Source organism: Haemorhous mexicanus, chromosome 4 (assembly GCF_027477595.1).
Source record: "Haemorhous mexicanus isolate bHaeMex1 chromosome 4, bHaeMex1.pri, whole genome shotgun sequence".
NCBI lineage: Eukaryota > Metazoa > Chordata > Aves > Passeriformes > Fringillidae > Haemorhous > Haemorhous mexicanus.
In genome coordinates, this window is record NC_082344.1 from 63,254,292 (window position 1) to 63,326,380 (window position 72,089).

Below are 72,089 nucleotides of genomic sequence, written 5' to 3' on the forward strand. Positions count from 1 at the left end.
GAGAAATCTTTGGAAAAGTTGTACCTGCTGCTCTCTGTGAAGAGAGCTGCAGCCACACTGCTGGACATGCTGTTTCAGGAAGGTGGTGAGTATGATTCTGAAAGGAGCACATTTTCAGTGTTGTCACCATTAGAAACTGCCTGTGAGGATTATTTAGCTCCTTGTTTTCTGCTTCTTAAATACCCTTTGACACCAGATTAATTCAGGAGCAACTTTTGTTCATCTTCAGAACTCAAAAATGAGCAAATTGTAGTGAGTCTAATAACAAACATTGAGGCAAAACCTTACATTTCATAAAGTTTCAGCCACCTTTCTAGGCTGAAGTGCAGTACTTTTTCTTATTGCTGTTTTTATTGAGGAACAAGCATTCTTTGGCAATTTTATCAATTTGATAGATTATTTTTTTCAGTTGTTCCATAATGTATTCATGAGTAATGATTTTCATTACCCTGGTCACGACTCCACTGAGACATTAACAGACATTTTTCCTTGAAGAGCACAGATTGGCAAGCAACCAACTGTTAATACATGAACTAGAGGAAATGTAGTTGAGAGAACAGAAGCTGCTGTATGGCTGGCAGCTATAGATGTACCTTTGAAAGTGAATTTGCAGCTGGACTAGATAATCTCTGCAGTTTTCTGTTGCCCCAGGCCCAGTATTTCATTCAAATCATGGTTGCTTACTCAGCACTTGCAGTAGAGCATGTGTGCGTGTGGGATTTCAGCAGAAATGTGCCAAGGAGCTCACCCAGCCAGGAGTGTCAGACTGCATTCAGGCTAAAGCAAATGAAAGTTTGTCATTTTGGCCTTTATTAGATCAGGGAAGTGAAAAAACAAGTCAGGATACATGTCATGTAAATATTTGTGTGAAGCTGACTAATTCAGATTAACTGAGAATGGGAGCTGAATTGAGCTATGACTTAGTCAAAACCAAAGTTAGTTACCATTACCATGACCATTTAGTCACCATTACCAGCCATAGGGAAAAATGACCTTGTGAGTGAGGAGGGAGTGAGGGATTGAGTCTGGGTTCAGTTCCCTGTTCTGCCACAGGAGCTGCATCTGACAGGATTAGATGGTAATATCCTGGCTCAGTAGGGCAGGTGATTTTTCTGAGAGAAACAGGAAATAAACAGATACTGAATAGCAACTCAGTGCAAGCAGGGCTGATTGTGTGTTAATGAGATGCTGAAATAGTTATTCAGTAGATGCAAAACCAGACCTGGCCCCAGATGAACCTGCATAAATGAAAAGCATTAATAGTGGTGTTAAAAACAAGCCCTTCACCTCTCTACATGCTTCAGGTCTTCATTTGCAAAATAAGATTTATATACTGCATTGAATATTATGTCTTCTGTTCTGCTGATTAGAGAACTTTGGATAGAGGGTCTTTTCTAGTTGTATGAACACCAGTAGCCCAGAAGTCCTGATTTTAGCTGGGAGAAAGGGAAGGGATTCTCTGACCTTCAGCCAGTTCTTCACCCAGCACAATGTGAACCTGCTCATCCCACAGTCATCAAATCAGTTAAATAGGACTTTCCCTTTTTAAGCCCATACTGACTGTGCCTGATGACTGCATTGTTCTTTAAATGTCTTTGGATAACTCCCAGTATGATCTTCTAGACAATTTGTCCAGGAACTGAGGATAAACTAACAATTCAGTAGTTTCCTGGGTCTTTCCTCATGCCCTCCCTGTAAATTGGAATACTGGTGGCTAGCTTCCAGTCAGTGGGGATGTCCCCAAACTCCCAAAATCTTTTATAGATGATTGAGAGGCAAGCTGCCACCACATGCACTTACTCCTTCAGTGCTCTGGAATGAATCCCATCAGGCCCCATATGCTTGAGAATTTTCAACTGATACAGCTGGTCCCTGGAACCATCATATCACATATTGATCATATCACATATTGATCATATCATACACTAACATTCCAGTATGATATATGCTTCCTTCTTCTCATCTCTCATTCTTTTCAATCTCTGCACACCTTCATCTGCTGGTGGATTATAATAACACTTTTTACAAAATTCTCAAAGTGAGGGGTAAAGGGTTTTGACTTTCCTGCACTTACCAACTGGGACAACCAAAAGATCTGTGAAAACAGAATTTTCAGTGATAAACCTGCAATCCACAGTGAAAGCACCTGAAACCTCAGGAGAAAGCTTTCACTCAGAATTTCCAACCTTCCTTGCTAGAACTGGGAGCTTCAGATAATTCAGTTAATATTGGTAGAAACAGCACCATGGGGGCATAACTCTTCTGTTCCCCCTCTCCCTCAATCCTTGACTACAAAGTGTGACGTTTCCAACTGAATTCACAGAGTCTTCTTTGCCCACAGAAAAGTCTATATTGCTTAAAACTTTTATTTAACTTGAGTCTCAATTCTAGACTTCAGGCATTTTTTTTTCTTTTTGGTCTTTTTTGGTGTTTTCAAAGGACAAAAATAGACTCTCCTTTCCTAACTGGTAATATTCTATAGTTTTTGAATATTTATGATCATTCCTATAGCTATATCTGGAAGCTATCAGAATTGTTAGCAAGCTTACAGAACTCTTGACTTCATATTTAATGACAAATAAATGTATTTTGTCCATAGACTAATGAAACTTGCTCTCTACACATTAAAGTTTAAACAAACACCCCTTGGCATGTTGCAAGTACTTTTACCTGCAGAATAATAACATTTCCTTTGATTAAATCTTGGACGTCTTACAGTTCATTGATTTATAGGAAAAAAAAATGTGACAAGACGTTCAAGGAGGGAGTGGATATTGAATGAAACTCAGATTTTGCAAAACACTCACATTTTTCTTTTTTAATAAGGACAAGTTTCCTGGTGAAAGATGGAAAATAAATCAATCGATTATTTTAAAGAAATATTCGTTCACTCTCTGTGGTGTATGTCTTTATAGAAATACAAGTTTGTTTAACTCTCTCTAATTCTCACACTCAGTTCAATATCTTTTCAAGCTGAACACAAGGTTTTTGTATTAACCAGTCACTTCATAGCTCTGGAGACATTCCCCTTTTCACCTGACCATCATTCTCCCCACTTTTTTCCTACTAGATCTCCATGTATATTTGGGTTGGCTGTCTCAGAAGTGCTCCATGGTTTTCTGAGGCACAGCCTTTGTTTGCCAGAAGCCTTTTAAACTGACTCACAGGTGAGCACTCTGTAGGCCACGAGTGTTACACTGACCTACTGACAGCAACAGAAGGTGCTAATTTTTCATCTTTTTGAATAGCTGGTCTTTATTCAACTCCTGGAAGAGAGGTTGATGTTTCTTGCTGTTTCTACAAAAGAGTCCTCTTGAGAGTTCAGGGCACTTTATTTCTTGGTTGAATTGCGTACAGCCCTTTTATACTTTTTTTTGCAGCAAGCTAACTCACATGTATTTCAGTACTAAATGCACAAGAATTCCCTAAAAACCATCAAGAGATTAAATCATTAAAGCCCAGAAAGGACCATTAGTTTGTCTCGTTTTTGTATCACAGGCCATTTATACATCATTTTCACATGGAGCCTTAAGACTGGTTTCTGACAAAAGCATAGCTTCTCCAAAGGTATCAAATCTTGATGAGCATACTAAGCAATGGAAAATAATCCATCTCTCCCAATAATTATCTTCTGTAATGGAAATCACTGCTAAAAAACTGCACTGGGTTTTTCAGATTAATTTCCCTGAATTCTGTTTCCAGGCATTGATTCCAGAAAAGCCCTTTAGAAAATCTTTTCTTTTTTCATTAAGTTATTTAAACACTGCCACCAAGCCTTGTGTCTGATAGACCAGCTGAATTTGCTGAGATTTTCTTTGTAGAAAATTTCCTCTTCTTTTCTCATTGTCTTTCTACCAGTCTCAATTTTCTTAAAAAATTTTTTAAAGGAAGGTGGAAGAACAAAAGGTGATATTCTAGTATTAATCCTATTCTAGCTCATGGAAGTTAAAATAATTTCCTCATTTCTCATTAGTGATCTCCGCTGTATACATCCCCAGGTTGCAAATCCTGGCATGTTTTGGAATCAGGACTTTTGGCCCTTAAACCCATTGAAGAATCCCAGTCAGTGGCATTTCCCTCTGTGCATTATTTCCTCAAGGTCTATTATTTAGCCAGTGTTTAATTTTATTTCACATATTCAATACTGATATTAAAAAGAGCAAGGCTTTTTAATAATGGTCAAATGCAGCACTGTCATAGTCTGTCCATCTATCTTGACAAACCAAGTCTTAATTAAAATAAAAAGAATACATAGGTTTTGATTCACATGATCTCTCTGCCATAAATTCACGTTTTTCATATTTACATATTTTTTATTTCTTTTCAGGTTTAAACTTTCATCATATTTTCTGCCTTTCTACTTTGTTCTGATGGCAGGATGGCAGGTTAGCCAGTCTCTATGTATTCTGTTACCCCAAGTTTATGGTTTCTTTTAGTATTATCATAAATTTAGTAAATTTGGTCTTTTGCATAGGCTTCTGTGATACATTTCTAGCCAGCTGTCTTGGACAACTGTGAAAAGTTCTCTTATTTTCATTACATGTATCTTTAATACAACTACTGTCTTCCTTAGCCACAAATGGATTGGGTAGTTCTTGCCAGCACTACTGCAAGGAAGTACCTCTTGTTCCTTCTTTCCAAATTCTCTGGAGCCTTTTTGTCTTTAGTAGCCAGGAGTAATGTCAAGTACTTTTTAGACCACTTGACCATTTTGTCAAAATACTTTTCCTATGGTTCTTTTTCTTGCTGAACTTATTGGATAAATAAACAGAGTTAGGCAGTTCAGCCTGCTGCCAGTACAGAATGCAAGGGTCTTATGTTTATTGACTAAGTCTATTAACTAAAAACATTTTTAATCAAACATTGACTTTCTTGATTTAGAAAAGAAAAATCACACACCCTATGACTGGGAGTACAAACTCCAGTCATTTCCCGCATCCCTTGAGTATTCTGTCCCTCAGTCAGCTGTCCTTGGACTCACACAAGGGGTCAGAGTTATTGGGAGGGTATAAACAAGTGGTTGCACTGCAGGTGCAACTTGGCCAGATTTACCACAGGTGGAACCATCTAGAATGCTGCTAGAGAGCTGAGACAATCCATACAGACAGAGACAGGGAATTTTGGCTTGCTTTGCCTTGGCAAAAGAGAGTCTGAAATTAAATTTAATAATGTGGTGTTTAATAAATGTATCACGGGAGATAGGCCAGTATGTCTGAAGGAGAAAAGCTGGTTAAAGTAGCAATGTTGACACCAGAATAAATGTATCTATATTGGCTAGAACTGGATGTAGGCTCAAGTCCCTGATGTGGCATAGCACACTGCAGCATCCTGGCCCCAGGCCTCATCCTCAGCAGCTCCTCTCACTGCTGTGTCCCATGTTTCCATGGTTCTGCCTAAAACCCACTTTTTTTTGACACTTATGCCAGTTTACACCAATCTGTGCTTTCCTTGAAGAAATAGCCCCATTTGCAAAGCAAGGACCATTTTTGTCACTCTTCTTGTCAAATGACATGCATTTGAGCAGCAGATAATTTCTGAGCAAAAATATCAAGAGAATGCAGTAACCTTTCTGAGCATTTATGCAATGCAAATAAAGATTTCAATGGAGAGGGAATCAGGATTGCTTTGCATATTATTTCCTTTTCTGTTTGTATCTTTTTCTTACACTCAAAATATTTTTTCCTGTCATTTGAGTAATCCTGATTACTGCAGTACCACCTGTGACAGCTGTAACCATTACTTAATAACAAAATAAAAAGAAGGTAATAGCAATGTCAAACAGCTGCTGCAAGTATAAAGAAAAATAGAGTTCTTTGACACTAGATGAATATGAACAAATGAGTATTTCTTGTTTCAATATGTATTTTAGAAGAGACCTTTTCTCTTCCAAAGTTGTATCTTTGTTTTTTGTTGTCCCAGAAGGCAGTATCAAAAAATAGTAGCAAAAAAATCAAACTATCTTACAAGCCAGCAGGAGAAAGCACTCAGGTTTAAGTCCTTTCTTGCTAAACTTCTGCTAAAGCAGGGTTAAAAACTTTCCATAGCAAAAGGAAGAGAATATGTAATGGCTCTCTGTAAGCTGTAGAACAAAACTGATTTTCAAAAGCTGTTAATCATTAGCATGGATAGGGAAAGGAAAGAAAATACTTTGAAAAATCTCTGCAAGCAGATTTTAACTTTTTTATAATATATATGTCATTCTTAATCATTCATTGGCTAGTTTTATACTGCAGCTTTTGGCCTATACCTAACTTAGAAATTTTTAGCTGCAAGTATTGGAGATGTGAGGACTTGATGGGAGCAAATGCCATGTTGTGAATTAGAGAAGCAGAGCCCTTAACTCTGTGACCAGTCAAAAAAATGACAGTTATTTCTATTTTCATGAAATATCATATTTCCAACACGTGACTATCCCAACATGTCAAACATTTGTTTTTATGACTCCCAAAAGCAGTCACATTATCATGACTTTAATTTAGTGACAATGGCCTTAATTAGGTCAGAACATCAGCTAGAAAATGAAGTAACCACAAAGTAAACATATCAACACAAAGGGAACAACCCTGCTTGCAGAGTGCATCCAGCACTGCTTTGTTCTTGGATTAGGTCTCCAATCTGCCTTCACAGGCCCCTGTTTAAAGTTGAAAAGGCTGTGGAGCCCCCCAAAAGCGAGGTGAATGTTCACTATCTGTCCCAGGCACCACAGACTTCTGAATGATGTTCTGTGAGGGGAACACAAAATGAGGACTAGAAGGCCTACCAAGCTACAGTGCAGCTCAGTAGTGGAGTGCTCACAGAATTGTCCTACACAGACATTAAGACTTTTTCAGTCAGGTAAGTGATGCAGCTATTCACAGAACTGAAGGCCAGAAGGTATTTGCCTGTCTATTTAGCTGACAGGTGCAATATTGGTGAGGTATCAGGGTGTAGCACAAAGGCTGTACCTTTCAGGTGACTTGCAGCTGCAGCACATAATTCAGGACATCTGGTCTTTGGAAAGACCTCGAATGGGGGAAGTCCATCTACCAAAGACCAGTCTAAGGTTCCAGTACACAAACAAAATACCACCCAGCACACACAATTTTTTCCCTACAGAGGGGCAGACCAAAAGAATGAGCCATAGGTGATGAATATCATTCACACTTCCTGTTATGAAGGTAAGTCTGCTGGGCACTGAGCATCTTCTGAACAGAGTCACTGAAAGCTTACGAAGAAAAACAAAGGAAAATACATTATTGCCCACATAGCAACAGAGTCTCGGGACTAGGCTTTCCACTATGTGTGTGCATCTGCCAGATTTACATTGAGTACCTGTGAACAGTGGGGCCCTGTGCTGTGTAGAGGCAGTCTGAGAATGGCATGAGATCTAACAGCAATGTGGAGTTAAAATATACCATTACTCCCAAAGGATTCTAGCTCCCTTATAACTTTTTACTTGTCCAATACTCACAATTTTTTCTTCTTTCTTCTCCTGAGACAATGCATGCTGGCACCCAGGGCTCAATTATTCCTCTCTCAATAGGCAGTATCATTATCAGACTTTTCCTCTCCAACATAGAGGGTTATCTTCCTGTATTAGAAAGTTGTTCTCCCGTTCAAACATTAATGGGTGGCATATTGAACACTGTAGCACAAGACACAAATGTTGCTAATATATTTTCCACTTTCACCCATTCTCCCTGTCTTCCTAAATCTTACATTCAGCAACCTGCAAGTAGCAGAATTAATTACTGAAACACATCAATCACCAGTTTTAGGTCCATTGTGAAAAGCAAATTAGATTTCCTTGTGTAATACAAAGGCCTTTCCTTTGTTTTGCAATAGAAATGACATAGCACTGGCATGAAAAGCACAGGGAGGAAAAAGACAAAAGGGAGAAATTGGACTGTGAACATAAAGGACATATTTATACTGATGGAGGACACAAGAACACCTCTGGAATAAGAACTGTACTGCTCTGATACGTAGGGATATATTAGTACATAGGTCAACAGGAGTTAAATGCAGTCTAGCAACTGCATTACCATTAAAAAAAAAAAAAAGAAAAAAAGAGGTGAAGAATCATAGAATCATTTAGGGTAGAAAAAAGACCTTTAATGTCATCAAGTCCAACCATGAGCCTAGCACATCGAAGCCCACCAGACTTGAAGAATCCTCCTTTCGCTAGGTTATTGCTTCTCAATGAACATATCAATAACCAAACTGATGAGAGCCAAAGCTAGCAGAAGACAGGATTTGAGGCTACAGCTGCCCTAAGGGGCTTGACCAGAAAGAACTAAGCAAATGGCAAGACTAGGCAACAGCCCTTGATTACACTTCCCCAGTCACCACTGATTTTCAGCCCTGGGCTAAGTCTGGCTTCTGTGTATTGTTTATTCCCCAAAGTATTTCTCTTCCATTAACCTGTCCAGTCTCCCCTGGTTCTCCTCTAAACCTTTAGTATTCACTACATCCTTTGGCAGGCAATGTCACTGACATATCACCTACAGCAAGAAGAATAACCTACTTCTGCTTGTTTTGAAGCTTGTTCCTACCATCTGCCTTTGATGATCCCTAGTACTTGTAGTGGAAGAGACAGTGAACCATCAGCTCCCATCCATCCTCTCCACCTCACTCCTGATTTTATAGCCTTCTAGCATGTCGCCTGTAATTTGTCTCTTTTCCAGAAAGAAGAATCTTAGCTTACTTAGCTATTCCTTGCACAGCACACTTCCCATATATTGATAGCCCTTGACAATCAAGGACAATTGAACCTTTTTCCAGTTCTTCCTATATTCTTTCTGAGATGAAAAGACCAGAACAGTATAAAGACACAGACCTGCCATGCATTTATATAAAGGCATAATGAACTCTGGTTTGTTCTCTATTGCTTTACCAATAGTTCCTAATATTTGCCGTTTTGTTGTTGTTGTTGTTGCTCAGTGCTGAGTGCTGGTCTGTCATTTTCCTGGAATTATCAATTTTTTTCACCAAAGTCTCTCTCAAAACTGGCAAAGGCTAGGTCAGAACCCCTCATTTAACAAATGAAATTTGGGTGATGGCTTTCCTACATGCATCACTTTACTTTGACAAGCATTTAATTTCACTGTCTATCCTGGCTTTGCAAAGCCACATTTTCATTCTGAGCTGTCTTTTCAGCCATGTCCCATTCTTAGCAATGCTTCTATAGGAGCACAATGTACACAGAAGCTGGTCTCTCCCACCTTCCATCCGACAGGACACCTCCACATTGAGGTGTCTTACTGAAATATCAGTGTGAGGAAAGATGAGACATGGAATCACAGAAAAAAAAATAATTAGGGAAATACAGGAATGAAGCTGAAAGATCTTTCTATCTGTCAGTAATTATTAATGCACCTGGTTTGGGGAATCTAAGGTGTAAATTGTTCAGTTATTTTATAAAGTAGGTGAAATTCATCATTTGTGTATGCATGTGGAAGTCTTGCCTAAGGTCTGGAAATCAAAGAGAGGGAGAAAAAAATTAAAGGCTTACAGCAAAGTTTCCTCTGGACATATCTAGCCCATGTCGCTGCTTTCCTTGTAAAACTTGATAGTGTCTTTTATTGAGATTAGAGGAAGTGTTTACTACACAATTCTAAACTGAGGGGTTTTTCAGCCATAATAAAAAAAGCCTAGAAGATTGCTAAGGAGTACACAGAACAGAGAACTTGAACTTGTGAAGTCAGATTTTAGTGAACAATGTCATATACAATTTTATAAGTTTCTGCAAACTCAAAGAAATTTAGATCACACAGACCAATCCAATCATGAAAATTCTGTCTGAAACCATGATCTGGTTTCTGCTCCTAATTTCATGTGTCGCATGCAAGGATATTACCACTTACCTATTGTTTTGTTGGGTTTTAGGTTGGTTTTTTTTTTTTTTTTGGAGTGGGGGGAGGTTTGGGTTGGTTTTTTTTTCATTCATAAATGTTCAATGTCTCACCCAAAATACCTGGGAAGGGTATATTGGAGGTTTTCTCCCCACTATGGTATAAATACTTATTTTCCTTATATATTTTGGCTGCAGATCAAGTACTTACTATAAAAGTCCACCAGCTTTGTGACAGAGTTTAAATGTGACAGCTCAGACAAAGAGAAATACTTTGTAATAACTGTTACAGAACAATTTTTTTTTACCCAGTATGGTTATTTCAGCCAAATTCTACTGGGCCTTTCTAAACACCTTCTTGCCTCTCTCCCATCCCCCACATGCTACACAGGGTCACTTGACATTTAATTTATCTTGAGTCCTTGCAGTGGCACTGCCTGCTATTGCAGTTACTGCATTTCTTCTTTTTTTGCAGCTTTGCTGAACTCTCTCTTATTAACAAAAGTAGCAACATTTGCCTGGAGACCCACCTGCTTAGCACAGCAGACGTGCAGGATCATTACCACCACTGATAAATAACAACATTCTGATTCCTCCCAGAAATAACTGTATTTATTTTGTCTAGAGTCCACCTTCAGAAAACAAGCTGGCACAATTTGTGATCACACAAGCGTGCATTGTGTTCTCAGGTCAGGGAAAAATGATGGAGTCTGGGAAGTCATCCCAGGAGTTTCCTGCATACAAAGGGTGGCAGGGCAGGGCTTTGCCAGCTGTAGTCCATCCCAGAGCCTCAGCAGGGACTGGGCAGTGGCCATGGGAAAGCCCAGCCCAGGAACAGGCACATCCCTGGGGCAGGGTGAGGGCTGGATGGGCTGTTTGGTTGAGGGCCAGTTGAACTGGAATGTGGTCCTGGGCCATGAGCAGGGTTGGAAACCCCCCAGGAGGTGCTGGCAGGAGCAGTCCATCACATTAGTGCCCTCAGACCATGGCAGTGTGCCCTTGGGTGAACTCCAGCTATATTCATCCTCTGCTGTCTTCATCCTCCAGCCCTCACCCCCTCACCCCCTTGTAAAACTCTTGGGAACTGGTACCAACAGGTTGCAGCATATTATTAAACCTCCTGGGGTGTTGGTAGGCCAGACTTTAACTGGTGCATGACTGTTTCAGAGTCCTGGCTGCATGTTCTGATATTAACTCTGTTTGTCAGGCTACGTAAGGGCCATGATCAGCAACTGGCCTCAGGCAAAGGGAAAGTAATCAGTCTTTTGGAGAACTTTTCCAGTGGCTGCCAAGAATTTTCTGCATGAGGAAGCCTATTAATGAGCATCATGTGAGAGAGTGTTTACAGAAAGTCAGAAAATGCTGACCCAGGATGAGGAAAATGTCTCTTCTGCGTAGTTTCACAGCTGAATAACTCTCTGATATTTCATTGAAGGGATTTATAGATAAGAGTTACAAAATAACTGTACAAAAATGCTTTTAAAACACACTTATACCAACTACAACCTGGCTCTGTGTGGTAATATTTGAGCAGAGATTACGTTGCAAGGGACAAAAGAATGCTCCTGGGGTGCAATATCTGTGCAAAGTAGGATCTCAAAGGTCAGGTGGAACATCTGACCCCCAAAGCTACTTACTCACCACCTCACCTTGTGACTGAGCCAGTGTGATGACAAAAGCCTTGTGCACAAGTTAGCTTGATGTCCTCCTGAAGGAAACTCAAAACCTCCAGTCACAATGAAAATAAACTACACCATTTTGAATGGAAGATATTATTGATTACGCAGAAGGAAAAGGTCCTTTTAAAGTTCCTTTCCAGCAGCTTTGTCAGAAAAGCAAATATTGTCATAAACTACGTCTTTAATTATGTTGCAATTTTGCTTTTTTTGGCTATAAATCAATGTTCAGAGCTGAAACGTGGGATATAAGCATGTAGGCTGACAAAATAATTTCCCTGGCAAAAATATTTATCAGAGAATTTTTCTCAAACCAAATAGTCACTAATGACTTCAACTATTTTCTTGTGCTTGACTCTAGACTTTCAAAGCAGCTTCTCGGGTGATTGTGAGTTGGCTGCCCTAAGCCTGTCACCAGGGACTTACAAAACCCATGGTGAGCAGTGAGGATGACCTGTCACATCATATTGAAGCATTTCTGTCACCTGTGTGATTCCTGTCTTGTCACTGAGCTGGGGTAGGCACCGGCTTCCCGCCCCATTGGCTGCTATCTGTGCACAACTCCTGAAACTTTTTTATTAGTTTTATTTAAACACAAAATAAAAAAATGGAGGAACCAAAGCTGTTGTGACAGAAGAGATTAGTCCAGCTTGTTGCCACATGACATGCCTGAAGTTAATACTCAGCATTGTTGCTTTGAAATAGTGACATTTCCATTAAAAAAGCTAGTAACCAAATCATCCTGAACGAAACCGTCTGCGTTTGTAACTGAGATTCTATCTACAATGGCATTTAACATAAACTGTAAACACAGAAAATGATTTTTTTCTTTTATGTATTACCTTGTCCTCTAAGCAGATAAATTTCAAAAGGTTGTATGTTTTATCTCTCTTTCAAACTTCTCCACCTTGTGCCCATCTGTGCCTATGGAGACTTACACACATCTCCTTGGGTAGGTGCTCCACGTACCCACAGAGTGATGATATTATAAAAGAAGTTTCAGAGCAATTTAATCTCCATTCTTTACCACAGCAGGTGAGCTCTGCCAGCTAGTTGTGCCTGCATGATCTCCTAATATACCCAGTTTTCATTATGAAAAATCAGAAAAAAAAAAAAAATACACCTGATAAATGTTCCTGCTTTTCTTAAAAATGATTAATATGAAATTTTATCCAAAAATTATACCAGACTGAATTTTGCTTGGGTTTTTTTCTTTGATTTAGGTAAAAAAAAGATACCAAATTCAATTCTTTATGGAAAGAGGGATAAACTAAATAATAAAACTGCACAGAACCATGTTTTCATGACCTTTCTTATGGACCTGCTGATTGAAAACAGTATAAATTACTTATACCCCACAGTGGCCATGCAGACAGTGAGTAGTGTTTTGGTAGGCAAGTGGCCACACGCTGCCCCAACTCGTCCCAGAGCTGTGAGAGCTGGCAGAGTCAATGGCTCATGGGAGCACGTCCCCAGTGGAAGAGGAATCCTTTACCTTCTCCTGAAGAAAGGTGTCCACCAAGCAGCAGGCTGTGCCCCTGCTCTGCCAAGGGCTGCGCACCCAGGGTTGTTCTGCTTAGAGAGTCAGGCAAGGCTGAGCTCAGAACGACAGTGTTGGCTGGGGATTGGCCCATCTGGATCTCAAATATCTACAATGGAGACTGCACAGCTTCTCCAGGCAAACTCTCTGTCCCACTGCTTGCTTGTGTTCATGGAGAAAAAGGGTCTAGAGCACAGAGGCTTGTGGCAATGGCTTCCCCTCTGAAGCACTTATGTAAATGTCAGAGGCTGAGCTCCCTTTTCCATCCAGTATCCTCAAAAGTCACATTTTAATCAACCCATTTGGCATGTTTCAGACTGATCTCTCTGCCCCATGACCCCTCTGGGGCAGCTTTTGGAGATCTGTGGCCAACAGCTGAGCTGTGGCAAAAGCTCTACACACCCTGCACAGTGATTCTGCTACCTGAAAGCCAAAGATGTCCATTTAGAAGACAAAACTTTCTGTATCTGCTTCTGCTGCCACCATTTCTCTTTGTTGCTGAAGAGGACAGGGTCAGTGGTCATCATAGCTGAAAAAGGCTCTGAGATTTTGGTGCTGAAGCAGTTAAAAGAGCAAGGCCCAAGATCCAGGTGAAGCTGGGTTGGTCAGAGCACGGTGCCAGCAATGCCAAGGTCGTGGCTTTGATCCCACTATGGGTCATTCACTCAAGAGATGGATTCAATGGTCCTTGTGGGTCCCTTCCAACTCAGAATATTCTGATTCTGTGAGCCTTGGCCAAATTCTGAGCAGCTAATGAGATTTTAAAGATGTTAAAGTTCTGCTGAAGAAGCACAGCGAACACAGAGGTGATATTTAAGGACATAGGCTATTAAAGTGGTAGAAACTTGCAGGCTACAAGGCTCAGTGCAGTAGGTGTATTTTCTCTGCTTTGAAACAATAGCTGAGCACTGTGAGAGACTCCCTACAACTGTTTGTCACAATCTTGGCAAGACACAACTGAAGGAGATGCACAATAATCTGACTGACCTTTTGCAGCTAAGAGAACACAAATGCATGCAACGCAATTACCTCGTGTTCTAGTGACAAAAAAAGAATTAATTTCAACTCCGGACCCAGACTACAAGTGTTCCAATATTTTATTTTTTTCCCAGTAGTGATGTCTGAGGAAAACTCTGAGTCATCCAGACAGGAAAGAGATTAATAATATCCACCTTGAACTCTAAACAAAGATGAGAGCTTTCCAACCTGATGTTGGGAAGAGAAGGTCTGTTTGCTTCCTGTAAATACAGGGTGATGTTTTGCAAGAAAAAATGGAATGGCGGATACAGAAGCCATCCCCAGCCTACCTCACTTCTCAGTTATTGCCCAGCTATATCTTACAGAGCAACTGGTTTCAGTCATTGTCAGAATATAGGAATAGTAAATCCTCAGCTTGATTCAGTGTGGCATCTCTTACATTTGAGACACAGTGCAGGGCAGACAGATCCATATGAATGTTGGTAACAGCAATCTTTTGCTCTGTACACACTCTGTCACAGGGGCTTGAAAGAGAACCATGGAGCAGAATACTGATGGGCCTTTTGGCCAATATGAGAGCAATTCTGCAGGAGGCTTTGCTCTGTACCTCTCCTTGTGATCAAGAGCACTGCTATCAGGCACACACTGTGCAGCATGTATGGGTTTGACATGAGCACTTGCACAGGCCTTTTTGCTATTTAGTTTCCTTCTGATTCTTAGAATTAAGAAAAAAATCAGAAAAGGCAGATTGATATGATTGCTAGAGCACAGAGCACACCGAGTTTGCCCAAGGTCAGTTCCCCTAATCTGTGCCTTCCTGTGAATGTCAGTTACCAGTGAAACAGTTGAATGTGTTCCACTTTTTAAAGGATTGAAGACAGGATTTCCAGCATAGAGAGACTGATTTGCCAGTGGGAACAACCCTTGCAGCATTCCAGATTAACTGGAGCTCTTGTATGTGTGCAGAAGATATGAATATTTCCAGCAAGCATTTTCTGAAAGGCTTGGATTTTCAAATGCAAGTCTGAGAATAACACAGGTCCAACAAACTATTGACCTAAAAGTCTGAGATGTTTGGGATATTCAAAAGGAAAACAAAAGCAAAGAAGCCTTTCACCATTAGAATTTCTAGATTACTTCTGTTTGCCATGCCCAACTGAATGATGAAACAGAAATGCCAAATGGTCTCATGGTTCTCATGATTCTCTCCGTTTTAGAATCAGAAAATCAAACTCAGTCTGTGGAAGAGAGTCTAGTGATGCTCCCAGGGTGAAGGGGATACCTAGTATTGGGGCTGAGCCTGAGCTTTGTGTCTATGGTATTCCTTTCACATCCAAAGAAAAGGAAGGATCGTAGCAAAAAGAGAGGTTACCAGAAAACCTGCACCTGGAAGCTCTCACTCTCTTAATCAGCCTAATCCCTGCAGGATCAGTGAGAACAGTTAAATAGTGCTCAGGACATGCTCAGTGCCTGATCTGGGGCTGTCTGTGTAATTCCTGCCCATTAGCACTCACAAACCCCGCTGAGGTATGACCTGTCTCATTTGGGTAAGTGCTAACTGCTGCCCCTTGGTCACATCATCTGTTACTCCAATGCACACTGCAATCTCCAGCTTTATTGGAGATATTTAGGGGTGGCTGCAATCCATATATGACTCACTGATTGTATGAAAGCATCAGTCTACCCTGTATGGTCTCTGGGTTAAACTGATCCAATCCAAATTACATTTAAACAGATTCAAATGCACAGCTCTTGGCTCCAGTACAAATGAATAAAATTGAAATAGTGCCTGCCATAAAGGAACTGCTCTTGCCAGATCCTTTAAAAAGGCCATGCTTGATGCTGATTTTACTTCAAATGTCACACTAAGAAGCATCTAAAGGGAATTTTAAAAATGCCCTGAGTTTTGAATATATTGAAATACAGTGCACTTACATCTCTGCAGTCCAGAAACAAGAAATGGCCTGAACTTTCTGTGCCATCTTGAAGAATTTGAAATCTTCATTAATTCAGCAGGTCAGACAAGAAGCATTTTAGACTATCCAGTTAGAAATGCCCCCAAGACCCCTGTTGGGGTCTGCATGGCCAGGACAGCAACAAACTTGTGACGCAGTATGACCAGGAATGGCAGTGCTAGAACAGAAAGGAAAAATTACTCCCCCACTCTACCTCAGCTGTTCCTTGCTGGTAGAGACCAAGTCATGATATTTGCCATACTAAGAGTTATTACTCTGTCTGTGGACAGGCAAGCTATACACAGTCAAAAATGGATAACCGTGTACATTTTGTCTTTGCCTTTGTAAACCTTTTCCTTATGCTGAAAAACAATTCAATAGGATTTACCCCTTGGCAGACATAGAACAAAGCTATTTCCAAATCATAGGAAAACTTTTCTACAGGCTTTGTAAAGCAAAAGTAGAAAACCAAGGGGGTGGAAAAGGTTTACATATTGCTGTACTCAGGGCAGAATTAAACTGAATGAAGAAAATTCCTGGAAGAGTCAATACATTCTCTCAGAACCGTCAAATATTTTAGTTCACTTAAATTGTGTGTTTATGTTACTATTATTTCCTAAGTTCACCTTGGTAAAAACTAGCTGACTCTGTCTTGATACAATGAGAAACAATTGAGCAGGATAAAATGAAAGAGAATGAACAATGACCTTTCCTTCTGCAGAGCCCATTGCTGAGAGAGGCAGGTAGAGATCTATCTGGTAATGTTTATCTGACTAAGGCAATTTACTGGATGATAGCTTTCCCCATAAGATCTAAGGACAAAAATGGCATAATATCAACTCGCAAGGGACACACTAAAATGAGCCCTAAAATGAAGCCCTCTGTGCTGAACCAACTGTATATTTCACGTATAAGCCATGCCATTGAGATGTTTAATGTTCCTCTGGAGAGCAATAGACCAGTGACAAGAAAAATAAACAAGAGCTAAAGATGAAGATGTCCTTGAACTGAAAGTGCTTCACTTTAGGAAACCCAGTAAAGTGAGCAAGAAACTGTGAAGCAGAGTTGCATTAAAATTGGCAATATTTTTTGTGTCTTCAGTGGGATGACTTGGGTATTTTATACCATAGTTCTCCATGCAATTATGAAAACATTAGTTTTAGCTCACTCTGACCTACTGAAAGGTAGAACTCCTTCTCCTGATGAGAAAAAATCCTTTTGGTGGGAGTGGAGGTTTAACCTGTGACCTTGTTTATCTGTTCAGGTATCCTCACCACTGGGCTGCAGTGTCCCACTCTCCTATCCCCCTCATGCAAGTGTTCCCTGACATTTCAGCATGTCAATAAAAGAATTGCTGAATCTTTTTCCTTGAGAACATTTGATTTTTAACCAACAACTGCTTTGTGAATAAAGTCCCTGCAAGCATGACATGAAATGTACTAACAATTAGGTTAATCTAATAAATACCTTTATTCTCATGCAGCTCATGGCCACAATATTCCAAGCTAAACAATCTAAAAATACACCCAAAGGTTTGTTGACTTTGTCTTCATATCACTGCCTAAATGCATCAAGCCACTGGATCTGGAGTAAATATAATTAAGTGAGCAGAAGTGCAAGGGTATGGCTGGTTTCATTAAAAATGTGCACAAATAAACACATACAATGGCATCTAACCTCTGACTGGGGTGAAACAGGAAACACAAAATGTCCAGAGGCATAAAATGATACAGTTTATATAACAGCAGGATCTTCAGTGAAACTAGTTTCTTTGAAGTTGCAGAGTAAAAATGCATTTCTAAATATTAAAAATTATCTGGAAAGTAATTAATTTTTCTCCAATTTTTGAGATTTCCGTAAGTATTTCAGCGTAGCTGATCCAAATTTATTAGAGCTTCCCATTCTGTGAGGCAAAATATATCTCAATTTCTCCTCTATGCTTAGAATTTAAACAGAAATCAAGGTTTCAAGAGTGGCTTGGGTAGTAGAAATTATTTTTTTTCCTGTTCCGATTCCTGTTCCTGATTTTAAACTTGGAACTTGTAGCTATTCTTAGAATTAAGATATTGATCATTATTTCCAATCAGTCATGCTACAGTCCTTATTTTCATGCCAAGGTCTTTTTTTAAGTGTGTCGAAAAGTAATCTGCACTATTACTTTCAATTACAGTTTAATAATTTATGAAATTACTTAGTATCATACCTGCAATATGTCAGACAGGCTTCATTACATTGCAATGAGGTCTGATTTAACACAGTCATTATTGTTGCTTTAAGGGTCTGTAGGGGAAAGATTCCTGCAACTGTATTAATTTTAGCCACTTTAGAGTAAAATAAGCAGCTATGGATAAATGACAATATACAGTGAGGTACTTAAGTATACCTAAGACTGTGCTGTCTCCTAACTGCAAATACTTGCCTCTTGGAATAGCTCCATGTTTTGCACTCAGTTAGGGAACTATTCTCCTAATTTTTTACAGCAAATTGTTTTACAAGCAAGGATGAGCTGGGAAAACTCATGAGGAAGGTAAGGACTTGCATAACATTCCCTGGCAGCCAGGATGTGGGCAGCTTAACTAGCACAGAAACTCCTTGGAAGTGTTGATAAGGACATCATCTCTATACAAAGCCTGCTGAGGTCTAGCTCTGCCCTCCCTGTTGTGGATACTCTGACATGTGAGTTTATACCCCTGATCTATGAGACTATCAAGGCAAAGCAATGTGCCAAGTAACAAGAAACAAAACTATTCAGCTCAATTAAACTTTGAACAAGACAGCATTTGGGAGGAAAGCACATACGACTTTTTCTTTGGCATTAGTTCTCAAACTTACCTTTAGGTGGCCATTACTGAGTGTTTGCCAACTTTGAGATCAGGGGTTATTCCAGATTTGAAATGAACTCAATAAAACAGGTGTCTGTGTTTCTCAGGGCATGTCCTGTTTTGTAATGAAGCATGACAACCTGCAAACACATAGTTCAACCTAAAGTTTACATATGTTTATAAATTTGCATTTGGTTTTCACTGCTGGTATGAAAAGCTACTTTTTCAGGTCTCAGTCTTCCCACAAAAATCAATCTAATTTTTTTAATCATGTGTATAATGCCAGGCCAAGGAAGGGACCACCTTCTTTCTGCAGTATTTTGGGCAGAGATAAAATAACAGAAACAAAGCAAAACAAAACTGTACTTCATTTACCTGGGATTTCACAGGAACAGAATTAAACCAAAATTTAACCCTTCCAAACAATTGAAAACAGCCTTTACTCCAAGGTTCATACTTCTGACTTCAAGACCATGGGGTAATAGTCCCTTTAGTTTGTATTTATATAGCTCCAAGTCCAACACGTTGAAGAAATAATCAGTATAATCCTTTGCTGTTGCTTTCAGCTCATTAGGAGTTTTTTCCAGACTCAAATGCCAGTGGCTGAGGATGATTTGAGGCTTCAGTCCAAAGGGACATTCGGGGGCTGTGCTCTCCAGGAGCCACAACAGCCTGGCAAGAAGGGAAAGTTAACTGAGGCTTCTGCTGGGGAGGGAGATGAGACACTGGCATGTAGAATTAGAGTAGGAGCAAATGTAAGGGGGAAAATGAATCACAGTATTGATGTCTGGAAAGAACAATATTATGACTATATGGATTTAATGACTGCTGATATCTAGTTCAGTGACAGGTAGTCTCATCTACAGGGACAAAAGTACACAGCGTGCTTCGAGGAGACCTGGAGGCAATCCTTCAACTCAAATCCCATGATAGGATAATATGCTATGGCTTCTTTTATGCTGGAGGTGGCATCCTTTCTAGGTCCCTTCTGAGTATGTCAGTCGATGATAACAGCATAATTTGCCTTAGAAATTTTAATTCCCTCCACACACACCCTTTTCCTTACAAAGAAGAAAAGCATGAACAATTCCTTTGAGCCGTCCTGAATAAATACTTTAAGAATATTAAAAATGAGAAGTAGATTAAAGCTTTCTGAGTGAATTCCAAACCATGTAGGGTGCTTTGCTAATTTTAAAAGGGGGGATGTTATAACCTTCAGTGTTCACACTGTGTGACAGACAGGCATCACCACTGCTAAAAACAGGCAGAGCATTCTGTGGCTGAAGCCAGCTGCACAATCTCTTCTGGAACAACATCTGCCAGTCCTTCCTTTTTCACAGAGAAAATTTAGTGAGGAGCAGGTAAGGCAGTTCTGTGACATCACAGTTGTTCTACAGGAACTCCTGGATGTCATTAGCTGTTGCACTTTGTTTCCCTGTATTTTATATTCCGCATGCATTAGCAGTTGCTTGTTTTGAAGTTCTCCAGGGTATTCTACATCGAAGTTGCCTGGTAGCAGAACAATCTGTGTTCCTCAGATATGCAAGTGACTAATTTTCCATCAATCAGAGATGAGACTTAAATAAATAAAGGTACTTCATGGGGCTGCTGTGCCTAATGATAAGCAATTATATAAAGTCAAATTAAGGCAGTTCTTTGTGAAGGTCCTGTGAAATTGGTTAAGCAAAAAGAATAACTGCACCATTTCAGTGATTCATCCTATTGCTCATTTCAGTGGGAGCATTATCTCAGTTAACTGATGCAATTAATATGAAAATGAGGAAATCATTGTTTAAGGAGATGAGGAGAAAGAGGGGGTCTTAATGCAGCAGCAGTGGAAAAAAAGAGTCGCAGAGATGGAAATTTGCATAGGTCAATGGTAATGTAATGCATTTAGCACATATTCAAAGCTTAACTTGCATAGTAATACAGATCCATTAAATTCTCATTATGATGACCTGTGTCCAACACAATTCAATTTTTCTGAATCCTAATGATAAAAAGTTAATTATGTAAGGTGAAAACCTTTTGTACTTGGTCTTAAAAAAAAGCATTGAAAGGGCATTGAGACTATCTTTTAGACATGGCAGGTAGTTTCACTTCTGCTTAATTCAATATTTTATTAACCATGACAAAATCTGAAGTTTGTCTTCTGTGTGCACCACAAATTTTTTATGTAGTCAGTGGCAATAAATAAGCCTTTGTCTGTAAAACCACAACTTAATGCTAGTCAACTTCTACATACAAGCTCCAGTTACAGATTGCACTTCCAGTTTATCCTGGTTTCCCTATTTTTAGTAACCAAAAAGCCTATCCAAATTTGGGAAAAGAAAGGAGAAAAGACATCCTTTCCCTCTCAGCACTGTATACACATTCCACCTCTTGTTTGCTGGAGCAGTCTTTGAGCCAATGACGTGGTAGAGTCTGAGGTCTCAGCAGCTGTTTCTTCTCATCACCTGATTATGTCCCCACCACAGCTACAGGTGGAAGAGTCTGAGTGCTGCTCAGCCTCACACCTTTCCTTCCACTTATGCCACATTTGCAGATTGTGGCCATCCTTGGACTCACTCACCCAAGACAGGGATCAAATGTGCCATTTTCTTGGTGCACTGAATCAAGCTTTGTATTAAGCAGAGGAGTGGAGATCTGCTAAAATCAGGTCCAGCAAGGCAGGCTGCCATGTGAACAGGCTGTTCTTCTGAAAAGACAAGCATGCTGGAGTGGCACCTTCCTTACTCCTTTATATTAAAGCCACCACGTATCACTCAGGCCATGTCAGGTTGTTTTAAATTGTGATTAATTTGCATTTAATAGATGTGTAAGGCACCTTTATTAACAGCTATGCAATGTAAGTCAGGCTAAGTGCAAATGAAAGCCAAGTCCTGTGCATATTATTCTCCCTGACAGGTTTTTTGTCCTGAAATTTGCATTATACTTACAGTACATGACTGGTGTTTGTGGAGGTGATCCAAGTCATGACTTTAGCTGCCTAACACCAAGCCAGAGCTCAGGATTCATTTGGCAAAATGCAGACACCTGCAGAGCAGATGCCTGTAGCTGAGCTGGTCACACAGGGCTCTCCGTGCAGGCAGTGAAGACACCCAGCCTCAACACTTCACTGAGCAGATGGCTGCACGTGGTCCTGGGCATGGACCTGGCCCCAGAGATGCAAAGCTACATGAAAAAAAGGCAATAACCCTAATTCTCTAAACCCAAGCCAGGATCCAACCTTCATAGTTTAAATTCACAGTAGTTTGAATTGTCACAGTCCCCTGAGCATGCCTAAGCTCTATTTTTTATCTCCTTTAGTGCTTTTCTGAGTCCCTGTGGAGGCAGTGGACCTTCCAGGGAACCAGTTAAGCTCTCCCAGATGGCACAAGACCAATTCAGGCCCTGCTCCTTCATATACACATATATGGAAAGGGATTTTCCTTACACACAGTATGGGCACCTGTCAGAGTAGGACCAGTGCTGGAGCAAGGCAGGGCCCAGGCTCATCTCTTCCAAGATTTGGCCATCACATACCATGACTCAGTTTCTTAGCACCACATAGGAACTGCACTTCTAAAGCTATTTCAATGCCTTTAAATGCAGATAACAAAGGAAAGTGCCAGATTCTGCACCTGGAACAGGGCAACCCTGGACATACAGACAGACTGGGCAATGAGAGGCTGGAGAGCAGCACTGCAGAGAGGGACCTGGGGGTCCTGGTTGATGGAAAGTTGAACATGAGTCAGCAGTGCCCTGGCAGCCAGGAGGGCCAGCCCTGTCCTGGGGGGCATCAGGCACAGCATGGCCAGCTGGGCAAGGGAGGGGATTGTCCTGCTCTGCTCTGGGCTGGAGCAGTTTGGGCTGCCACAATGCAAGAAGATGGTGAAGGACCTTGAGGGGAAGCCACAGCAGGAACAGCTGAGGTCACTTGGTCTGTTCAGCCTGGAGCAAAGACTGAGGACAGACCTCAACCCAGTCTATAACTTTCTTGTGAGGGGAAGAGGAGGGGCAGGCACTGCTCTCTTCTCTCTGACCAGTGACAGGATTCATGGGAATGGCCTGAAATTGTGTCAGGGGAGGTTTAGGTTGGATATCAGGAAAAGGTTCTTCACCAGAGGGTGGCTGGGCACTGGCACAGCTCCCCAGGGCAGTGGTCACAGCACCAAGCCTGGCAGAGTTCAAGGAGAGTTTGGACAATATTCTCAGGCACATGTGTCACTCTTGGGGATGGTGCTGTGCAGTTCTGGGAGATGCACTTGGTGATCCTTGTGGGTCTGTTCCAACTCAGGATATTCTGTGATCTAAAAGTAAGCAAGAATTACGTGGCTACATGTTTTGTTGGGCCAGAATCCTATTACACAATAATTGATCTCAGTAAAATTATATATCTATTGCAGTCCAGTGTTAGGAATTGAAATACTTTTACAGATTTAAGCATATGTGTTTCAAAGATTTAAGTCTTTGTGGACATTTTTTAGACTACAGTTTTATGTTTTACAAAAGGTAGAAGGTAGGTATGATACAAAAGCTCAGAGGTTATACAGTCATTCTTCTGACTGCTCTGGCTGTTTTCATCAGCCTCCTTTCTGGCAAGGCAGTCTCTTGCTGACCCCCCCATGCTGTTAAGCAAACAAAATCTAGTTGAAAAATAACTCAGAAAATAAAAAAATCACTCATTATTACCTTGGTTTTAATCTTTTCTGGCTTGTCATTTCCCAACATGAGAAAATTAAGAAGTGCTGGGTGAAACCATGTGATCAGCCTAGGAATGTGTAAGGAATTATAAGAAATGGTTATATATAATTAATTGTGATTAAACCTAGTAGAAAAGTAACTTGTAGATCACACTAATCTTGCCTAAGGGCAGCTACTTCACAAGTACCACTGTAATTAATAAGCTTCACTTAAAGAAGAATCAATAAATACTACTATTCATAGAAAATGGATATTATGTGAGAAGAAAGATTGGGTTTTAGAATAACTTGGTTTCCTCCAAGCACAAATTAATATTCTTTTAGGGAAAAGAGAAATACCAGGTAGTGACAAATTGAGGAATAATCCAATTAAAATGTTATTGGTTTCATTGTTTATGAAGATCTGACAAAAGCATTTTATCTCAAGCATTGATATTTACCAAAAGAGGAATTCTACTTCTAAAAATAGAGGAAATCTACTTTTCAAGCCAAATACTAATATCTACTGCTAAAAGAACCTCTAATGAGCCACATGAACAAAGCAACAAGCAAAAACCATTACAGGAAACCCTGGAGACTACATCTGGATAGCAAGAAATTCACAGAGTAGGAACGTATAAGACAAAAATTCTGTGATTAAATTAATTTTCTTCATTTTCACTACCTAACATTAAAAATCCAAGATATTTCCAAATCAGAACAGGCTATAGTAGAGATTACCTTTTTTTTTTGCAACAAACACAGCAATATTTTGCCAACAAAAGAAGATAGTTGAAACCTGTTCAGGGATTCCCTGCAAAAAAGCTGTACAAAGGAGATATTTTTTATAAACTATCAAAATATTTTTCTTTGCGTCATACTTCTGTGAGCTGCTAGTGTTGTGTGACAGTGTTGGGACACACTGATGTCCCATTTCACTTGCAACCTTGTTGGAGAGGGAGGGTCTGATTTAGGTTATCCACTAGCCATAAGAAACTATAAGAACTTGGGAAGACTCTTACAGCCAGAAAGGGAAAGCTCAGCTGTTTCATTATCCTGATTGCTGTGGTCAGGGCAGGTAGTTTGAAAAGAAAAATAATTCAATTATCTTTTTAGAGATTAGAGGTTTCGGGGCCTTTGTGAGCTAGATCTGGGCACTGGCTTTCCAGTACAATTAGTTCTGTGCACAGATTGCTTGAATCTCCAGGAATTTCTCTACTCTTTCTCTGAAACATGTTTAGCCCTTGCAACACCTGGCAGCAAGGAGTTCCCCAGCATCTGTGTTTTAGGGTTTACGGGGGTGTCTCTTTCCACCTCTGTTTTGGAGTTCTTTCCACTTTCTTCTGCATCAAATGGCAGCCAGGTATCTTTTCTCTCATCACCTTATGGTATACAGGTCAGTCGAGGACAATAGACTATTCCAACATGCCAAAGCACGGAGGAGGCTTTTCAAGTGTACCCACAGCACATTGGTTCTTTAGTGCCCACCACCTTGCATTGTAATCTCCAGTTGTTCTTTCACAGAAAAACATCCAAGTCCATCTTTATTTTCCACATCTGTTAAATATCTGTGATCATCAATGACCCCAAATGGATTTGCCTCCCCTAACTTCATGGGTCTGAAATTAATTTGTCTGTACTCTTTATCTGTGCTCTGTCTTTTGTCAGATTGATTCCTCTAGAGTGGTACTGAGATCACTTATCTAAGGCCCCAGTTTAAGATTAGATTAATTGCTGCCTGTGAATGTCTCTCCCTCTTCATTGATGAGGTGTGTGGCTTAGACTAGATACACAGGTTTGATGGTTAAACTCAGGTGACATGACTCACATGCTGAGTGCCTTACAAAAGGCTATAACAACTGCAAAATCCAAACCAACCTTACCTTGCATTTCCACATTATAACAAATATTAGAAAATTGTGTAAAACCTTGGCATGAGCCCACCTTCCAGTGTTTCCTTAGTTCCTGATTCTGCCATAATGAAATCCATACAGGCTTCATGCAGAATTTTCTAGTGTTAAAGAGGTAACATTATAATTCATATTTCAGGACCAATAGGATAGACAGACTCTTAGTGTCTAAGCAAATCCTGTGGAACTGCCCTTCTGCCATTTCCTTCACCAGCTGCTGTCTGCAGCCCCAACCCCAGACAGTTTGCCCTGCCTGTGGACACAAAGAGTTTGATTAGGCTATTAGAACCACAACTGGATTTCAAATCTCCTCAGAGGTGAGGTGACAGGTCCACAGACTTGGATGAGGCCCGCTTCTGTTTCTAATGCCATCAGAAGAACAGAGCTGAAAGGTGCTGCCTCCTATTGCCTCTCAACAATGCCACTCAGTGTCCCTTGGGCAGCTCGGCCACCTCTCCCCTGCTACCTGCCCATACTCACCCTGAGAAATCAAAGCCCTTGCAATCAACGATCTTCAGGGCAGCATCTTGTATGTCATAAATAGGGTATCAAGGTTGCTAAAAAAAAAAAAAAAAGCATCTTGCCTCACTAGTGAAGTCCTAGAAAATCAGGGAAGACAAAAATGGCATCTTGCCAGGCTGTCAGTTCCCTTCTCTGTTTGTTCCCAAGCTTTTGCTGTTGGCAAGAACACATCCCTCTGCTGCAGTGATCCCTGCATAAAATTTAAGTAATCATCCTGATAGTTTGCTAGACTAAATTTTTGCTGGATATTCATACAAGAATGTGAATAGCTATTTTTGTGCAACAATATTGCTCTGTTCTAACTCAACAGAGATGAGAATGGAAAAATGGGGAAAAAGTTGCTGCTGTGGGCGAGGAAGGGAGTCTTAATATTTCCTTTGCACCAGTACAATGCAGCTGCTTCTTTTGATAGCTTTAATGCAGCCCCTTCTAATTTACATGGGTGTTAGTGAAATCAAATAAAACCCATTATGCCTCTGAACCCAGTAGACGATCAATGTAATGCCGACTTTTACAACCCCAATTTCTTTCTGTAAGAGCAAAGAAACAATATGGGTTTACAGAAGGGCCAGGCTAAAGATAAACCTCCCCTGCCTTCTCTCTCTTGGGCTGCAATCATAAGAATCTAAATAGCCATTTGATTGTGAAGGCTGAGGTCAAGAAGGACAACAAAAGATCAAGTGAAAGCCTGGGAGCTCAACCTGGAGATAATCTTGAAACGGAAAAATGCTCAGAGCACAGAAGATCATCTACCAATTATGCAAAGATATAGAAAATCTGAACATTAATTAAGATTATTTTATTACTCTATTAATAATGAAATCAAATTGAGTTGTAATAAGTTAGAATGTGAAGATGATTTCTTTGTATTGTTAAATGACTTGTTTCAATTTTACTGCTTCAGAATTGAAGTAAAAATGTATTTCAAAAGGAATAGATACATTTGTATTAATTATATGATAGGAGCACACTCAAAGAACTATTGAAATAACACACTCTGGACTTGCTTCAGACTCTTCTCTCTTGTTTCAGGCTCTTCTCCCTGCCCTTTTTTCTCTATTTCTCCTTTCCTAGCGCTGTCATCTTCCTTGTGAGTTGGCAAAATCCCCTCTATTTCTGGTGCCAAACATCATCTGCAGCTCTGCAAGTTAAAACAGCCTGTCTGTAACTCCCTATTTCAGCACTTTTCTGATCTTCTCTGAAAAATATTAAGAAGAATTCTTGTCTGGAGAATCTGCAGCAGAACTCAGGATAGCTCTACTGGATTGAGTGCAGCTGTCAGTTTAACCCAGATGAAAATTGTCATTCCCCATTTTCTTTTCTTCTTCACATTCTCTGGTAATTTTACACTCTGCTGCTCTATTTAATGCAAGAAGCATTGTAGGGACACCATTTGTATAAAATATGTGATGTGAAACAAACTATGTGCTAAACAATCAAGATAGTGATGATCCTTCCTTTGACACATATACCCCTGAGTCAGTGGAAGTGGCTGTGGTGGAGATAGAGGGAAGTCAGCTCTCTGATAAAACAGCTGTTCACTTGTGTTTGCTGAGATCCAGTTTTCTGGGGCTGCCAGTGACTTGTCTTGCAGTATGAATTAGCACGAAAGGAAAGCATCTTAAAAGTTGTGACTTTCACAGATGGCTTGGAGTGTCCTTTTTCACTATGCAGCACAGGAGCATCCTGGATGAAGGGGTTTTCCCCAGAAATACAGCCTGGAAGACAACTGAGGGAAGAAGGTACCTCAGAGAGGGAGGTACCATTGTGCATGGTCCCCTCAGTCCACAATTTTACCTGTGCAAATGGAGAGAGAAAAATCCAGCTCCCCTGGGATGAGACCCAAACACTCTGAGGAAAGAGATTTCCTAATTACCAGACTTGAATTTCTCCTGAAATTAAATGCTGTCTACACTCACAGACTCCTGCTTCTACCTCTGCATTTCACTGTGGATGTTGAAATCACCATTTTCCTTTTCATACTCAAAGATGCTCTAATCAATATCACTGGAAATGTCATTCAACCTTTCACTTGGGGAAAAGGTGATGCTGACATTCTACTTTTCCTGAGTTTCCCAAGAGAACAGTTAATCTCTGTGACCTTGCAGATATTTAAGGAACCCTTCACAAGATAGCACAGTATTGTGACAGACAGCAGGGACCTTCTCACAGAGAGCATTTTGCCAACAGGGACCACAGAAAAATCTGGATTCAGAGAGGAAATAGTCATTTAAAAGGAACACATTGTTGTTCATCAGTATCACTCAGTGATATACTATTATTTCTGCCCACTGGAAACAATATTCTTGTACTTCTCAAGCAAAAAGACCATGATCTATGAATCTGACAGTGGGAAACTGAGGTGGTGAAAACATCTAAAATTTACATATTGCTGAGTGAAGACCAGACCATCATTACTAGGTTCCTCTTCATAGTTCTTGTCCTTCTGGAAGGAATGTGAGTATGCTCTGGATGTGCATCAATAGGGATGGCAGTTACTGAAGCTGTATCTAAAGATCTGTGGCACAAACCTCCAAGGAAATCTGCTTTGCAAAGCAATAGGAAGAGATACAGGGGTTAAATAGTAGAGATCATTGGGACCCTTGTGAAGCTGCTTTGGTCAGTCAGGTGTGGGCACAGCAGAAAGCAAAATAAATTAAACTCCTCCAGCTGGAAAATAAATATGAAACAGCAAGTGAATTTGTGCACTTCATGACTGAGTGAGCAAAGATTAATTCTCTAATTATTACCTCTATTCTACCCACTGAGATAAAGAGCAAGTTAGGAGAGATAATCAGGTTCTAAAACACTGTGCCCTCTTGAATTCAGCCCAAATGTAACAGTTAGCAATCATTCCAATACTGATGCAGTCTCTTGAAAGATCTATAATAATGCAATATTTGCTATTTTGCAATTTTATATGTCAGTATCAGGTGAAGAGATGCTTCATTCTTACTTATTTTTTAACCTACTTTTCATTGCTTATTCAAATGTTTCAGCTTCAGAACCGTGCATCTACTGCACAAAAGTTTGGTTAAGTATTCTACATTACATTATTCTAAATATTCATATTGTTTTAATTCAATATAAACTCTGCTAATACCACCCAGATGTCATCTTGCACTCACAGTCTTAGTTACATCAATGGCAGATCACATTAGGATTGATCATAAAATTCCCTGGTTTCACAAAAGCACTCTGTACTTGTAGCTACTCTACAACACAAAAGAAGGGGGGCAGGGAGGGCCTTTTTGGTTTTTTCAATATGAAAAGAATAAAAAATATCAATACAATAACTCTAAATGCTACTTGCAGTCAGATTATGCGTTAATTATCCCATGACCCCTAAGAGTGCCTGATAACTAAATAACATTCTAATTGTTTGTTTCAGCACTTCAAGATTAAATTTTATTCATTCAATACCTGCACTAGATAAAAGCAAAAAAAAATTGAAGATATTTGATTTGGGTTCATACAATTAAGAAGGATATCAAGGAAGCTGATCTATTCCTCCTTCTTATCTTGTGCCTTTCTTCATGAAAAAGAAAAGAGCAGCTAAGAAATGAAAGTCTGACTGAATAGCATCTAAACTCAACACAAAGAGGAAGATTGTCAGGGGATTGTCAGCCAGCAGAGAGAGGTACCACAGCAGTGGGCAGCAAGTCGGCTGGCACGGCTGAATTTTGGAGAGGTGAAGCAGTTCTGAGCATGAACAAACTTGTTGTCACAGCAGACACATTTCCAGAACTGGCTGCTACTTTCTGTGTGTTGTGGGCAAGGAAAGAGAACAAGGGAGGAAAGCATCTCACCTCAGTTGGCATAGGCGACTGGAAGAACAATGGTCACTATCAGGAAATGGCCATATAAAGGGTCAGGGTCCCCAGCTGCCAATTAATGGTGCTCAGAGCACATTCTTGGTCAGCAGGCTGTAGGAGGAATGAAGTCTGAAATGGCTTTAGGAGCACAGTGGATCTGCAGATCAGTGTAGCACAATGCACATCCCAGTGTTTGATTGCAACTCTACTCAACTCTAGGCTGACCATATAGGTCCAGCCCTAGCATGAGAATGGGCAAGGTGTGTTTTGGGAGAGCACTTTCCAGTTTAGTTTCACTTCAAAAGAACCCATTTTTTTGAGTTCACTCTGTGATATTATTCAAAGTGTATGGAAAAGAACAACTGGGAAAGACAAGGTTTCAGGAGAGACACCTTTTAAATGATTTTAAATATTAATTGATCAAAACAGCCAAATAAATGATCATGAGTTACTTAGTGCAGTGTTTGGTAGGAAATATTTCCCATATGTTGTCCTCATCACAGTAAGAAAGCTTCTTTTATTTCCCCCTTCTTGTTGATAGACACTGGTTTCCAGAGTCAGATAACTCTGAAGTCTTGACTTGTTCTTTTGCTCAGTATTTCCTTTCACAGATTTATCGGGATTTTCCTGAACAGAGACTTAAGCAGAGTTCCCCAAGCTTTCCCCACTTGTTGCCCAGGGCCTCCAGCTGTGGAGATGCAGACATTTTTAGAGCAATCCACAACACAGAGAGTCAGGAGTAAAACAGAGCTAAAACTGACCACAGTGCTGACCATCAGCTCTCCCAGTCATAGCGAGGGTTGTGAAGGTTTCTCCTGTTGCCTGGGATTACAGCCCACAAGCCTGGAGCTAAATGTTTCTACCTCATTTGCAAAGAGAAAAAAGCAAGGGAGGTTCCACCTCACAGGATCTGATAATCCAATTAGAGTATCCCTGCAATGTCAAAGTGCCAAGTTCAAACCACTCTTCTGGATGATTGAATTTTTGCCTCTTCTATGCTGGGGATTCCTCCTGTGGGAGCTATTCTTTGTGCACACAGCATTAAACATTTAGCAGGGACTGAGACCTCAGTTTCCTAGATCTGAGCTGAGTACACTTACCAGGGGGGTATGGACTCAGTCAGACCAATTACTATTTAACTTAGAATTAACCTGAATCGAGGCTAGCTGAGCAGCTCCAGCAGGAGGGATACCCATGGAGAATGGCTGATAGCCATTTTCCTGGCACATGAGACATCAAAGCCTGCTTAGAAAATAGAAATTTGAGTCAGGACTTCCTCTTTCCCAGAAAGCATTACGTTATTTTGGGAGGCAAGGACTGCAAACCACAGGTCACAGGTGATTTTGTTTCCCTAATGCCTCAGGAAACATTGTTAAAAACTGTGTGAGAATGACTATTCTGAGAAAACAGCTGCCAGCCTCCATGGACAGAGGATGTGTTCCAGGCGAGGAGATGAGTCTGTGCCCAAGTGCACTCTCCCCTTCCACATTTTGGGTGAATATAGCCCTGCTGTGCTATCCAGACTAGTCTGCTGCTCAGCAAATCAACAACGCAAACAAATTGGACAGAAATCAAATGATACAATTCCCCGAGGTTTCTGGTGCTGTCAGTCATTTCAAGATTACAGGTGTTCAGGACAAAGCAGGTGGATGAATATGACATCAGTGTAAAACCGTCAGTACCTGCTCCCTGCTGGACTGCTGCAGTGACTGATATGCATTTCTGTCATAAGGAGAGCTGCAGAAACAGACAGGTCATGCTGACAGGACAATATGTATATTTTGTGGGAGAAGATAACAGGGCCAAAAACGTGGCCCTGCTATTTCTTTACATTTGAGTGATTACACAGGTAATCTCATGTCTTTTTGAATCACAGTTTACAGGTCCTCACATCATTTGATGATAGCAAGCACTGTGTAGTTCTAGCATCCTGGTGGGCATTTTCTCCCTGGCATATGTTGAAATTCAAATTCAGTCCCTGCCCTGTGCCAAAAAAAAAAAAAAAAATCTAGATTATGAACCAGAGCTGTTTATTTGCCATTATCAGCTGACATTGGAAGCAAGTTAGGAATTTTCAGCGTATGGAATATAACCAATGCACTCACATGTCAGCTCTGCAGTGCAGATAAAACCATTCTGAAAAAGTGCAAGTTCTCCAATGAATTTCTGTTTAATTTATATTTTGTTACTTTAAATTTTTTATGTATTTCCATTTGTCTTCTAACTTTCAAGAGAAAATTATGAGATCACAGAATGCTGCCGCTTCAGAAATCAGGAAATCTCAGCAGCTGAAAGAAAGAGCTTTGCTGTGTGATGTATTCAGCTTCACTTTCAGACCCAGAAGTCTGAAACAGCATGGGATGTCTTTGGACTTCTTAGTGCTGCTCATTAAAATGCAATATGAACTTTATCCCATTTTGAGATTCTTCTGTATTAGGGCTGAGCTATTAGACAGCTATAAAATCTGCCATATAAAATTCTGAGTAATATAAACTACTAGCATATAAAAACTTGCATTAATGTAACCAAGGTTACAACTGATAATGCTTAAAAATGAGGAAATAGCAAATTTATAGCAAACTCAGACACTAATTCTCTTCAATTTGCTCATTATATGGATTACAGCCCAGGATTTTTCTGCCTGTTATTTTATTTCATCTTTATTCTCAATGATTGCTAAAAATTAAGAGCATTACAGCAAATTATCTGTAATCATAAGGCTACCTATTTTTCCCTCAAATAAAATAGTATAATCCCATAAATACAGCTGGGCATGCAGACATGTGCTTGATTTCTCTTTTATAGAAAATTCTTTAATTAAAAAAAATCCTAATCCAAGATAGAATGAAAACCAAAATGATAAGAGAAATTAAATTCTGAAAGAAGATCAAATGGCATGAGTCTTTTAGCATTAAAATTAAACCATTTTATCTGGAATTTGACTTCTTGCAGGATGCTGCAGTTGCTAGAAGTTAGTGAAAAATGCATTTCAATACACTTAAAGAAGAATCTGTTGAGGTCCATTTGACGCAGAGATACCTGCTCTGTCTGACAAAATTTCTGAGTGAAAAGCTGTGAGAGGCTGCTAAAATGTCGTGGAAGCATACCAATGCGTTTCCTGTAAGTAAAGAGTTAATTTTTCCCCCAGATATGTGATGTCACTATTGCCAGAGACAGGACACAAAGCTCGAGCATCCCTGGGTGGCACTGGTGCACTCTTCTCCCAGGACCAGGAATGCTGGTCTACCATAACTTTCTGATACTTGACATAACTTTCTGATACTTGACATTAAATTAAAGTAATTAGCGGCAAAAGGCAATCAAAACACTGCTGTTGTTCTGTGCTGAGAAGACTGGAACACTCCCTTCTAAATTAACTTTCCACAGCAGAATGGCAAAGCACTTTCCAAAGTTAAAGTGTTACACCAGGAAGCATCTTCTATCCAGCACTCTCGATCAATCAGCTTTGGTTCATAAACCCAGCAATTAGCAATACAAAAACCCTTGGAGTGAGACAAAAATTAACAACATTTTTGTTTATATAGGACTGGATTTCCTTTGATCAATGTTTGTAAATGACTGGAACTGACATAAAAAGGTGAGCAAGCTGTAAAATTTCACAAATGAATTTTACATGCTAAGGCCAAAATTAAAACTAATTATATGTGGTTTAAAACAAGAATGAGCTTTCATATTCTCTCAAAGACAAGGGCTGGTTTTGCTGAGGGGCTGTATCTGCCTTTCATCTGCACATCCATTCTGAAAGATGAAACTACAGACTATGGATAGATGGCAATGCACATGCACAAAATTGTGCAGATTTTGCAGTACTCATTTCAACTACAGTTACTGTGTATTAGGACAAAAAATGTGCTTAACACATTTAAGAAATGGAAAGAAGACTTAAAATAAACTTCTTAGAGTCTCAAAACTAGGATGAACTAAGCATTCTAAATGGAGACGCAGTTTGGACTGTTTTTATTTAATTTTTATTACTTTTAGTCTTGTTGGCTCTGTGGAAGATGTGAATGTTTAGGGATCTCTAGTATTCTGCTTTGGTCATTACTGATGAGTGTTTACAATTCTCCAGGTGGAAATAAAATGGTAGACAACAGCCAGTGCCATTGTCACATCACCTGATAAGTGCTTTCCATCTCCAGAATTCGAGAGCATTACAGATGGATAACAGCCCAATTTTCCATAGGCAAGGATTTAAGAACTTGCAAAATATGTAGGATTCTCTTATTGAAGAGTAATAGCATTACAGCTAGTGGAGAATCAGAATGTTCTGTTAGAGCCATTGGGAAAATGATTTCTGCTACAAATGCTGAAGGAAGAGAACATGAACTAATGAGTATAAAACTCTCTATGCAACTGTAGAGTTGTGCCTCATAGTTCCACTGCCCCAGTAAATGCCATCTTCAAGAGAAATTCATACTCAGTTGCCCAACTATTTTTCTCCAGCAGATGATGATGATGAAAGAATTAAAATGTATCAAGTTGCAGTCAAAACATTACTCAGATGCCCACCTTAAAGGGCTCTTTCTGCACAATAAAAGCAAGAAGCAAAATGATGTGGCTTTTCACTTCAGCCCTAGCTGCCAGACTGATTCTGGGCTTTTTCTACCCACTTCTTCAGGTGAAATGTATTTTTAAAAGCCTTTGAAAGAGGAACATGTGTACATGATTCCTTTAACTTGGAGACCAGTGGCATTCCTCATGGCTGGTATTGGGACTGGCAGTGTTTAACATATTTGATGGTGACATGGGCAGTGGGACTGAGTGAACCCTCAGCAAGTTTGCCAATGATAGTTGTGAAGACAATGCTTTTTCAGGCTTAAAATAAAAAAAGTGATACTCTAAAGAGGGGGAGGAAATCCTTCATTAATGCAGCCAAACCTTACACATCAAGAAGAAAATAAATAAGCAGCTGACATTTTTACACTTTTGTGGGTGAATCTCCATGTCTAAAGCACCCACAAATAATATTTTCATATCCATATTTAACTTCACTTTTTTTAGGTGCTGAAACTTACTGAAGCAAAAATAAATGAGCTAAAGTAGAAGGAAGCAGACTGAAGTTGTTAACAGCTAACAGCATGGGTGTTGCCTAAGGCCAGAAATAACTGATGGATGATCAAACAGTCAGCAGACAAATCCTCATTAGAATTGTAAATTTTGTGTCCCTAACAATTTACTCTCTTCACTATCATCCCTGCACTCACTTTTTTGCAGCAGCTGCACTATCACTTTCCAGTGCTGGCAGGGCTCTCTTAGTCTTATCCCTGGCACAGAGCATAAGCTCTAGATTGCCACTGTCAAAGCAAAATGATGGGTTTGGAGGAGCATTGTGGCACAGGGACCAGAGGTAATGTCCAGGTGTGTACTGGCCAGCCTACAGCATACAGACAAGGAAAGCTGCCCAGTGCAGGTTTTTCTGGGGAAAATAAACAGGGCCAGGGAGCACCCGCCCATGAGCAGATGCAGCACACATTTCATATCGCATGGAGGAGGATGCACAGCCACAGAGTATCTGGCTGAACTCTACTCTCTTGTCCTCAGTTCACAGAAAAAAGTCTCCAAAAGAATACAATAGTACTTGAGCAGAAAACTGATGGAAATACTAGGTGCTCAGAAAAAGTCACAAATAAGGTTGACCCAAAAAACCACCCTCTTGGCTCTCAATGCATATAAATATGTGGTCATGTGCTCTTCTACACCCAGCACATTTTTACACTTAGTCACATAATTATAGACTATATCATAAAGCACACACAAAGGGATAGAAGCAAAGATGCCTGAGCAACCTTTACTTTTCCTTCCCTAAGAATCTGGTGGGTTTTTTTGCAACTTAAAAGATGTTTTTTATATGTAGAATTGGTGTTGCTCATATTACAAATAGGTGAAACAGAATGCAACATGCAGAGCCAACTTCCAGCCTGCTGCAAACTCACTGGAGCCACTAGACTAACACAAGTTGCAAACGTGGTCTGCATATAAACAAAGAATGTTTTTTTCTTGACTCATGTGTATTCTGGCCAGGCACTGAGGCAGGAGCAGCTCTACAGGAGAAACTTAACTCCCCTTCCTTTAAAAGTAAAGTGGTAAGGGTAACTATCTAGCTGCTTGATTAATGAAAGTAGTCTTCAGCGTGAAACCTATAACTAACATGTTCAATAGGTCTCTCTTTATTGATAAATTACCATATATCTCCAAGCATGCTATAATTAGGTAATAGGGCAGAGTTGTAAATCTAATTCAATTTTTATTGATGTACCTCAGCTTTGTATCCCATCCTGTGGGACCAAACCAATGGGCTGGTTTTATTCCTTTCTAATTTTAGAGAAATAAATCCACTGCACTCAGAAATCTGTCTACAACCTATTGCTGAGTGCATTAAACAGGGAACTCATTACTCTGCTACCACTTTTTGTTACTTCTTCACCTCTTTCTGTTTGTTCCTGTCTTCTAAGCTTACATGAAACAGAAAAAAATAGGAAGGTGCTTTCTCACTGCTTAGATGTTGCTGTCTGAACTTCTATTTCCCATTTTGTTTGAGCTTGGATTCAGCTCACCTATTAATTCACTGATGTGTCGAATCAGTCTGACACACTGAGAACTGCCTCTGAAAGAATGGACCTTCTCAGCTTATTAAGGTCCTAAACAAAAAGGTATCAACCTCACTGCTCCAGCTGGGAAGACTGAGTCTCCTTTTTTGTTTTGGGTTATTAGCCTTTGATTTATAAGATGTGCTACCATTTGCTCATGTGCTCAGCAAGGTAATGCAAAAAGAATTAAAATTCACTGGTGAGATCCAATTATCTCATCCTGCATGTTATTTTGCACAGTTCAGGAGGAGCAAAAAATAAAATAAAATTAAATAAAATTAAATTAAGTTAATCAAAATTTGTACATTTGAATGGAAAATTATTGATCCAGTTACCCCTCAATTTATTTCATATGGAAGAAGTAGTGACCTGAATAATTTTAAAGGTGAAAGTGAAAGCTGAAGAAAATTTTTGTCTTATCCTTATTTTACATGTTGCCCCAACCCATAAACCAATGTGTATTTCTCACTCAGGTTCCCCCTCCCTGTGGTTCAACCAACATTTTCTTCATTTCTATCCATGGTTCTTTTGCCTTTTTCTGTGCTTCTCTCTGCCCACAGCCTAATTATCTCCCCAGGTTGGTCTGTGGTTAATTAGGGTCAGACACTTCGGCAGTGTAAAGTGATTTATTCAGTGAACTTGAAAGAAGCCAAGGTAATGTCACACACACCTGCCAGCTGAGAGCCAAGAACTCCAGCTGCCTCTTTTTCTCAAGCACTGGGCTCCCATAGAACACCAGAATTCCTGTGCCTTTCAAGAGAAACATCAAAAAGGTAGTTTGACTGAATTAGCCTCTCAAATGTTACACTTTATTGATGTTTCCTTACAAAGGCAGATTCCAAAATTTAATTTCTGAATGTCTAAATTCCCTCTGAGAATTGGATGGAAATAATTTTCATCTCTTGCATGAGTGCAAAGAGGTCATTTTAGCAAAGTTTACAATACCGAACATTTAACTATTCTATCATATAACAGTGAGCAAGCTGGGGACTACTCAAGAAAACTGGATTTCTTCAGAAATCTATAGATATTCTGATAACTATTCAACTTCAAATATTGATTTATTTATCTCTCTGAGTTGCCTGTTGCTTTTCCATTATTCCTTGCTAGTAGTCTTTGGGAGTCTTGCACATTTTTTTCACAATCAGTTAAGTTTAAGGGTTCATTCACAGATAAGTCAGACTTTTCAAAAGCTGGGCCTACTGGCCATCAAATTGTCTTTGTCAGAGCCACTTAAATTGTGTTCTCTTCTGTTGCTATGTCTAACTGCTTGTGCACAGAAATGCACACTCCTCAAGTTATGAAATGTCGGAGGGCATCAAAGAAAAGGATTATAGGAATTAATAAGAAGCTGCTGACAAGACGGCCATTGGCAGAAAAAAATCACCCTTTCACATATAAAACATAGAGAACTGGATTTTCACTCACCAGATAGAAAGGCATATTAAAGATAAGAAATAATTTTTATATGCCATTTTTATGATCCAGATTCTATTATTTCAAGACTTTAATACTGATAAACAATAGCAATACGAGAGGACTGGGCATTTTGAATATTACTGCAGGGCTTATGTGATGACTTTCTTAGTTTTCAGGAATATATATATATATACTTTATACCTTCATTGTGAGGTAAATCTCAGCCTTTGCCTAATTTATGGAAAGATAAAAACACCACTGGTTAGAACTAGCAAGCTTTTTCAGAGGGCCACACTATAAATCCACAAAACTGCATAGTTTTCAACTGACAATACTAGATCATTTGAAAAAAAATGGCTATTTCCATCTGGTCAGCATCTGTTAAACTCCATGGTTTACAGGCTGCATAAGAATTTTTTTGATCTAGCTTTTGCTAAGTTTGACCCAATTTAATTTCAAAACAAGTAGACGCACAAATTAGAGAGATGAGAGTGAAAGAGAGCAATCTTCTTTATACTTAACCTCAGAGATACCTGAACATCTCTGGTATGAAACACAGATTAATTACTCGGCTCCTCTGCATGCTGATCCCAACTCTCTTTATTTCAGTTCTCAAGAATCCTGTCCTTTGATGAAAACCACTATGGAATAGAAAATATTTTGTAGCCTTTAGTTATTACAAGCTTTACTTATTATTAGCTTAATTCATTGGCCAATGACTATGAAAAACACTTCAAAATTCCTTCAGTCAAGGACAGATTTCTCAACTTGTGAGACAAACAAGAACTGACATGGGAAAACTGGAGTGCCCAGGATCCCATACTAGGTGAGGAGCAGTCCATGTGTCCCAGATCCATCCTCTGTCCCTTCACCCAGGATTTCTGTTCATGGTGGGGTACAACCAAGTGGCCAGTTTAGAAGCCATTGTTACTGATCTTATAGCTGTCTCAACAACCACAAATTTATCACAGCAGTTAGCAATGCCAGTTCTACTTGTTAGCATCATCTGATTTCCTTTGTTTTTAAACATCCAACTTAAGTTTTGTCACTGCAGGTATTAAAAAATTTACTCTTTAATAAAATACAGGTGACAGAAATACATGTGAAATACGTCTGCCGTATTAGCAAAGGTATCAGTGGGTTCTCATCATGGCAAAGTATTAAATCCTTTGTTCACATGAAATGCATTTTTATACAAAATGCCTCATTGTCCTGTTTATTGGGTCACTTTCACCTATTTCATACCATTGTTACTCTGCTTTCCCTGGGGAATTCCTACTGATTTGAAGCAGTATTAGATAAAGATGAGGCCATACCATAATTTAGAATTACTTGAAGTCTCCTTTATTTTGTGAATGGATGATTTAACATTAGATGAAGCATTTCTTGAAATCTTTTAATAAAATTGAAGTTCTACTGAAATATCATGTTTAGAGATAATTGCATGCCTTAGAAGTCACGGATTATGTGTATCATGTAAGATATTAAACCTGTCAAGATGTTGTTTTTAATACGTCTTTTAGTTAAGACCATGTCTTGACATGAATTATTCCTAGCATAGTTTCTCACACACTGGTTCAGCAAGCAATCACCCACTACATCCATCATTTCTGTGGCTGTCTCACCATATGTCTCAGAGGGGTGTAGGGGGAAGTTTCCAGTTAATCCTTTTTTTTTGCACTTGGTATGCAAATCACTTAAAATTGAATGATGTGTCAATTTCAAGTAGCATTGTCTTAAGAAACACTGGAGTTTCAGGACTAAGCTAAGTTTGATAGGTATAGTGGATGGTTCGTTTTCTTTTTTTGCTTGCATCTTTACAAAATTTTACAGCTAGAAAAATTCTCATTATATTCTCCATCCTATTTCCTCCTCAGAGATATGCTTGCAAGAATTGGCTTTATATTATCTTAGCGAAAGGCTTCCGCTTGTAATATTTCAAACCTTCATCTGTCCTTGCCTGCCATGACATTCATCCATCTGACAAAACGGGGTGGAAAACAATGCCAGCCTCTGAGTGAGTGCCCTTTCAGTGAATTTGTTAGCCAGGCATGAAGGATGCCCTGCTCACTGAGGCTGGGAGCCACAGCCACGCGGGTCCGTGACTCCTGCGGGCAGGGAGGCTCGGGCTGCGCTCCACCCACAGGGCTTCTGCTCCAAACAGCAATCTGCTTCCATCAGCTGGGAATTAGAACTCACAACGGTGGCGTTGTGTAGGCTGGTCTTGGCTCTCTGAAGATGCACATAATGAGATAAACAATGGTTTGTTAAGTTTCAGATTCATTTCCTAACCTCACAAAAATCTCTGTGTACTGCTGCTCAATACTGGGAATTGTCTGGCCATAAACGCACGTCAGTAAACTCAGAAGGCTCAAATCTAGGAAATGGAGCAGAGTTTGAGTAAAATCTTTGCACAAAATCAGCAAGGCACTGAGACCTGAATTTGTCAGCTGTATAAGCAGTCAGGCCCAATCTGGACCCAGAACAAGACAGAGATGGGGAGAAGGATTATTAATTTCTATCTGAGATTTTTTCTGGAAGGGTTGTGCTGTGACTTGTGCATAGACCACCAGGGAGTCTCTCAGGCTGCCTGCACTTTCTTTGTGTGTAGGTAATAGCAAGGATGCACAGAAGTTATTGCCACTGGTTTTGATTTCATACTTGCAATTAAGACATATTTTAAAAGCAGCTCTTTGTCTTGTGGGATCAAAGATCAACTTGGAGCTTAGCTTATGAGACACATACAGCAGCTTATTGAGCATGTTTTCATCTTCCCATTCAGCAGGAAAAGCTTCACACTTCTGACAAGGGTTCCTCCTATGCAAAGCACTTATGTACAATCCAATTAAATAAAAAGTTGAAAGAAAGACCATAAGATCAGAATTTTTTTATACACTTTCCAGTGGTTTTTTCACATCAAGTCATGCAGAAAGAGCCTGGTGGAGGGGTGGTATGCAGATTTCCTTCTGCCAGGTGGCTGTACAAACTGCTAGATGATAAAGTCCTATATCTCTCTTGGTGCCTGATTGATCTTTTTCTTGTGAAGGTTTTTCTGCACAGTGGAACAGCTTCAGTCAGAGAAACAACAGATACTTCCTGCACTCTCACACCCAACTCCAGCTCCTGCCCCAGCATTGTAGCTGTTGGGCCTCTCCTATGGAGGATAGGTGAGAAATTTGGGATTGAACCTTTCTGGGCAGGAAGCTGAGATAGAGTCTCTAAGAGTCTTCACAAGTGATCCAACTTTCACTGCAAATAAGTAAATTCATTAATTTATTAATTTTTAAAAACCAACCAAGCAAAAAAATATAATATCAGGCAGCTGTGGAGTTTAGATTCCTCCGTATATAAGTGAGAGCCAAGGAAACTATTTCAAAATAACTGTTCCCAGTATACGCGCTTTAATTTTGCTGATTTTTGGCACCTAAATCTTTTTTTTTACAGGAGATCCTTACACTGTGTGTCCTGGAAAGCAGTGCCATTCATTCCTGAACAGAAGAGCTACAAATGCTACATTCCCCACTATTCACAGAGAAGTGGCTGTTTCTCAAGCTGCCAGGTTACTATCAGTGACCAAATTTCTCAGCTGAGAATATTTCTGTTATTCAGAAAAGGGAAGTCTTGTGATTGAGTGCCTGTGAGAGCCATTTTGTCCAGCACAAAGTAGCTCTTTAGAGCTAAGCTGTGCCGCTGCATCCAGCAATTATTAAGGTATTTCCCTTGCACACTGATATTTGAAGTGAGGCCTGAATGCTCCTGAGGCACAGTATGGAGTTCCAAACCTCTGCATCTTCATTAAAACATTACCTTCTCTTTCACACAAAAAATACTTGGTTCTTGAACAGCTGCTCTTCACAGGCACCAGCCTGGGCCTTCCCTCCCACTGTGGCCACTGAGACACTTACAGTCCTGTTAGGGAATTGTCACCAAAAACTGCTGACCCAAACCCCTGTGAGCCATGCTGCTGTGTAGGTCTCTAAGACTTTGCCTTTGGGCTGCTCTGTACCTACCTACAGGAAGGTACAGAGCAGCCCAAAGCAGTGGTGCTTTCTCCCATGGCACCCCATGCCAGATGCAGGAGAAGGTTGTACCATAGAGCCAGAGAATCACAGATTTGTTTAGGCTGGAAAAGGCCTTTAACATCATCAGGTCCAACCACTAACCTATTACTGCCAAGTTCACCACTAAACCACAGTATCACAGAATCACAGAATTGTTGGGGTGGGAAAAGATCTCTGAGATCAAGTCGAACGAGTAACCCACCACTGCCAAGTCCATCACTCACCCACATCCCCAGACACCACATACACACATTTTTGGAGCACCTTTAGGGCTGGTGATTCCATCACTGCCCCTGGCAGCCCGCTTCAGTGCTTGACCACCCTTTAAGTGAAGAAATGTCAGAACCTGACACAACTCGAGGCCATTTCCTCTTGTCCTATTGCTTGTTACACGGGAGAAAAGACCTACCCCCACCTGTCTGTAATATTCTTTCAGGTATTGGTGGACAGCAATAAGGTCCCTCCCGAGTCCCCATTTCTAAACAACCCCCATCTTTGTCTTAGATAATTTTTTATGGAAAATTACTTTCTTCCATAAAAACATATGGTTCTTTTTATATTACTTTTATGATAGAGCCTGCAGATGTGACCCAAACCTTGACTCACCTCTTTCAAAAGGAATAAAGAGCCAGATGTGCATGGAAAGGTAGAATAGTCTTTGGCCAGGAATCTAGCTGAGGAAGACCTACAGAGGGCTCCATTTCACACTGCTCCCAAGGGGAAAGGACATTTCTTATTTAGCTGAAAAATAATGAGCACTCTCTGAAAACCATATATTTTATTTTCTCTGGGTAACTCACAGACATTTTACAATGGCAATAAAGATTTAATTTAAAGCATCAATGATGCAATCTTTCAAGGGGTAATGGTTGGTTTAGTCTCTGGCAGTTCTTTGGTCCAAATATCTTGGTCTTCACTTTTCATGGGCCATTAATGAAGAGATGAACTGCAGAAGAGAAACTTGATCCAATAAATCCATGCCATTAGTTCTTTTGTCCTCTTTGCCAATTGTATCCAGATCCAGGTAGTGACTGGAATTTTCCACAAACATTGATTGCTTGTTCCATTTTTCTCTGCTCTTTGGATAGTTTTTATTTTGGTCTTAGCATAACTTTTGCCTACAACATCTCTTGCATAGAAAGAAAACTTGCTATGAATACTGATATTTTATTGAATCATTTTATTCCTCAAAAAAAGCTATGTCTTTGCATAACTCTTGATCTGGAATGCATTGTTTTGTTGCTTAAAAAATCATTAATCATAAATTCAAGAAAGACCGGGAAATAGAAATAACATAGATAAAACCAAAAAAAAAAAAATGAATAAAACATTGGGAAGATGTAAATAAATTCACCAAACATGCCTGTTAAATCCTAAGAATATGAATGATTTTATAGAAATAATGGCTTACATGCTAAAGCAAAATGTTTTTGATCATAGCTGTTGTAGTTTGTTTTGATAGCCCAAGATATTCCACTGTCTGACACATCTGAAACAATGAAGTAATTTTCCTTTCAAAGTAAAAAGAAGTATCAGATACCTAAAGAGAATAAAACATAAATTTTTTCTACCACAAAATGCAACCAAAAATTTTGAGTATTTTTTCTTAAATAAAGATAATGAAACCAGATTTTCTTTCATTCTAAAAAATGCTATGAACATATTTAACATAAATAGATATAATTTTTCAATCTCTTTGCTTGACAAGTTTTTTTTCTTCGAAATATGAATGCAGAAAATTCTTAACCATTTAAATATCTGAGATCCTAAAAGGCAACAACTTTTGCTTGATGCCAATTATTCTGTGATAGATACTGTGCCATGTATAATATTGTGTGTGTTTCTTATGCTTAGTTAGAACCATAGATTTTAAAGTTAATTAAAAATATTAAGGAAAGATAAACATTGCCTTCCAAATACAATGGGAGACACTAGAAGAGACAGACATGATGGAACCAAAGATTCAAAAACATCTACTGTAGGGCAGGGAGGAAAGAATGGCACTCATTTTCTCTTCTGGTGCTTCCTTTGTATTTACATATGGTGACAATTTTGGCATCAGGTCCTTAAGTCTTTGGGGTTTGTCACTTAAATCTAAGGGATCTAGCACTGTTACCCAGCATGGAGGAGTTCAGAAAATATCCACCAGAAAAAAATATGCTTCCAAAGTTAAGAAAAAGAATCATTACCCGTGTCACTTGTAGAGGATTTGGATGGATTTTAACTACAGGCAGTCAACTCTTCTGACTGTGCATACAGTAAGGACTGCACAAACAGGCACAATCTCCATCCAGAGAACACATTTATTTTCTCACACTACATGGCAGCACCAGAGGCACAGGAAGTCCCAGTTTGCTGCACAGCCTGCCTGCTTCCATGCTTCATCCAGCACTCTTCCTCTGCAGGGAACTGAGCCCACATTCTTCTTCAGCATATGGATGAGCTTTTTCTTAGGGGCTGTTAACATATCCTCAATGAAATCAGGATGCCAACCAAAAAAAACACATATTTTTTGACACTAAAAGGAAAAATAATCCAGCTTAAATAAACCTTAAATTATGCATTTGTCCTGTCTATTAAGTACTAAATTTCATGTAAAGAGCTAGTGTTCATCGCTTTCTGTCTTTCCTTTCTTCTGTACAAGGATATGAGTAACTCACATCTTTTGTAAGATGGCACTGACCTGTAAAAAACATAAAAATAATGTGTTAAACAGAAAGGAGACAAACACTAAATAAATGTATAATTATTTTGTTTCTCTCTCAAAATATGCACATACACAAATAAACACCCATGCAGCTTTCCATCCTGTTTTACTAAAACAAATCTTCAGACCCCCAGCAACAAAGAACCAGTCACTTATTAGTAAGAATCCAAATAGATATTACAGAGTCTGACTACTTGTGCTTTTGAGATGTAAATATCAAAATTGCTTTTTGAAGAAGTAAAATGCAAAAGCAGTTAAAGTTCAGGATTCAATTTTTTCCTCTTCTTTTGATAAATGCATTTACATTTTAATTTTCAGTGTTTTCAATTTTCATCAGGGAAAAGCTGTATCTCTGGATGAAAAGCACAATAATAAAATGTTCTCCACTCCATAATTTTCTTGTAATTCACAGAAATGATCTGAGGGCATATAGCTCACGACAATATATATTATAGCATTCAGTGCAGAGAACTCAATTGTTAGGGCTGCAATTTCAAACATATGTATATAATGAACTGGCTGTGGCTTCATTTTAAATTCCTAAAGACTTTTTTGCTGACATGGAATCATCATGACTGTAATCTTAGAAACCTGAAAAGATTGTCAGAACTGTGCATGTTATTTCATTTATTCAATCAATACAAGTGTCAATGCCAATTACGCTGCAGAAATCCATACAATAGTCCTATTTTTTTTAAGTCCATATGGCACCATAGAACATGAGAGGAACAGAACAATGTGACATGCCACATCTTACATAATTTGGCAGAGTAGTGTGCCTTTATTTATAAGAACATGTTATAAATCTTGCTCTGCTTTTATTGCAATGAGTTGCCTTTCTACCCTCAAAATGATAAAGCAGATTTCGCTAATCTAAAACAAAACAAATCAGAAGTCCAAACAAACCCTGGAAACATTATTGATCTTCATGAATAACTTGGGACAGTTTTTAGTCACGCATCTTAACCACTCTGGCTACCAGAAACTGCAGAAAAAAACTGTTGTAACTTGCTGAACAGACAACAGCATCCACGGTTAACAACTGCTCACTGCAGTACCCATTATAAAATGCAAGACTGGTGTGCAGAGTTATAAAAAACATTCAGACTCTATTCTCAAAAAAACCCTGGTACATCAATAATAACATCAGTTGAGAAAACAGAGGATAACAAAATACATAGGAGGTCAGCAAAAGCCTGGAAGATAAAGCTCAGCAGCGAGGCTGAAAAGCAGCACAGAATGGAGACTGAATTCTCTGCAGTGCCAGAGGATAGAGACAGGCTGGAAGCAATAACTGGGGAGCCTGCCATTCCATCTCTGCATGGAGAGCAGGCTGCCACAGGGAAGTGTCCCTCTGCCCATGTGAGGGAAGCCCAGGGAGTCATCTGAAGGCTTGTTCTTTGGGGAAACTGCACTCTTCTTTACTGCAGATGCTGAAACAGGTTTTCTTCTGCTTGCAGCAGACACTTTGCCCTGCTTGCATTAAATTCTTTTTCTTTTCTAAAGCTTTTATTTCTCTCTGCCTAGGTTTGTGGAAGCTCCCACCAGGTCTCCTTGCACCTATTATATTTATGTTTTCTGATCAAGTTTAATTTCTCAGGTTTGGTCAGCATTCTCTCCACCTGGCTGTCAAGTTCATAATCTTCTTTCAGTGCAGAAGATGGATGTATAGCCCTCCATTCTTCAGTTCTGGTGCTGCTGAAGGCACTTCCCACAGGCATCCTTCACAGCTCCGTGTCACCCATCTGGGGAGCAGAGTTCCTTTTAGAGCTGGAGGTGAACAAGCCTAGCCTTGGCAAGCCAGTGACTGGGAGCTAGCTGCTTTCTGGAAACCCTTTAAAGATAAGCATCAGGAAGATCTATTTAAGCTAAAAGTTAGAACTGGCATTAATTTCATATTTGTAAGAGAGGCACAAACCACATCATACTAGAAACAAACACACACACAATAAAAAGCTGATTTAGGAGTCTAACTTCTTTTAAGAGACGTGTCAATAAACATGATAATAATATCACATAACTCTTGCTTGCTCAAATCCGGAGTATCTCCTGATACAACTGATAGCATTTCAAACATGAAAAATATGTAAACAGTACCATACTTTAAAAAATGAGGGGGCATATTCATTTCCACCATAATTACTACTCATTATATTGACATAATTATATGCATTATTCTAAATATATGTGAATTTATCTGCACAGTGATGTTGTCAATAAATTTTTCTTGTGAAAGGTCTATGAACCAGTTGTAATCTGAATATTTTACTGCAATTGAATACATTGCACTTGCTAACTCACAAAATCATGTCCTTCACATTTTTAGAAACTTAGCCAAGACTGTTGTGTTCACTCATCCTAAATTTATTTGACCTTAATCCATGCTTGATGATGCAGTGAGAAAGCCAAAAGGGACATAGCAGACATAATAAGAGATGTGCCTCACGGCAGGGAGCAGTTTATTCTAATGATTATTTATAAACCCCTTTAGTTCCCCAAGACGTGCTTTAGCAGTTGATTATAGTTTTCTTCAGGTTTTTAAAAGCTGTTCTTAATAATATGGCAGATTTTTCTAGCTGTCATAACTGTGCTTCTGATTAATTTTGCATCACTTGTGATACTAAGAGCAGATACTTGCCCCTAGCCACAGCCTGTATAGCCAAAGAAAGGGAACTTTGCTACTGAATACCTACCCCTAGAACAAGCAAGCAGTAGAGTGGCTTTCTAAGTTAAAACTCCCTTTGATTTCTCCAGATAATTTTTTCCCAAGTTAAGGCCGCAGGGCTTGGCTTGAGTTTGCAAGTGCCAAGGAGCTGAACTGAGTTTTACTACTCCATTACTCATGTGTCTCTATTTTTCCCCAAACTCTTTATATAGCTGCCACAGCTCCTCTGCACCTTGCAAGAGATGGATGAGCCAAGAAACACCTTTTAAGCAATCTCTGTAGCACTTGCCAAGTGCCAAGTCATCTATTTTACCTAGGATAAAAGCAGTAGCTCTGTGTGCTAGACTGCAGGCCAACTGTCCTGTAAATAAATCCTGGTCTTTCCAAGCTGACCCTCTGTGCACATTTAAACACTTCATCCTTCAGAACTTGAGGCTGCTCTGGGATGCACAGCAGCTACTGAAGGAGTCTGCAGCCACAGAGAGCCCTGCAGTAGCTACTGGGGACAGCAGCAGAGACAGCTTCCTAAAAGAGTTTCTTACCAAAGCCAAGGTTAGAATCAAACCACTTCAGCCTGTGACCTGCTGCTCTCTCCTTCTGCCCAGGTTTGACTCTGGGATTACAGAATTTGAAGCTTCCCTTAGCATCCCTCTCAGCAGCTATCCACAGTGGATAAGGAGTTCACAGTAAAGTAGGGAGAACAAGAGAAATAAACAATGTGATAAGCCAAGGCTTGCTGTTACCTGTATATTGCACTCCCCACTACAAGTGTTTGGCAGAAGCGTTTGTTTCTTAGGAGCCACTAAAGTTATTTGCAAGCTGCTTCTACCACAAAATGGCTGATTGTTCCTATTCATAGGCAGGGCTAATCTATCTTTCTGACAAAGCAGCTTTCATGGGAAACAGAGTTTTAGACAACAACTACAAAAAATACCTTCTTAACAGAAAGACACAGCCAGCTCATTGTAGCCTCCCTAACTCTAGTGCAGAATTGTAGATTTTAGGCAGAAGCCTGAAAAAATCTATGGGTGAGGAGAGGAAAATCACTGCGTCCTTTCAGGATTGCTTTTTGCTCTTGCAGCACCTATTTCTCCAGTGGGCTGGATCCTGCAGGATGACAGCAGTAGCTGTGGATTCTGTCCATCAAATAAGGTGACATAAACTGTGTCATGCTGACAAGTGATCCCCCACAAGTGCTGTAATGACTACATGCAAAAAGACACTTCAACTTGAAAAATCCAAAAAAAACCAATGGGGCATTTTATAGTATTGTTTCATTGGTGGCCATGCAGTGTCAGGGGGATTAAGCCCACTCCCTCTCTTGCAGCTATCCCTGTATCCCCTCTTCCCATTTCAGCACAGGCACAGAAGTTCCTCTCTCAGCTAAGGGCAGTCTCCTCAACCCACAGCCTGCACAGGAACTCAGCACATCCAAGCTGTGAATGCCTGCCCTCCCCATGACTTTCTGCAGCTTGCAGTACCATGCCCTGGCTTATCCCTGGTACAAAGCAAAAAAAAAAAAAAAAAAAAAAAAAAAAAAAAAAAAAAAAAAAAAAAAATTAAAAAAAATACTTCGAGTGCGCTTTAGTTTTCTTAGTCTGTAGTTTCTGGCTTTGGTGGGCTTTTCTGCTTGCAGCTGAGCTGACTTTCACAGCAAATAGCATAGATTAAGTTCTGTGCTCTGAGCAGGGATTTCTCATTTCATACATCATTTATAACTTTCTGCAGTGATTCCACAAAGTCAGTATTTCTCCATAACACAAAGATGAGAAGGATGGAAAAATATAGCTGAAAAAGTGACAAACCTGCAAATTGCATTTATGTAGAACTCTGTTGCCACAAAGTTTCTACATCAATTTTATGGAGACCCAGCAAATTCAGTATAACTAAATTTGCAGTTCAGGAAAGTTATGCATTTAGAGATTTCACCACAGTGCCATATTACAGTTTAGCAGAGATGCTAAATATCTCTCAGACAAAATGAAAATTAAATCTGCTGTTCTATTTTGTCAGATCAGGTCTTTGCCTATGGTACATTGGGCTTAGATTTCACTGCTCCCACCTCAGAGAAGTGAAAAATCACACAAATAAAAACCCACCTTTGCAAAGGCTGCAAACACTAATTACATCAGGTTGCCCTATAACTGGCAAGTGATGTCTTTTTTCATTTCTTGTTTCCGTGGGATATCTCATCCATCATTCATTACCAGAATATTAATGGAGGTGACTAAGAACACCACATTTTGGTGACATCCAGATTCCAGTGAAGTAAACAGCAAAAATCCCACAGGTTTTATTAGAGTCACAAACTGTTCCTTTGTACTGAGTTCTTTTTATAGTCAGAGCCAGTTGCCAAAATGCTGGTCCTGATCCCACTTTCATAGCTGGATAATCAGGATTTACTACGACCTAAATCAGTGAAGCCAGAATGGTGCAAATGAGAGAACTGGGGCCATCTGCTGTGAATTTCCAGATATCAGAAAGGAACTGAACAAGGGAGAGATTTTCTTACCAGCCTTCAATTCCTAATTGGCAAAGGTTTTCAAAGCCCTATTGTGCCTGTCCCCTATATTTAACTGTATCTTAAGTCAATAGGAAATAACGTCAGTAGGATACACACACTCACAAAAATACGTATGAAAACATAAAACTGAATTCAGGTTGAAATGCTTTTCATTTCAGTACAGCATATTGCCATCAGATAAAGAAAAAAATACATATTATTCTCTGTCTAGTTCTTCCAAAGGAAATAATACCAAAGGTTTAAGAACATGCATTGGCTTTTTTCCTGATAGGATTTAAAATGTTCTTTTCCAATGTCAGTGCAAAACCAAACATTAAGGCTGAAAATCAGCACACTAGACACGCACATTCAAAAATGAATGAATGAATGTGCTGGGAAAAGACTGGACCTGCTGCAGCCAGTGGCACAACTCCCACTGACTTCCATAGGGCCAAAATTCCACCCAGTTCCTAGGAGAACATTAAATTGGCCACATTATGCATCTCATTTAATGGACTACGTTGGCAGGCATGATTGATTAAGATTCACATGCAAGAAAGAAATCAACTGCATTGTGGAAAGTATTTAAATTAATGTATCTGTTACAGCATACCTCTAAATTAGATAAAATTTAAAATCCTACTTTTGGTACTGCCTGACTTCAAGAAGTATTGCAGTAAGGGAATTTTGAATTTGATTTCCCACTTTTCCCATTGCAGAACAAGGTGTCACCTATCATATAAGTTCTGTCAAAACCTCTTGAAAAATAAAAGAAAAAAAACCCTTCAAATCAGACTATATTATGGCACAAAATGTACAGAGGCATGAGTAAATTATTTAGCTCTTTCTTTTTTAATTAATTCCCTGCTTATTTTTAACCCAATTACCAGTCTGTTGGCTGCAGTAAAATTTGGATCCAAATATTTCTGCTAATCATTGGAATTGTTTGTATAGTACAGTCAAAAATTCTAACATCTTAATCAGCTTGCTTTCTGACTTTTTTAATAACAAAAGTAATTGGGTACATTAAAACTGCAATTCTTGAAAGTCCAAGACAAACATCATAATAAAGTACCAATTTCTTTAGGGAAAATTCTAGTATAATAAAGAAACCAAGTGGATTTTATTGAAATTACTTCCAAAATCTATAAAAGTTAACAGATTCATCTACTTTCCATAAGTTTTGCTGCATCTTGGGTAGTTTTATAGGAGGACTGGAATTACATGTTCTGTTATGCGACCACTGTGCCTTTTAAAATGCTATGAATATCTCGTCACTTCAATGTGGCCAGCACAGCCAAACCTCAGCAGCCCAGTAAGGGAGGGGCTGAGTGGCCATGCCCTGTGGGTCAGGGCTCCCCCATGACCCTGGGAGAGCAGGGCTTGGACTGGCCCATACCTGCACCCTTTGTGCTACAAACAGTGGGAGAACAGGCGAAGCAGAGCACCAGGGTGACACCTCAGGTGCATTCAGGGGCTCTCGCAGGAGGAGATGCACAGCACAGGGCTTGAGGCATGAGGGCACCCTCTCTGCCCCCAAAAGGGCAGACCCTGAGCATGCAGAAAGCACGCACAGAACAACCATCAAGAATGATATTAACTTTCAAGAGCAAACAATTGCCACCCCCAACCAGTCCCAAACTAAATATTTTCAGGCAAATCTGTACTGAAAGTGAATAAAGTCTGACCACTTCAGGCAACTGTCAGACACTCTAAATAATGATATTTTGTTATAGGCATTTCCTAATGCAGAACAGCACTAGCAATGAATATGCTGGGACAATGCAGGGGTTTTTATTCTCTTTCTGTGAAAGAAAATAAATGGGGAACTTCATATATTCATTGGCTCCAAAACCAAAGAAAAATAATCACAACCACACAGCAAAACCCATTGCACAAACAAGTTGTATAACTTCTTTTGAGTGTTTGATTAAATATTCTCTTAAAAGATGTACTTTACTTTTGCCATAAACACATGAAGGCATGCCAAATTTACCACATTCTCTAATAAATTATTCATTTTCTCCCTTCTAAAAAACCACATCTTTTTTCAGAATTCATTTTATCTAACTTCAGTTAGCAGCCATCTTGCTATGCCTTTCTCAGCTAGACTGGAAAATCCTCAGCATGAGCCTTGCTGAAGAACTGTGTGGCATCTTTGTTATGCCTTAAGCACCCTTCCTTCAAGTCCATCTCTCAACTTCCCTTTGATAAGAACTGAACATATTTGCAGCCCTTCTTTGCTTCCCAGCCCTTGTGGTCCTCCTCTTTACATCATATTCCTCTCTTGTATATGCTCTCTTATTTGTGCTGCAAACTTCATTAACCAGGAGCCTCCCAAACACACCGTCAGTATCCTTTATCCAGTAAAACTCTCATGGAAAATCAGCTGTTAACCACTGAAATACAATCTTCTGCTGTGTCTCCCCTGCCCTCCAAAATGCCATGAGAACAAGAAACTTTCACAGCAATTTCAGTACTGGGTGCAGTACTGTTTATAACCTGTGAGCTCTTGGTGCCCTGGAACTCCCCTTGAAGTATCCTGGGGGACACAAACCATCACTGTAACCAGTTCAATTCCCTCCTCCTTTTTTCCCAACCACGCTTCCCACCAGCATGGTGCTGGTGATATTTGTCCATGAGGCTGGACCTTCCCATACCCACCTCCCTCCAATTCCCAATGCCTTCATCTGGCCACAAATATTGTGCCTCACACTGTAACTTCTTTTAAAATCTGTGTTGTTTCTTTTTTCACAGTGAAAAGAGAATACAGTTTATTAGTTGGATCCTGTGGGGTTTTCTCAATATTACTGGAAGAAGCTAATATTTTGCTGACTAAAGGAAATTTATAAACAGCCAATTTCTAAATGAAACAGATGGCTTATTAAAAATGAGCAGTCACTACTTTGGCACACAAAAACAGATTTAATTATTTTTGTATTATAATATTACTGGTTTTGTTTATGTTAGAAATAAGAAGAGAGACAGTTCTCATAGTCCCACCATGTTAAGCAACAAATAAAAAAGTTGTGTGGTTTTGTTACAAATTGCAAATATCCTATTACCTTCACTTAAATGTATGTATGCATTTGGTTTGTGAGGCAAGTTTCTGGTAATGGAAGTGGGGGCCATCTCTGTGAAGCTGCTATAAGATTTGTCCAGCAGAGCTGATGCCAGCTGGCTCTAAGATGGACCCACCACTGGCCAAGGCCCAGCTAGTCAGAGATGGGGATAGAATCTCTGGGATAACATTTTTAAAAAGAAAATAAAGTTATTCTGCAGAAGTAATGGCAGCCACAGAAGAGAGCAGTGAGAACATGTGAGAGGAAGAGCAGACACCAAGGTCAGTGCAACAGGAGAGGCTGGAGGTGCTCCAGGTGCACCAGAGTGCTCCTGCAGCCCTGGTGCAGCCCATGGTGAGGCAGCTGTGCCTCATGGACATGATGGCAACTGGTGAATGATCTCTCCTTGCCCTTATCTCAACTGCTGAACCTTTCACTATATTTTCTCTCCCCTGTCCACTTGAGGAGGGCAGTGATAGAGTGGCTTTGGTGGCCACCAGCATCCAGCCAGGGTCAAATCACCAGGATGTAACAGAACTAAGTGAAAAATATCAAGCTGGTCCTGAATTTAAAATCAACTGGTTTTATTTATTGTCAAACATCCCCAAACTTGATTCAGACCTGCTAGACAAAAATTTCCCTGTAATGAATTTTCAAGTGTCCATGCAATGGCACCACTTCTTCCTCTAGTTCAGGGTTAAATCTCTCACACACATTGTGGATAATCTAAGTTAGCTTTTTTCCTTCTTGGAAAGCGAAAAAAAAATCCAATCAAATATGAGACAGTCCTAACTTTGCAAGTGCAAAAGTGAATAAAGACACATTTTCTTCAAGTGCTGGACAAAAATCTGGAGGAATTTCTTGCACTCTTGCATCAAAACTCTCCAAGAAAAGCTTCACGCAAACTTCAGACATATCTGCATGTACATATATTATCTTATTAGAAGACAGGAAACAACCCACTAGTCTGAGTCACATGCCCAGTATTTCCTAAGAGATTAAAACAAACTAAAAGAAGGCAAGCTGGCCTATTCTTCGTGCAAAGACTGTGGCTGTTCATGTGAACCAAACTTCTCAGTTAAATCCTGAAACCAGTGATATTTCCTTTTCCAATCAGTGTGATGTACGAAACAAGCAGCTTTGAATGTGTTTGTTTGAACCTGAAGAATATTACTCTCTGAAAATACCAATATACCTAAAGAATATTATCACCTTTATATCTAGATGAAAGCTATAGTAATTCATTGTTTGAAATCACTATTTGGATTTTCTTCACAGATACAAAGTAATTGAGCTCTAGAATTATGTTCATCAGAAAAAGGGAGTCACTGCAAAACCTGTGTACACACCAACAAGCTAGCATTTTTTATGGCCAAGGATTTGCATATTTGTTGATTATCTAGTCTGTTCAGCTTCCAGAAACTTTATTCAAGAACTAGCCATGGCAAAGGAAAGTTATTAGCTTAGTCACAAACACACACCCATAATAGCTTCTTAGTCTTCCTAAGTTAGCCCACACTGCACTCTGCTAGAACAAAGTTACTGACATGTCATGAAATATTGTTATATATAAGCTAAGTCTGAGAATTTCAAAAGATTTTCAAAGAAAGTAACCTCCTGACTTTCTACAACTGGGTCTTTGTGCCTTGATTCTATGAATAATGAATTTGCAGTAATTTCATTTAGAAAGAAGCAGAGGAAAAGGTCATGTCAAACATGGGAAATTGGGCAGCATGATTCTATCAGAAGTCGTATTGAAAGGATTCATTTCTTAAAAAAAATAAATAAAAAGTGAAGAGCAGCTAAATATATTAATCTTGTTCCAAAGATGTTTGATAGAAAAGGATGCATGAAAGAAGTCTCCAGCCCCACCAGAAACACTGCCACATCCAGGCTGTGACTCAAGTGAACAAAGACAACACACGTACAGATGCTGCACTCTTCTTCAGTTGCTGCCCCCCTTCAGTAGGATATTACATGTTGGAAACACTGCAGCTGCTCAGTGCCACACTGAGGGAAGGAGCTGCAGGATTTGATCCACAATAGCTGCAGGATTTGATCCACAATAGCTGAAGACACAATGGCTTTTTTTTTGCCACCTTTCCCAAGCACTAGCAGAACAGTACAGTGAAACAGAGTACCAGAAGTCCTGACACATCACAAGTACAGTGATCAGATTTTTGAAATGTCTTTACCCAGCAGGACAGCAACTGAGGGCATTTTTAATATCCATGTGTTATCAGATCATCCTCCTTAACCAACAGTAGATTTAGACACTGATGTGTGGCAGCACATCCCTTAGTAGCTGGCCTCTCCTGTGATAAAGCATACTATTTTCTATCTTGTAGCTTCTCTCCACCCTAAAAGGTTGTCATTTGTGAATGGGTCATACTGGGTAACATTTATCTGCAGTAACAGTGATTGATATTTTTAAGTCTTAAATTATTAGCAGTGTGGCAAGTATCTAATTGCTGTACTTGGTCTAAAACCAGAAATAATATCCAGTCTGAGTTGAATTAAAAGCCAGACAGTGACAAAACCAAGAGGATTTGTGTGTGTGACAGTGCACTTGATTTATTGCTTCAGATTGCAAGCAGTGAAAGGCAGTGTCAGTACTCATTTTCAGGTGACAAAAAGATATAAAGAGGTTATTATAAGGACTCCAACAAGTTTCTGCAGGTCTGATCTGGGAGAAGATAATAATGCCAGGTACTACGCAGGGATGGAGCAGAAACACAAGAGACTGAGAACAACTGCACTTGCAGGAGCTTCCCAGAAAGCACCTGAGGGCTTCAGCCCCTGAGAACAGTACACATCCAAAATACAGATTTTCAAAGCTTTTATCTAGTCCTGAGGCATTTCAGCTGCAAACAAATAGTAAAGTCCCCAGGGCATGTTCTATTTTGCTTCTAGGTGAAAAGCTATGCTCAGAAATGAAGAGCTCAGCACTGAGCTCATGCCTAATTCCCAGCAGGGCTGGCACAGTAAGGTCCCTTTGTCTCCATGGTTCAGCCCAACAAGGCCACACATCCTGGCAATGTGTATCCCAAACACAGCAGAGAGCACACCCTTTGGATCAGTCACAGGGGCTGTCAAGGGGAATGCACTCAAATCCCTGGTGCTTACACAGCCCATTTCTCAGAGCAGGACCATCCAGCCCCCGGATACCCAGAGGTGAGTCACTGGCAATAAAAATAAAACCTTAGCAGAGTCACATATTTCACAGTTGTTTCTTTCTGGCTTTCAGTGGGCCACTGAACAAACACAGTCAGGGTGGGCTTCACCTTCTCTAATTTCAACTGCCTGAAAGCTAAATGCCTATTCAAGGAGATGTTGCTAACACAAGGAGAGACACTTGCAAGGAACAATTTATCCCATGCTTCTTGGACACACACCTTAGGTCAGACAGTTCACTGTCTGGAGGAGTCTCTCCTAGGGAGTTGGGATATGTCTGCTCAGCAGCACACTGCAATCCATGGTGTCATGCAGACCAGGTCACTTTGTCATCAGCCCAGAGAAATCCTGGGGCTCTCCCTTCCTGAACTTGGGCTGAGATTTTCCTGCAGGAACAGCCAGGACATGCAGGGGGGCAGGAAGAACTCTGGGTTTACCCTCAAATGTAGATGGACTGCAGCTGGAGTAGACATCTGAGGACGAGCAACACAGTGTATTGCTGTACTACATATTGTAATATGAACACAGCCTGTATTCATAGCTTAGGTGAGGACCCTTTTAGCCAGACAATTAGGAGGCATAAATCCAGAATTTAATGATACATACCTTAATGATATTTTTAATGGCCCTTGTGAAACAAATAACACCAGAATGACACATGAACATGCTCTTTCTCACTATCTTTCAGACTGGATACCAATGTCAAATACATTTTAATGCTAATTATATTTTTTCTTTAATTTAATATATTACAGTAGATTTTGTACACATATGGGGCTGGATTTGAAATAACTGTGTCAAAAATTAATATTCATTGAAATATGAGAGAGAAATAAATTTTAAAAATCTGGTCATATTTGGTCAAACTTTTCTGTTTTCTCTTCAACTAGAAGGTCAGCAATTAAAAGAAGCTCTTTTCCCATTCTTTTTTACTCTCTTCTAAAGACAAGGTCTTAACTGGGGTTACTTTTCAGAACAATTAAATTAAATCATGCTCAAAGTAGAAGTAAGAACAAGCTGCCTTCAGCTACATACCATGGTATACCTTGGTAGCATTTAACATTAAAGTGTTGAGATACCTCTCAGCAGCATTTTTGTTTGCCATGATTAAGTCTTCAACACTGGGATACCCTGATGCTTTGGGGAGTCTGCACAAAAGGAATAGAATTTTGCAAATTATATTTTTACTGAGCATATAGGTGGACTAGAGGAAGACTAGGATACTAACCAAGTGCACTTATTCTCTGGTTGTCACAGGTCTCTTATGAATAGTCTCAAGTTTCTGCAGGATTTATGAGCTTAGGCATGGAGCTACCTGCTTAACGTGGAGTAGATGAGAAAGGAGACATGCACCCTCAAAAAGCATTATTTTCACATAGAAATTCTTGCTAAAGAAAATGCTACTGGAATAGCTACATTGCTGCAAAATAGGTATTTAATAACCTGCTTTGCTTTATAAGCATGTAAGATAGAATTAATGGATGTCTGGCATAAAAGAAACATTAAAATATAGGCTGAAAAAAAAACTTCTGGAACTGTTTTCTGTCATCCAAATTTACCTTAATAAAACAAGTAAGGACTTTCATGGCATCTTAGAGAGCTGAAGTATTTGTGGAACTCTGTAATCCGGCCAATTTCATAGGTACAGTGAGTTCTTGATCTCAGATAACCTCCATGTCAGTGTCAATCAAAGCATTTTCCTAGCATACTTTTACCTAACAGAACCTATAGGATTTCATACCTATAGGATTCCACAGATCATAGAAAATGAGTTTTTCAGTTGCTACCAGTGTTTTCCTTTTGAGGAAAATTGGGCAGCAGTGGGAGACTTTCTCCCTTATTTCTGCCCTTTTCTTGATTATTTGGGGGGGCTGGTGACACCTTGGGAGAGCTGTACAGAGATGCCTAGCCATTAATGAATAGAAGTGCCAGTCACCTTGGGGGGAAAAAAAGAATAAATAAATAAATAAATAAAAGGAAAATAATCATTTTGACAAAGTACCTAAGAAATTCAGTCAGAAGTGTAGTTGTAGCTAAGTGGAAATCCTGGATAAATGCAAATTTCTGCTGCATGGATTGACTCTACAATGTCTGCACGTCTGCACAGAGAGCTCAACAGTTTTTGGCTTTGTTGCTTATACCCAGTGTCTTTGCTGGACATTCTGCACACATACCTGGATCACAGTGTTACTGTGCTCTACACACAGGTGCAAAACCTCTCTTATTAGCAATAACCATCGTGTGCATGTGACATGGCACATACACACACATCCTTGCCCAGGAGAAACAGAGAATCCCAGCTGCTATGGAAGTCAGCCCCTTAGAAAATACTGACTTTGAAACTATCAGATAGGAATACAATTCGTTCTAGGGCTTAAGAAAATAAACAAAATAGGTTTATCTACTGCCATTGCAGTTTTCAGATAACATTTTCTCTTCTGGGGATGCAACCAGGAAACAGTGCTGTAGGTCAGTACCTGGACTGGCCCTGATACCAATTCATCTCTTGGAACTTCAGTCTGGCAGATGCTGCGTGAAAAAATATAGATTTGTACCATCTACCTGCAGCACATGCTGCTGTGGGTTCAGTGGAGTGGTTCTGATTTACTGTGTCTGGCCAGGGAACAGTACACTGAGCCGGGCAAGTCTCTGCAGCCAGGCGAGGAGAAGGACAGACAAGAACCTGGTGAGGCAGATCATTCTCAACAATAGTCTCTAATGCAGAATGAAGTGGCAGAAACAGTACATTATGGACATTATCATCATTATCTCTTGCAACCTCTAATAGGTTCTTATATCATTTTGCTCATTTTTATAGCTTGCTGGCTCAGAACAGACATTCTTTGTAATTCACTGGAAGAAATGCTTGATTTCAGATCCTCTTGTCCTAACCATACACAGAATGGATGAAATAGGGATGTGTCTGCTGGAGTAGATCAACCCTTTCTTGCATAATTCTAACTAAGAAATGTCTAAAGTGTGATATTGTTTACACAAAAACGGATAAAAGAATATTCCTTTTACATTTCTTTTGGGCTAGCCTTTTTTTTAAATTTCTTTCTGTTGATTAAAAAAACCACAGGAGAAAACTAGGCAAAGCATGGTCCTCATGCTGCTGCAAAGAGGGATTCAGCAGAAAAATATCTCAGAAGACTACATAAAATGGTTACACAAATTCCTGAACTACTATCTGTAGGATTTTTCCAGAAGATAACTGATAGTCTGCCTCTTTCAAACTGCCTTAGGACATGAAAGAGAATGATACCTCATTACAGAAATGTCATCAATTGTTCCAGTATTTTTACCATCTGAATATGAAAGCTCTTCTGTGAGATGGCTAACAACAGGTTAGTCATCTGTGTTATGATAGGAACTCCTCTGGAAATACAAAATAATTTAAAATCACCACTATCCCACAGTGGTGCCAAGAGCCAGCATGGGGGCAGCTCTGGAGACCAGGAAATATGTGCTACTTTCTACCTCCTTCTTTAGCAGTTTATTGTTTTTCCCATGTATCTGCTGGCACAAGCAGTGCCCTGGGTTTCTGCACAATCTGCAGGGGTTCACACCCCAAGGAGGAGGCTCAGGGAAAGCAGGGAGATGCTAGCTTGGAGGGAATGGGGAGGAAAGGGGTATTGTAGAGCATGGGTGAGGGGAAGCAGAAGAATTGGGGTTGCAGAGTGGGACCCAGGCTGGAAGAAACGTAAGAGCAGAGAGGCATGGGTGTGCAGTCTTGAGGAAGGAAAGGCAAGTCTGGACACCTGAAGCAAATATGGGAGCTCAGTGGGAAAACAGGATTCTGCATGAAGTATCTCAGAATGTAGGAGATTTGAGAAGAAATAAAAGGAATCTGCTATGCATACAGGAGAAAGAAGGGATACTGCCACCAGCAATATTTCACTATGCAAAATAAAACAAAATTTACCTAGTGAGTGTCATTACTGAAAGAGGCAGTTTCAGGTGTCACATCCACTGATGTCTCACACTGTTCAGTCTTTATTAACCTACCCACACTTATTTCTTTTTATACCCCAGTCATACCAATATTTCTGAGCATTCTGTTGGGCCTGTCCTTATTATACTCAATAAGTATTCTTCAAAAGTATTGCTTGCTCTCTTGTGGGAAAAGAAACAACTCACTGAGAAATGGAGCTGAGTTTTCTTCCTTGTTTGCTCTGTATTCTTTTCTAGCCTGCATCACTCTCTGTTTTTCTTTTAAGTACACCCAATTCTTTACAGTCTCCTACCCTTAGCAATTTTTCTTATGCTGTTTATTACTGACAGTGTTCTTTGCTATGTCCCTCTGGTCTTTACAGCTGGGCTGGGCCAGTGCTGTTCTAGCTGAGGTCCTGGGTGACATGACAGACAGTAGTCACCACATACACATACATCTGCAATATATATATATATACATGTGTTCATTGTTTGGTTTTGGTAGGAGTTTATATCATCTGTACATCTGATCATGCCTCTTAGACAAGTACCAAGGAGGAAGAAGACAGTAGGTTTGGGATTTTCCTCATCTGCTGTGGGTGCTTGGACTAATCTTAGACAGGCTGCCAAGAAACCTCTATTCTCAACACAGAAAACATCACCTTTATCTGTAGGAAGTTTTGTTTTGCTGGCAACATAGAAACCTTGTGCATAGTCCTTATCACAAAGCTTTTGTAAGCTGTGTGTAAACTGAACCCCAGCCATCAGAGGTCAGAAGCATGAGGTCCAAATCTTTGAATTTTATTTGGACTTCTGCAGGTTGGTTTGGGGAAGAGAAAAGATATTATGTTGTGTAGGTTCATGTTGTTTTCTGCAATGTGCTGGAATGGTGAGAGTGCCAACCCTCTCCATGCTTCCAATATATTTATCAGAGATAACATCCTGCTACACAGTGTTTCTTTTATTCTGGGGTTCCTGTTTGCAATGAAACAAACAGCAGCAAGGAAACACAGATATATCTGCCAAATACTGTTTTCTTCTTCAGGTTCTGGAAAATTTTTATATTTGATGAACAAACATAGATGTGATTATTACTTTAAGATCTTTTATTTCTTTTGAGAGCTGGAAGTCTATGTAAGAATGTATTTAAGATCTGTAGTGGACTCCTTTTTTTCTGCATGTTTTGCAGAAAGAGGCAGTCAAAACTCCATTTTTTCCCTTTTAGTTCTCCCTATTAAAGTAGATGTTGAAAATTTGATTTTATGTCTTGTTATTGACAATACATTAAGGCCATACACCATTGGTAGTTTGCTCATGAATACCACATAGTCAGTAGAAGCACATTTTTAAACTGGTGGCTTCTCACACCCCTGGAATTACTGGAATTCTCTTCCAACGCTGGAACAAACTTCTGACGAAAGGGAGGCACTTATGCAGTTGCTAGACAAGAGCTCACACCTGTACAAAGCAATGGATCTGTGTCCATAGATTTCTTCCAGAGGCCAGTAAATGCACCAGTCCATGTGTATTTTTTTTAGAGTTACTGATATACTATTTTTCACAAATGAAAATATCTATGAATCCTGTCTGTAAATCAATAAGCTATAATTTTCAGCCTCAACAGTGGTACAATGTGATAGATAAAATACCTTGCCAATCCAATTTCTTGATCACAGCTGACTGTCTTGGACAATGCTGTGAGGAGTAAGAAAACAAAGCATCCCTATTTCATAGCAATGCCATGGTTCTTTAATGACAGTGAGGATTGTTGCTGAGAATCCTCTTTATAACACTGACTTCATACACATCTACCTTAGGACATGTTTTTCAAGTCATGATTATCTAATCATAAATTCATTCAACAAGAACTTTGTCTTCACACAAAAAGATATAATATTTTACAGTTTTAAATAAAATGTGGAACTGCAACCATGTATTTTACTTTTGCTTGCAATACCAGAATACACAGTTATGCTAGCTTTTCAGAGGAAGCACAAATTAAAAACGCATATTATGAAATGCATTTCATGTGAACAAATGTCAAAATGGCACACAGTTTCACCACTCGAATAAGCTAAAGAATTAATTTAATATATTAAAATGAAACTACATAAATTACAACAGAGATAACATTGGCAGAGTAGCAAATTCAGATTATTACCTGCTGTCCTACAAAGATTGCTTAAAAATGAAGGATTATATATTCTTGTTTTTCTACTTCAACTCACCATTCACCCCACTCACGGTTAGAAATCATGTTTTGTTTACGGAAGATATACTGGGGTGGCAGATGCAGTTCACACCAGTCTGTGGGTGAGCTGTAATGCAGAGTTGTTAAATCTTAGGAGCAACACTGCGCATTACAACCTCTGCATCACACAGCCCAGCGCCGAGACTGCGGGGATGCTGCAGGCTGAGGGTGCACCAAAGGTGTAGCCCTCTTTAAAAGCCCTTCACTGCCCTTCACTAATACAAATACGCTGCCCTTCACTGCAATTCACTAATACAAATTACAGTGAGACAGAAAGGAAAAGATAGCACAGATTACCCTGTGCCACATTAACAAAATTTCCTACAGACGCGTTTTTTTTAAAGGGTAAGCAGAATCTAAAATCTGTCATGCTTTTAAAAGATGAGAAAGGGCTAAAGCATCTGCACACGTACAGCAGGTAGCTAATTTCAGTCCTTTATCCTTCATATATTTGGGAGAAACTAACATAATTATTATTAGCATTAACCCCCATTTTGGAAGCTTTTTCCACCACAACGAAGTGTGTAATAACACTATCTCATGGACACTAAATGCACATAGGACATGTGAAGAACCTAGAGAAAACAGTTCAAGTAGGAAAGCACACTGAGTTTAGCAGCTGTTTTCCTCAGCCTGGATCCCATTCAATCCATTAAATAAGGGCATAAATAGATAAATAATTGCACCTTCTGAAGGTGCTCAGCTTGCTCCAGGGTGACCCAGAACAGGCTATCTAGCCAATGGCCATTTACGCCTCCCTCCTGATCCACTTACTGAAATGTTTCTCCCCACTGATAAAGGCAGTTAACCATGATTTTCCTTGCACAGCTCTGTAACCAGTTCAGCTACATGGGGAAAGGCTATAAGAAACTTGGGTTTCATAGTTAAAATTTTTTAAACATTCATTGGGGTCAGGTGAGATCAGACCTCATCCTAAGAGAGAATGAGAGTGAACATTGGTAAGACTGAGTGAGATATGAGTAATTAGGAAGAATAGACTTCATCCTTATAAAGAGGAAATGATAGAGACAGAAACTGCTTTCTGCTGGAAAAAAATGTACTGCATATGCAAAGCTGGAAGATGCCTAGGGGAAAAGACAAAGTTGATATCAATGTGAGTGGCATCTTGGGGAAAACCCCAGCTGACAGAAGGAGGCTGCATAGAGGGAAGAGTGCTGGGAACTACTAGACGACTGACTGGCACATATGTGCTTTCTGGTGATTAAAATAAGCCATTTAAAAACAGACCTGCCTGAAAAGCAAAAAAGTAAATTACATTATACTGGATGGAACAGCTACCAGATGGTCCAGTTACCAGCAGCTACTAGATTTTGGTTTTGTTTTTTTTTTAATGCACACATGCATTCACACGAGCAAACGCTCATGGGCCAAACTGGACTGTAAAAGCCATCTGGCACTGCCTGTGTAAGTTTACTACACTGTGAAACCTCATTCTCTCTGACATTATTTGTGGTTAGAAGACTAATTCCAGTTTCAGCCAGGCAACTAGACTGCAATCTGGAGCATAAGAATCAGAGGGCAACAGAAACAAAGAGCGAGCCATAGGATGGATTTTCAGCTGAGAAGAAGCAACTACCAAAAGGAAAATGAACTTTATTCTCTCATTACTCCTAAAATGAGTAATGGATAGCAAAAAGAAACTTTCCTCCATTCTTTGCTAAATCAAATACTGTAAAACACCTATACCCCTTCACACATGGCAGAGGTCCACAATCCTTTTCTAAATAGGATTTGTATTTTTTACAGTCACCTACTGCTTTAGTCACCTACTGTCCATTAGGACATCACAGTATTAGATCAGTTTCTGTTCTCTATTTACTTATCTATACTTCCAATTCAATTCCATTTCCCTGCTCTGGCATATTAAGGGGTCTGTAACTAAACCCAGGTATATCCTAAAAATAAAAAAGTATCTGCCATCATGCACAAATGACATTTGATATGCCACACAAAGCATTTATACAATATGCTTATTTCATCATATTAACATCTCCTATACACCTGTTTCCTAACTTTTAAGGAAGATGTTTAACAATGAGTATTCCTAAAGAATTTCATGCTGGTAGTAACTAGGGATTATTTTATAAAACAATCAAGGCAATATGAAAAAGTTAAACATATACCTACTGTTGCACTAGAGACAAAATCCTTGCCCTGAGATCAAATCTGGCAAATAACTCAATACAGTCAGAATTAAGCTTAGTTTCGTTAAATACTCTCCTTGGCTATAATTTTTTTGTCATAAAGTAGGAAAAAGAAACAAAATGCAAACAACAAATTTCAGATCTACAAATGTGCACCAAGAATCAGTATAGAGCTAGTTTTCTACCATATTAAAAGCTACATCTGTATCATATGTGTTATGTGTACCTTCCCAGCTAAGGATGTAATACCAGTGCTTCAATACTGCTGCTAGACCAATGTCCAGAACCCAAACCAAGGTTCAACACACAGCCTAAAGTAAATGCTTGGCCCCTGTTTACCTTCCAGTCCCCAAAATTCACTCACAAAGCTGTGAATTGTGTGAACATGAAATATCTCTGATCTTCAGAGCATCCTGACAAGGCTTAAAGCCCTGCAACCAATGGACAAGGTACTAACACTGCCATGTGGCCCACCTGTGAGGGCAGAGAGGCTCAGGCTTGTTGAATTCATCTATATAGACTTGCCCTTTCTGTACCTCACAAAGAAAATTCTAATAACCTAAATTGTGGCTGAGCACATTTACACAGGCACTGGATGTAGTTCAGTTTGTTTCCAATATTCTGAGATGGCAGTTTAGAATTCTGAATTAGGAGGTTATAAAATTTATGAGTCTTCAATATGAGAAGAAAAATGCTTGTGGAGGAGATAGTGGAAGCTTCAAGCTCGCCCCTGTAAGTCTACTTACTCTTCGCAACCAATTTAACCCAAAATGTTCCTAGGAGAGTAGCAAGTCAGATAAAATGTTATAAAATGCCAATTACCATTATATAACACATTCTTAAATTAATTCAAGTTACAGATAATGCTCTGGTCACAAAAGATGACACCTGCAATGCTTCTTAGACATTTTCTCCTCAGAAACACTTTAGAAAAGTAAAGCAAATAACTAATGTGAAAGCTAGGATAGCTCACTGGGATTTCCATAATCCCCTTTCCTCTCCTTCCCATCTTAAAAGCATTGCTTTCATGCTTGAAAACATCTGCTGAGGAGGCTGATCCACAGAGCCTCAACACAATTCTCTCCAGAAGTCAGGGGGGGCTCAGTCCCACATCTGATTATTGTCTGTATTTTAGAACTGAGATATCAGCCATATATAATAGACTAACTTTAAAAAGCAGAAATATCAATATTTTGAGTACAGCAATTTTATTATAGTCAGGCTGTAGGTATTCCATTTTACAGCAGTGGAAGTACTAAGCTTTCATTATGATAATTCTGTGGAATTTAGAGAGAAAGATCTATTCCCCAAGAACCTGTGAATCTCTTCACCAAATGTTAGAGCAAGCCTCTGAATTCTAAAACTTGAAACTCAATAAGTTTTCACATGTACTTATGATGTCTTTAATGGAATTTCACTGATGAAGGATAGTTTTTCAAAACTTCTTGCTGTAGGACTAGAAGATGACAAAGGTATTCTTTGCTTGAACTCCTGAGAAGCTGTGTACAAAAATGTTCATGAGTCAGACTGGAATTTCTCAGCCCTCTCCCAGTCCCACCACAAACAAAAAGTGGGCTGGAGGTCTCACTTCTTCTTGTAATAACCCCTTGTAATAACTTGTAATAACCCCACTCATTTTAAAAATACAGTTTGCAGCAGATTTGGTGTATTTTAATGATTTCTGGTTCGTTTGTGCTCATTTTCTGATCACATAAACTAAGAGACATTCCTTTGGATTTTTAAGGTTTTGACAAAACTAATCCTTGGGGTGCACTGATAATCTTTTAGGTAAGCCCCAAAAGATCAGACCTGAGCATATTTTCCCAAGGAGGACACAATCAGATGTGCCATAGCCCAGAATGCTCTGTTCCTGTGGTCCTGGAATCCCTGGTTACTCAATACACAAACTCCTATTTAAAAGCAAATGCTCCCACTAAAAGAAAATACATACATCCACAGTTAACCTACCCTTCTGCAGGCACCTGCCTCATCTTTTCTACTTGCAGCTACACACATTTTCTGGAGGGAAAAGAAAGAGTTAAAAGAAAAGCAGCCTAATCTCCACTCACACATTTTTCAGCTTCCCCAAAATAGCTGCAGAATTTAAGCATAGTATGCCATTTTCCTCCCTGACAGGTTAATCCGTTTATTATTCATCCATTTAATGAAAATACCATGTCTCCATGCTAAGAACAAAACAAAACCTCCAACAACACTGGTTCTCTTTAAATCATATTAATAATCTTGCACAATTTGATTTGTCTTTGAATTCAGCTTCATTTTTAACTCCAATTTAGAAGCAGGAAACCTATTTCTTCAGATTTCATATTGCTGCCTCTAGCCACATTTATGGAATGTTTTCTGCAAAATTATCAGCATTTCATTACCTGCTTCTGCAACAGCCATGTATCTACTGTGAAAAGGTCACCCAAAAGTTAATGAACCTCATGCTTATCCAAGCTGTTCTTCTCCGGTGGGACAGAAATTTTCATGAAACTCTGCAAGGCTCATCTTGCAAAGTTTCCTGAATGTGCTCTAAAAAAAGAATAGTTAGTAAGTCATGGAGCAAATCTGTCTCCTTTTCACAGGCTCCATTAAGCTTTCTGCAAAAACATGGGGCGTGAGTTCTCAATGGCATTACTTCTAAAGGGAATCTACAGCAGTGTTTTGAACCAGTCACAGAACTATTATGACCATGTACTACACAGAACAGTCATACTCCTTTTCAGGATTTAATTCTTCTGCAGGATTCCCTGTCCTACCTGGAAGCACCTTTAATACAAAAATGTGGGGTTTTTTTCAGATTAATCATATTAGAAAACTGGATTCATGATCCATCCAAGTAGTGTGCCTAGATCTTTCTATCCCAGCTCCAGCCAACAAGCATGGTTCCCTATGTTTCATTAATGAAGGGAAGAAACAGGAATGGCCGCATGAACAATATTTGAGTATCTCTCTGGTACTTCTTTCTCCAGTACTGATGACTGTTGCCATGGTCTCTGCCTTCCAGCTCCTTCAGGTAGCCTCTACTCCAGTAGCTCTCACTTCAAGACCATACCAAAAGTTTGCTTTTATCAAGGGTTGACACAAGAGAAGTGCAGCACAATCTATTTTTTGTGAGCCTCTTTTATTATACCTCACTTGCCTTTATTAGATCCCAAAACCAGAGAAAAACCTGTGGCCATTTCCTGCATGTTTAGTTGGAGCTCACAACGCTCTGAAACGTCTTTGTGGAGCCTGACACTGTCTCAAAAGTGAAACACTGCTGTGACTTAGATTTTTAATCGAATCTACTGCTTAGACAGAATATGTGTCTGAACAAATTGCTGGGAAAAAAAGATGATGAAAGGATGATGATGAGGAGGATGATGATTATTAATTTTTTTGAAGACAATTTCTTGTACCGAGGATGACATTTAAAAGGAAAATACAAAATTAAGAAGAAAAAAATAAAACATAAAAGTCAAAGGCAGTTGTTTTGGAATAGTTCTGCTTTGCATTACAGGCAAATTGCTCCAATAAGAAGAGGGATGTTTTGTCTGTTACTCTCAGAGGAAATGATTACAGCACTAAATGTCTGTAAGGAACTACAAATAGAACAAGACTTGAGATAAGAATTGTTAACTCAACTGAAGGCAGATACTGCTAGACTCTCTGCAGTCTGGATTTCATTCACTGATATCCAGAGCTTCTAGTTCAAGTGAACTGTGATTTCCACCAGCATTGACCACTCAGTTCAAACAATGTCATTTGCAAATGAAACTATGTTGTCTAATGCTTTCAGCTCACAATCAGGAGTTGGTGTTTCCCAGCTAGATGAGGTTATGGAATTGAACAAAAAGTATGTTCTAATAAAAAGCTAGATTAACAGCAAGGGGAAAATGTAATAGGGATAGATAGATAGATAGATAGATAGATAGATAGATAGATAGATAGATAGATAGATAGATGGATGATAGATAATTTTTTTAAGGGGGTAGGATGGAGACAGCCAATTAAGTTTGTAGAAACTATAAAAGCTTCTGGTAATGACTAGAAAAAGACTAGGCAAATCCAGAATGTCTATAGGTCAAAAAATCCATGGTGTTACTCATTGGTCCAGAAATGGTAACCTTGTCTATTATATGTCTTACCAGTGCACCTCTCAGTTATTGGTTATTCTTGGATCCAAATTAAAGAAAAAAAAAATCCTTTCTCTATCTTGTCTTTGAAATGTCCAGATTTCAGCCTAGTACAAAACAAGAAATGAATTTGGAGTGGAAAAATGGTTTCTTCTCCAGCTGCATTACCAAATCCCAATCTCAGCCCTCATGGAGGTCTCCCTGGGGCTTCAGCCAGGGTCACTTATTTCATGGTTTTCCCAACAGTAATATGGGATAACAGCTCACAGAACAACTGAAGATTAAGTGTTATCTGCAGCACAACTTGGAAATGACTGGCACTTGCAGACGTCTTAGGGCCAGGACTCACAGAGGCACAGCAGGGCTTGGCCAGATTCAAGGGTTGAGGCATTGCAGAGGTCCATGTGCATGATAACAACCCAGGCTGGAAGGGACCTCCAGCAGGCTCCAGACCAACCTCCTTATCCAAGCTGGGTCAGCTGTGAGATCACACCAGGGATTTAGCTACTTGGGTCTTGAAAAGCTCCAAGGACAGAGACTGTAGAACCACTCTATACAAAACGTGTATTTAAAATACTTGTTCAAGTGGTGCCTCAGAACAGCAGTTATGCCAGGGCTGAATATGCCACTGGTTTTAAGTCAGCAACCCTTCCTACTTATCTGTCTTGACAGGAGTTGTCACCATGGCATCCAAGCACCTGAAACAACTACCTAAGGAACAATACCGAAATGGCAAGGCAGCTCCCAGCACAGCTATGAGAACTCAAGGACAACACAATACCCAGTGCATTTGCAGGCTGCCAAGGGCTAACAGGATGCTCTTATTTCTCCCTAAATATGGGTGACCCTGCTCCTGCACGAAACCTCCAGCTGCCTGCCTGTGGTGAAAGCCAGCAGTGCCTCCCAGGCTGCCAGCAGATGCTCATTACTCATCACCAGCAGCACAACTGTAGGTGGAGCAATGAGACCGGTCATAAACAAAGCGGGTGAGGCTCTTTAAAAAAGCAACTCTCTTTGAGAAGTTACACTAGAAAACGTCACGAACTGCACTTTTTCCTTATCTGCTGCTGTAACTACAAACTGCATAAAGCTCTCACCTCAGTCTTTAACTGAACAAAAATAATGTTTCTTACTCTGTTTTTGACCACCAGACAGAACAAATCTGTGCAGGTTCATTTGTTCAGGTGGACTGCATGCCTTAAGCATAATTATTTAACTTAACTGTAACATAATTTCCTAATAATCCTCATCAAACGTCCTCAAGCTGCCAGAATACAGACTGTATTTAAATAGCAAATTCTAGGTATTAATAGTCCAGACCAAATGGCAGTTAAACAATGAAAAACCTATTTTTTCTTGATACCGCCAATAGACAAGCAATAACAGTATTTTAGCTTGCTTATGTATCTCAGACAGAAAGGCTAAGATTAAAATACCTGTTGTGAAAAGACTTATACATATGTCTCTCCTAATTTCAAAGAGAAATTCAAATATTCCACATAGTTAAAGCAAAAAAAAAAAATCAGTATTCAGTCATTTTCATATGAAACTATGACCACTGTAACATTTTGGTATGCAAAAGAGGTCTCACAATGGGGCAGAGAGAGGGAATGTCAGTACTGAAAGAACCTCAGAGCTGCCTTGCACCACTGCACTTACACAGCAGAGAGCTCAAGGACTTGCTGACCTTGGGTACAGTTACTGGCCAATTGTTCCTCAAGGAAAGGACATTACATTGCTTGGACCTAATAAGTGAGGCAAACACTTAACAACAAGCATGGAAAATACCTGCTTCTTTTTTTTTCTCATTCCATTACTTGTTTAGAAGATTAATTTAAAATATTAACAAGTAACATTAAGTCTGGATGTTTGAACATGAAGTTTATGAGGTCTGAGTACTGGCATATTAATTAATGTCTGTGGTTCACAGTAAAAGATATGATGTACACAACTCCATTTATATGGCCGAGTTTTGAACTGTGGGAGTTTCTGTCTGTAACTGAGACCCGGGAATGGGAAAGGAACAACTATGACTTATAAAGCAACAGGCTTTCTAAGTTCTGCTTTTAGAAATACTTGGATGACTAAGTAAGAGTTCAAATGTTAAGAGAGATTTGGAATGAGATCTCGCCCCGCCGCCGGTCAGAGCAGAGGCAGCTCTTAGAACAGAGCTGGGGCTGGGGGGGGCACAACTTTCCAAAGTTCGCACGGAAAGTAGAGATTGCCACCTCCTGGCCGAACCCAGGGCAGCGCCGGGGACTTGCAGAGACATCCAGGCTCGGCCGAAATTAGGTAAGGGGACCTTATAAATGCTTCAACCACAGAGGCAAGCTTCAAACCAGAGCTCTTAAGTACCAAAGATAATCACTGATGGATAACCCGGAGGAAATCAAGCTACATCAGAGCAGTGCCTCATACTTTAACAGGGAGACCAGGCAGCATTACGTTGTGCTAATTCCTTTCAATACTGTCAAGAGAGAACAAATACTCAAGGAAATACTTGCTTTATTTTCTTGCTGAAACAAAACAGTCTATTCCAACAAGACATTAATTGTACACACTACTAGAAATATATAAAATATAAACCCTAAAATATAAATTTTGGTATTCTCTTTTCTTTTTTATTTTCCTTTTCTCCCCCACCCCGATTTTTGAATTTTTTCATTCAGAGTTGAATTGAAAGCAAAATGTCACATTTTTCCAAACTGAAAACGCAGCCTGATGTGCTCAGGGGCAACTGCAAGAGGCCACTGGACACTGGACCTGGCCTCATTTGGCTCTGAGAACAGAGCCAAAACCACACAAAGAAAGTTAAAGCACATCTGGAGAGAGATTACTTTCACATTGCCCCAAAAGACCATGTATGGACTAGTACCGTGTCATCAGCACCCAAGCTCTGCATTAAACTCCAATGTAGGAACCATGCTGAACTCCATCTGTCCTGAGGAGTCCTTCCCTTTCTCCCACAACTCAGAAGCAGCTGCAGAGCTGCCCTGCAGGAGGGGTCTGGGGGTGCTGCTGGCCAACAGCATCTCAGTGTGAGACAGCAGAGGCCCTGGAAGCCCCGAGGGCAAACCCCACCCTGGGTGCATCAAACACAGCACAGCCAGCTGGGCAAAACAGGTCACTGTCCTGCTGGGTGAAACGGGTCACTGTCCTGCTGGGTAAAACTGGTCTCTGTCCTGCTGGGTGAAACTGGTCACTGTCCTGCTGTGCTCAGGACTGGGATGGCCTCACCTGGAGTGCTGTGTGCTGTGCTGGGCCCCACAAGTCAAGAAGGATGTTCAGGTCTCTGAATACATCCAGAGGAGGGTAACAAAGCTGGTGAAAGGGCTGGAAGGAATGTCCTGTGAGGAGTGGCTGAGGACTCAGGGCTTGTCTAGTTTGGAGAAAAGGAGGCTGAAGGGTGACTTCATTGCTCTCTGCAGCTTCCTGAGGGGGGTAGATAGAGAGGGAGATGCCAGTCTCTTCTCCCTGGTATCCAGTGACAGGACATATGGGAACGGCTCAAAGTTGGGCCAGGAGAGGTTCAGACTGGACATTAGCCAGCATTTCTTTACCAAGAAGGTGACCAAACACTGGAACAGGCGTCCCAGAGTGGTGGTAAATGCCAAAAGCCTGTCAAGGTTTAAACGGCCTTTGGACAGTTCCCTAAACAACATGTTTAAAGACTTTTGTTCAGCCCTGAACTGGTAAGACAGTTGGA